Source organism: Benincasa hispida, chromosome 7, assembly GCF_027475165.1.
Source record: "Benincasa hispida cultivar pf3 chromosome 7, pf3_genome.v1.1, whole genome shotgun sequence".
NCBI classification, from domain to species: Eukaryota; Viridiplantae; Streptophyta; class Magnoliopsida; order Cucurbitales; family Cucurbitaceae; genus Benincasa; species Benincasa hispida.
The window spans coordinates 26508542-26580630 of NC_143484.1; the positions used below are offsets into that span (position 1 = coordinate 26508542).

The following is a 72089-nucleotide window of genomic DNA, read 5'->3' on the forward strand; positions in this document are numbered from 1 at the left end:
AATAGTAACCACTAAATGTAACATCGTTGACTAGTTAGGTTTCTATTTCACTAGGTTGACCTAGGCAACTTAGTCTTAATCCTGAGTATATTATGAACTTCTGTTCACGAGGGATTGTCCTTTGATTTGCATGGGTGGGAGTGGTCAGTTCGCCAATTCAATAAGCCTACCATTTTGGGGACAATACCAATAGGGAGTTGGGAACATAATAATACAAGATGAAATTCACTCATTCTCGTCTTCATGGTAAATAGATGAGTGTTCCCTTAAGTGATGTCTCTAGGAATTGAACAAAGGGCCCTACCCTCTCACTGACCCGAGAGGGGTTTCTGTTTTATGGTTGGACCATAAATAGGTTGTTCAATAGAGAAGCACTGGTACATAAGGATACAGAGGTAATCGAAGGGTAAAATGGTAATTTTACTCAATTGGTGCTACAAACACTCGTGAAGAACTAACTTCCTATTATTGGTCTATATCCGTAGACACAAAAATATATCTGTAGTGAGAAGAGTTCAGTTGTGGTTCTTTAGTGGAGTGTACCCACAATTAACGAATATTAATTAACTTGGTTAACGAGTTTAGCTAATTAATCTCATATCATTGGAGCTTCTGATCTACAAGTCCACTAGGTCCTCTTGTTAGCTCAATAAAGAATATTAAAGAGGAATGATTTGAATTGTTCAAATCAATTTGAGAAAATTATATATTAATATGATTAATATGTAATTGATTATGGATGTGATCTATAATTTAAATTAAGTTGGAAAGAAACATTTGAATGAGATTCAAATAATTAATTCAAGTGAATTAGATTCACAAAGACCTGATTAATATGTAATTGATTATGGATGTGATCTATAATTTAATAAGTGTTAGTTAATTAATTGTGCACAAGGGAAAATTGGAAAGGACCTGGAGAAAGAATTGACCATTCTCTATATAAAGTCTTCTTTATTGAAAAAAAAAAAAAGCATCAGTGCAAATTTTTCTCTAAGACATAAAAATAAATCCTCTCTACCCTCCCAAAGGTTTCCCTCCTCACTCTCTTTTAATAGTTGGATACCACATATCCTTCTATTGGAATCCTTGAGAATAACAAGGTTATTTTGGTGGTAGTGCTCAAGATTGTTTGAGAAGACGTCTGAATTCAAGATTGTTGGAGGAGTAGTTCGTTGGAATATCAAGAGGATCGTTCTAGGAGTTTGGAAATCTACAAAGATAAGAATGGTTCTTTCCTTTCTCTAAAGCATGCTATTTCACATGTTTATTCTACATATATTCTATTTTAGTACACTAATTTTGTTTATGTAAAAATCGATTTGCGGGATGAAAGGCGTTTGCACGCTTCTGCTCGGGATTTGAATCCCATCATTCTTAACTCTTGAGAAGGATGTGACTGACTAGACGTACTAGTTTCATCAACAACTCTTGTTGATGGACCAACTTGATCAACAACTTTTATTGATCTATCTGTTGCTTCTTTGGAAATCACTCAATACTAGCTTACTGCGAAGTTGATGATTTCTTATACGATCCTCCTCCAAGAATATAGCATTTGTCGATACACATACTTTGTCATCTTGAGTAACATAAAATACGCCATTTTGTCTCTTTGGGGTATCCTACAAATAGGCATACTTTTGAATGACGTTCAAGTTTTTTCGAGTTTTGTATCAGCACATGTACTGGACATCCCTAAATCTTGAAGTGACATAAACTATCTTTATGTCCTTGATAGCTCTCAAAATTAGCTATTATTCCTAGCTTAATTCGGGCTCGTTATCTAATTTTATGTGTTTATTTTCCTATTTTTTGTAGGTACGGAGCAACCATGAGGTAGAATTGGCGATTTGGAGTTGAACGGAGTTAATTTGAAGCAATTTGGAGGTGATTTTGAGTATTCGGGTTTCAAAAGAGTCAAAAAGACCAAAATGCCCTACTATAACATCGTAATGCTCATGATTTGTATTAGCCTGATGCTCGCCCAACAATGTAAGATAGAATGGGTGGTGTTGCAACGCTCACTCTCAGCATTGCAGCGCTACGATGTTGAAGACAGAGAAATCCTCACGTGCGCACAAGTGAGCATCAGCCTAGCTTTAGACTTCTATGCCTGACACTTGAGACCAGCCACATCAGTGTTGCAACGCTTCACATAGTGTTGCCACTCTGTCCCTTTTTCTATAAATATAATTTTTCCGATTTTGGTTTGGAAGGTGTCGAAAATTAATGGGGACATGTTGAATTTCGATGGAGGCCGAGGAGAGGCCCTATTTTCTTCCTTTCCCTCTTTATTTTAAGTATCATTAGGATAGTTTTTAGTTTTGATTTTGGATGATGAACGTGTATTGGATTGTACCTTGTTGGTTTGTCTACGAATCGATAAGGTAATTCTTTTATTTAGTTCTTGGATCGAGGAATCATGTAAATTATTGAGTTTTCTGCCCAACTTTGTGTTTTAATTCCGAATTATGTTTTCTTTGAATCTTGCTTGATTTCAAATTGCATTTGTGTGTTGGATTGACGCCCCTATCATGATTGCAATTCTATCGCTAGTTAATCTCGAGCTTGCACATATCCTAGGAATCATGCTTTGAGTTTACCTTGGTAGCATTGATTGAACATGAATGTTTAGGTTTATAGGCTGACTTTGAATCTTTGCTTTGCATATTTAATTTAGGTTTGAAGAATATTTGGTTAATTGAATATGGCTTTTCCTGAAATGTTAATCGACATAGTTGAATCCTAAATCTTAATGCATGTGTTTCTAGTTCTTTATGGCCACTAAGAACCCAATTGAATCTAGGAGCATGTAGATTAGTTAGGGCATGGTCTTTCCAGCCTTAATTATTAATTAGGATGCTTGATTGGTTTTGAATTAATTGATTGTCCGCCTTTTTAGAGATTAGTTAATACGCATTAATTGGGTAGCTATGCATGCACAATTCAGTGACATGATTTATTGGTAGAAAACAATGATTTAAATTACATTGAATTGCTACTTGATTCAAGAACTAGATAGGCCAATTATTCGTTTCATCTATCCCTTGCAATTTATTTTTCTTGCATGTGTCAATTTCAACCAAAAACCAAAATCCCGTTTTTACTATTTTTCCACAATCAAATTTAATTCAAAAGAAATTAATTCTTCACTTCTCCGTGGTTCGACCACACACTTACCACTGTCGCTACGTTTCAGTAGTAATAGGGGTATTTCGGTGTTTACAAATTTTATTTTGTTTCATAGTCCTTTTTGGAAATTAAACGACACCGTAAGAGGCTCGAACAGTCCTTTCCATAACTCATATGGTGTTTCAGAAATACTTGTCGAGGGAACCATGTTCAAAATGTTAATAGTAGTCTCTACTACATGTCCCCAAAATGAATCAGGCAACTGAGCATAACTCATCATTAAACGAACCATGTCCAACATGGTTCTATTTCTTCTTTCTGTTACGCCATTCTATTGAGGTGTACTGGTGCTGTGAGCTGAGACTAAATTTCGTGTTCTATCAAATAATCCTGGAATTTCAAGTCCATATACTCCCCACCTCAATCTGATCGAAGTGTTTTAATCCTTTTACCTAACTGGTTCTCAACCTCTGCTTTATACTCCTTGAAGTTTTTAAGGGTTTCGAATTTATGATGCATTAGGTAAATATAGCCATATCTAGAATAATCATCAATAAAACTGATGAAATATTCATACCTACTCATGTCTTGACATTCATTGGACCACAAAGGTCTGAATTCACGAGCTAAAAGGGTTCTTTGGCTCTAAGACATTTTCCCGTAAAAGATCTTTTGGTCATCTTACTCTGAAGACAAGATTCACACGGAGGTAAAGAGTTGCCTTCTAACTAAGTTAGGAGTCCACTCTTAGCCAATCTCCTAATCTTATTGAGATTTATGTGGCCAAGTCTTAAGTGCAAAGATAGGCATTAGGAGAAACTTTACGCCTCTTATTTTGAGTTTCAGTTGTTTTAAACATCTTTATATTTAAAACAACTTTTGCCTCAATTGGTTTTAACACATATAAGTTGTTTTCTAGTTTTGCAGAACATATTTTAATTCCTTTTGAAATAATGAACACTTCGTGGACTTCAAAGAAAACTTTATACTTTTGTCCTAGCAAACATAAGATAGACATTAAATTCTTCCTCGAAGCAGGAACATAAAATACATTTTTAAACAAAATGAATCTATTTTCAAAAACTTCATATCTCCCTCTGTTTTAGTTGAGACAATCTCCCCGGTCTCAACCATGAAAGTTGTCTCGCATTCTCTAAGTTGCCTCCAGGAACTAGTTTATTCAGCGAATGCGTAAATATGATTAGCGGCTCCTGAGTCTAATATCCAAGTTAATTTATCATTTTCTACTAAACATATTTCAACAATAAGTAAATCATATTTACTTTGTTGTGCTTTCTTAACATCCTCATCTATGACATTCTTGTTATTACTTTCAACATATCTAGAACATGTTCGTTAACAAAGGTTTTATCCTATATGTCAAAGTTATAAACATTATCGAGAGTATTGTTCTTGATAGATTGTCCAAATAATATATGCATTAAATCCATGATTTCTTTGGAAGAAACTATGCTCTCGTATTTCTTAGCTAGTATACCAGATATGCTAATATATAGATTCGGGCCTTTTGATTTGCCCTAATCCATCTGTCATAAGCATTCCAAACATTTTGGTTTGCAGATGAGCTGAGATTTAGAGGACATTCCTCGGTTAGATCATCATTTGCTAGTATTGCATTTATATTTGATTTCCACATTGAATATTTAAAACCGTTAAACAAAAAGGAAGCGGATATTTGTGTATAAGAGCTCGACATGTTGAAAATATAAACAAATTCTATTGGAAATTGCTTCTAAACCCAATCAAAATTTAGCAAAAGTAATAAAGTACCCAAATTTTATTATTTATTTGTAACGATAATTTAGTGAGTTAGAATAGATGCTACCGAGGGGCAGTCAAATACTCCTTCACTCAAGCAAGAGATTCTTGACTAAATATTAACTTCAGAATAAATCTTTATTCCTATAGTCATTTAGTTACTATTTTTGAACAAGAACTTACTAACACTTATTAACTCTTGTAAGTATAACCCTCAATTTTTAGACCTCAAAGGTTGGCCCCAATAATGCTACCCAATTGGAGAGTCAAAGTTGGGAATTGATCTAAGGAACTCTATCCATTTCTGAAGTTTGAGTTGTTCCGGATCTCATGTTACAACCCTCCGAGGGGTAGTCGCTAAAAAGACGACTAGTTAACGTCGTCTAAAAAAGACAGTAGGCGTAACATAGGAATCTCATGGTCCAACCTAATGGAGGAGACTATAGGATGTGTTGACATACTTCATTTTCTCACTTACTATGAACTACTTCCCCGTATTCACCTTGCTATTGACACATGCAAACACTTTCAGAATGGAGCAGTCACAATAAAAGAGACACGAAGCCGAGCATAGACTTCACAGTGTGCACTCTTATGGACGTGAGAGCTAAGAACAATATATCATATATATTATTAATCTCCCACTAATAATGTCTACGACATGGAGTTATATTGTCTAAGGGACAGTGTCCTATGACACCTCAAGAAGTTGAGGAAATAAGACAGATCACCTATGCCTCGACTGTTGGCAGCTTGATGTATGCGATATTATGTACTAGACCTGACATTTGCTATGTAGTGGGGATATGCAGTAGATATCAATCTAATCCAGAATTTGATCTCTAGATCACTGTTAAAAACATCCTCAAGTACCTATGGAGAGTGAGGGACTATATGCTCGTGTATGGTTCTAAGGATTTGATCCTTACAGGATACACAGACGTTGATTTTCAGACTAATAAGGATTCTAGGAAATCCACATCAGGATCAGTGTTCACTCTTAACGAAAGAGCAGTAGTCTGGAGGAGCATCAAGCAGGGGTGCATTGTTAACTCCACTATGGAGGTTGAGTACGTAGCAGCTTGTGAAGCCGCTAAGGAAGAAGCATCTGACTCCTTCATGCAAGCCCCACTTGGCTCGGGGGGATATATCCTCACGAACAGAAAAAGATTGTAGTCGATTTGATTGGCTCACAAAGTTTCTGACTGATCTGGAAGTTGTTTCAGACATGTCAAAGCCCATTACCTTTTATTGTGATTAAAGTGGTGCTGTGGCTAATTCCCGAGAGCCTCGGAGTCACAAATGCGGGAAACACATAGAGCGGAAGTATCATCTCACCCAAGAGATTGTGCATCGAGGGGACGTAATCGTCACGCAAATAGCTTCAGAGCACAATGTTGTTGATCCATTTATAAAGGCCTTCACAGCTAAGGTGTTTGATGGTTACCTCTAGAGTATGGGTCTATGGGACAGACCAGGTTTAGACTAGGTCAAGTGGGAGATTTGTACTGGGTATGTTATGCCTTAGTTTATTGTTTGTATACTTTGTATATTAGTTTGACTTATATATTGTATACCCCACTAGCTTTAGTTCAAGTGGGAGATTGTTGGGGTTGATGCCTTAAATCTAGTAGGGTCCTATAGTTTGTAATTGTAATGTACAAACATCTTCTTTATTTAATAAAATATATTATGTTTTATTTCAATTTTAGTTGCATTAACCACAAACCAATAAACCAAGATCCAAGGTTATCTTGTACCTTAAACATGTATGTAGAGACATACGGGTGGATCATGTTTAAGTGATAACCTAAACAGTCTGTAGTAGATAGATAAAGTTGGATACCTTATCTTGGTGATACTACGAGTATAGCCTGCTTTGTAGATGTTACAATTGTTGTAAAGTGCTACAAATGATTTGATCCTGGTCATTCATGCGGAGACATATGAGTGGGGATATTCTATACAAAAGAGTTTGTATAAGATCGGACCATGACATGACTAGTCTCATTATATAAAGCCGTTCATAATAGAGACTTACATTTCCCCAAGATGACCATAGGTGACATGACCTAAATCCTGAATGGGTTGTGAACTTCTGCCTATGAAGGAGATTCGTTGATTTGTATGGGTGAGAGTGGCCAGATCATCGACTCAACAAACCTACCATTTTAAGGATTCGTCTGATTGGGGACCTGGGAACATAGCTACACAAGAGGAATTCATTCCTTCCCCAAGGTAGAGGAAAGTAGATAAATTGCTCCCTCAAGGGCTGATTCCGGTTCTTGAACAATGTGGTGTCTCATCCTCTCCTAGCCCGGAAGGAGTCTAGTCATAGTTGAACTATGATTTATTATTCATTAGAGGGATCAGTGGTACTTAAGGAGTTAGATGTAATTACCAGGGCAAAATGGTAATTTTGGCCCAGCTGTACTTACGAGCAATTTGTGAAGGATCATCGCGCTGTTGACTGGTTATATTCAATGGACACAAAAATATATCTGTAATGCGAAGAGTGCAGTTGTCGATCTTTAGTGGAGTGCCCGACAGTTAATGGATGTTGAATAATTTAATTAAAAAGTTTAATTAATTATTCAAATACTATTAACGCTTCAATCTACAAGTCCATGAGGTCATCTCTATAGCTCAACAGGGATTAAATGAGAATCAATTTTGGATTAATTTGAATTGTTCAAATTAATTGAGGGAATTAATATGTGATATAATTAATTCTACTTAATTATATATCATATAATTACTATAATGTAATTGATACATTATTTGAGAGGAAATAAATATTTGAATTTGGTTCAAATATTAATTATGTGAATTGGATTCATATAATTAAGTTTAATAGGATTTATATTAAATATCGTGCGTTATTGAAAGAATGAAAATTATAAATTATATTGTATTTGATACAATATTAAACTATAGGTTATGTGTTATATTAGATATAACATATAATTTAATATATATTATATGATAAAGTAATTACCATATATTTATATAACAAATTATTTTTAATTTATTTTGGTAATGGTTTTGGGAGGGAGTTGTAACTCCCTTCCCCTTATTTCACTCTATTTTAATGCATGTGTGGAGGTAGTGTTCAATAGACTTACAAAATTCCAAAAAGAGATAGAAGTTTTTCTCTGGAAAAATAGTTTTTCCTTTCAATCACTTCCTCTCTTCCAAAAACCTAAGATCCATAATTCCTCAATGATTCTCATCCGATTAGAGAATACAGGAGGCTCTTTTCGTGGTGGTGACTATTTGGATCAAGTTTTGTTCGTGACAGATCCAGAGAAAGGAAATACGTGAAGAAGGGTTCTTCAAGGGTAAGTTTTCTCTCATACTAATTCTCTCATTTCCTTTTTGTTTGCATGCTGTAAATTTATGATTATGCATAACATTTGTACTCTATAATTTTGATTCTGTGAAAATAAATTTTGGATCGATCTCCATGCTTCCACTCAAGGATCTTCAAAGGTTCTTTCAATTGATATCAAAGCACGGTTTTGATCCCCAGTTTTTATTGTTCCATATTTTAATTTTACAGAATTGGTGGGTAGCATTCTGTATATGTTCCTGTGATGAATGTTTGTGAATGTGAGTGGTTTACGATTATTGGATGTTTTTGGGATTGGACTGTTTAAATTTATCGCTTTCAATTTATCAATTGGTTTGTAGGGGCCCCTATTTTGGGCATTATTGTTTGCAATCGAGTCTATAACTTAAAGTTTTGAGTCGCTCGTGCTATTCCCGGTGTGTTTCAGAGGAAAAACAAAGTAACGCTACAATAAGGAAGAGATCACTCAATGTTTGTTAAGAGATCGCGTAGCGTTTGCTAAGAGATCGCCTAGCATTTGTTAAGAGATCGCCTAGCATTTGCTAAGAGATCTCTTAGGGTTTGCTGAGAGATCTCTCATCGTTTGCTAAGAGATCTCTCGACATTTGCTAAGAGATCGCTGCTGAAAGATCGTTGGTGGGCGGTTCGATTCAAGCGACTCAAAACCTGGTTCATTTGTTTCGAACTGGTTGACTATTATTTCATAATAGTTAGTTTTTTTAATTAATTAAATTAATAGAAGTGTTGTATTAATTTAATTAATTGTTAAAGTGTCCAATCCCGGTCCAATGTTTTTTTAAAAAAATTATGCCTTTAATGTATGGTTTATATTTATTATTATATGTCATAATGTATGCCATATAGTAAAAATCTCACCATAGATTGTACATTTAATTTCATGCATCATTTATATTATAAGTGTTAAAATATATATAGTTGCATGATTTAATTAATATAGCATGCTCATGCATCATATAATATAAGTGTTATACTATATGTTTGCATACATTAATAACATTGTCATGCATCATTTATATTATAAATGTTATAATATATAGTTTTGAGTATGTATGGATGAATGTTATTAATTATTTCATTACATTATTATATAATTGTTATATATTGTTAGTAATGAAATGGAATTGCATGAAGCATGACATTACCTTAGGTAATTTATAATTGTTATAATTTACTAAGTATGTCATTCGATGCAATTTATTGGTTTTAATTTGTTTCATTTTTTATAATCGTTTTAAATGAATTTGGAAATTAAAATCAATAATTCAGAGCATGCAAACCTTAGGTTAAAGTTATCTTTTAAAAATTTTTAAAAATATGATTCATATAGACCTAAAACCACTTTTCTAATAAGATTAGAAATTTAAGTTTAATCTTTTAATCGATTTAATAGGATTAAATTGATTCTTAATTAAAAGATTAAATTTGTAACAAATGTATCTATAAGGGACCTTTTATCTAAGGTTTATTTTGTCTAGGCTGGGGTTTTTAAGTTGACGGAAACATAACACCCCTACCTAGGAACTTACCTGGAAAAGTGAATTAGATAGATTTGTTACAAGTATGCAATGTTTGATTAAAGTTTATTAAAAAATTTAATAAGTATTATTTAAAGTTGTTTAACTATCCAAAGTAAGTGTTACTTTTGGGCAAATTAAACAAATACTTAAGGGGTGTTTGATAAATGGGTATAAGTTGTTGGGTTGGGTGGGTATTATTACCCATGTTTGTAAGCCCATGAAAAAAAATTGTGGGTTATTAAAACCACCTTTTTTACCCACTCAAAACTAACCCTAAAAACCAGTGATATTTTCATTTTCTTCTCTCTTCCCTCATCTTTGCCATTTGGATTCTCCCTAGATCTGATTTTTTTTTTTTTTTATTGTCAAACCTTTGGATTGCCATTTTACAAAAAATTGATATGATGATTTGGTTCATTGTTTTTGTTGGATTTCTTCCGAGGACCGATCTTATCTTATGTTATGTTCTATCTGAGGCCCTCACTGTGTTATATTATAAGTATCGAAAAGAACATATATTTTGTGAATTTTTTTTTGGAAACGGCCATATGTTCGGTCGTTTCATATTATTTTTGTGATCTTATGAAAAATGTTACTGTACTACATCACATTCTCACCATCATAATCAAATGAAAGGTAATTATCCTATGTACAATTTCATTTCCAAATATACTATCCATATTATATAAAAATAAACTGTATGATATGTGAAATAATAATGTTAAGATAGCAAGATTCAATATATATACATACAATATACCAATTAGTAATTGGAATAATTACCTTCAATATATATATATACATACAATATACAATATACCAATTAATTGAGCAGCAATATGAAATGTATTTTGTTGGTATGTTTTACAGATTGAAGAGAATTAGAATTATTACAGTTTTTTAAAAGAATATATGAAAAATAATCTATTATGTTCTACAAATTGAGAAAAAAATTGAGATTGTCCAGTTTATGTCATAAATGATTTAAGAAAATACGTGTATATTTGAAAATTAATCAACAATAGCAAAGCATAAAACTAAAAAATAAAAGAATGAAATAAAAAACAAATAAAAAAAATAGAACTAATCTCATTCACAAAAAACTGCATCAGATCCCCCAACTCAACTCTGCATAACAAACACAAACAATAATTACCAACTCAACTCAACTCTGCAAACAAACACAAACAATTTAACTCCCTAAATAATTTAACTCTCCAGATAATAATTACCAACTTCACTCAACTCAACTCTCTACTTCTATCACGCACCAAACACACCCTTAGACTCTACAAACAAACACAGACAATTTAACTTCCCAGATAATTTAACTCTCCAGATAATAATTACCAACTCAACTCAACTCTCTACTTCTATCACGCACCAAACACACCCTTAGTTAAAATCTGTAGCCGAATTTTCCTAAGTTAATTAACCCTAGATAAAATGCTTAGTGGGAGGAAAATGGGTATATGATATTTCATTTTTCCTCTTCATGTTTCTTCTTAAAAGTTCACACCGTGAGATCTATATTCGGCCTAGAGGCACCTTGAGTGTCCCCCTACGGGGTATTTGTATAGATCAATATCAAGGTAAATAGAGAGAGTGTTCATAGTAAGTGGGAGCGAAACGTGTGACAACACATCCCTCGGTCTCTCTCATTAGTTTGAAGTAAAGTTTCATGCACAGCCTCGTGGCACCTTGAGTGACCCCCTACAGATGACATTTTTGCATGACGCTTTATTCAAACTTCAGAAATGGATAGGATTACTTTAGTTTCATGTCCCAATTGATTTTTCCCTACGGTTAGCTCATTGGGGGGGGGGGGGGGTAGGGGGTGGGAGGGAATTTAGAATCTAAATGAGGGGTTAATCTTACAAGAAATGTTAAGCATGTTTAACAATTTATGGATCGAACAATGGTGACTGATAGTTACAGTAACGAGGAGATGTTCTGTTTATTGGTTGAGATTGTTTCCTTCTAGTGAAAGGGCACCTGATCACCCTATGATAGTTTTTGTCCTTTCTCACTAAAACATCATTACAAAATAGATGTCACTTAGGATACATTAGATTATTTTGCTAAAATTGATTGGTTTTCCTAAGTGGTTCAATGCAAATAGACTAATATAAATAATTTGTATGGTTTCAGAAAAATTATTCATAATGACTTTCGCAATGCTTAATTTACTCGTCGCTGACAAACTAATGGGTGAAAATTACACATCTTGAAAAAATACGATCAACACAATCCTAATCATCGATGACCTCCGTTTTGTTCTAATGAAGGACTGTCCTCTAATTCCAGTTCCAAATGCTGCTCGAAATGTTCGATAAACATACGAGCGACACGAGAAAACGAGAAGGCCCGAGCATATATCTTGGCAAGTCTTTCTGAAGTCTTGACTAAGAATCATTTATGAACAGGATTGACTACAACCTGACCACCTTGCTCAACGAGCTACAAACCTTCCAGTCCTTAATGAAAACCAAGGAACGGAAGGGTGAAACAATGTTGCTTCATCCTCTAAAAAGTTCAACAGAGGTTTGGCCTCTAGAATTAAGTCTTTGTATTCTTCTTAGCAAAAAGTGGAAGAAGAAGAAAGGTGGAAACAGGAAAGCTAACCCGCCAGCTGCTGCCCAAAAGGGCAAGAAAACCAAGGTTGCAAAGGAAGTTTGTTTCCATTGCAACCAGGAGGGACATTGGAAGAGGAACCATCCCAAATACTTGGCGAAAAAGAAGAAGGCTAAGCAAGGTAAATATTATTTTCTTTTTTTGGAAACAAGTTTGGTGGAGAATGATGATTCTGCCTGGATAATTGATTCGGGCGCCACTATCCACGTTTGTTCTTCATTTCAAGGAATTAGTTCCTGGTGGCAATTGAAAGCTGGAAAAATGACGATGCGGGTTCGAACTAGGCATGTCGTCTCATCTGTAGCAGTGGGAGGTCTCCAGGTGACTTTATAGAATAAATATATTTTACTAGAAAATGTATATGTAGTTCCTGGTTTGAAGAGGAACTTAATTTCTATAAAGTGTTTGTTAGAACAATTATATTGTATTCATTTCTCTATAAATAAAGCGTTTAATTCAAATAATGGTGTTAATATTTGTTCTGCAAAGTTAGAAAACATCTTTATGTGCTAAGACCGTTAGCAACTAAAGGCCTCTATAACACTAAAATGTTTAAAACTGCGGTAACTCAAAATAAAAGATTTAGAATTTCTCCTAAAGAAAATGTCCAACTTTGGCACCTGAGATTAGGACAGATCAATCTTAATAGAATTGAAATGTTGGTGAAGAATGGACTTATAAACTGAAGAACAATGTCGCGATGATATATGAACGTCATGACGCTGTGAGGCAGAGGCTTCAAATTTCCAATTATGTTGTTGATCTTGCTTCAAATCTTCTTCAATTACAACCTAATTGCAACTCTATTGACTCTGACAAACTTACAGACTCTTAATCATGTATTAAGATCCATAAACATAGAGCCAGTTACAATTTATGCAACAGAATTGAAGAGAAATCTAATGCCAAAACTGAAAAATATTCATATCAGCTTCCATTTCATACAACTTATGAAAAACACCCATCAAGCTAAAATTAACATAAATTGAGTGCTTAAATCATGCATTGATACCATTTGTTGGTCTCATCAACATGGGGAAGAAATTAGGACTTTAAGCATTCTAACTACATTAATTTTAGATTTAAAGCATGCTCGTTCAAAATAAAAAACATATAAATAGGGTTTCAAGAGATACAATCCTTGTAGAATCTCTTCTAACCTTCAAATCTAGCAACAATCTCTCCTCTCTAAAGTTTGTAGACCACTACAAGATCTTTCCTACTATCCTCTTGGCCCTTACATTGGATCGTGGGATCCAAAATGGGATTGAATTTTGGGAATATGGAGAGAATTTTCTGGTTTTTGAGTCATAAACACGAGAGAACCTTTCTCTCATGAACTTCTAAATTACATGCCTCTCTTTCAGTAGAAAATTAATTTGTTTTTAATCCCTTCTGCACGCAATCAAATTGCATATGGGATCGACACCAACACTCAATGGAATCGAAGGTATTTAGAAAGTGGGTAAAGCGGGAAAAACCCACTCAACCCAAAAATCCATTTTTAATTGACTTTTCTTTAAAAATCAATACTATTTTGAATTTCAAATTTTAAAAATTTAAAATGAATTTCAATATTTATTCATCAATTAATATTTAAATAAAAAGTATTAATTTTAAACAAAATTAATTCTAGTAATTAATAATTCCTACAATTCGAATTTGAACATCTCAAATTTTCTCATCATACTATTCTAAGGTTTAGTCCGTTTATGAGCTAGTAGGGGGATTTGATGGACCTACAGATCATGAGCTCCAATGATAAGAGATTAATTGGTTAAACTCTTTTAACCGAATTAACCAACATTTGTTAACTACTAGGTCACTTCACTAAAGCCCAGTAGTTGCATTCTCCTCGCTGTAGATATATTTTTGTCCACTTGATTTAACCATGATCAGTAAGTCGATCCTTCACAGGTTGTTCGTATTTACAACTGGGTCAAAATTACCGTTTTACACCTGTAATATATCTTGCTCTTTAAGTCTCCACTAATCCACTAATGAACAATTGGTTTATGGTCCTACCAATAAACCGAGTCCCTCTTAATCGTAAAGAGGGTGAGGCCCCTTGTTCAAGAATAAGAGTCAGTACTTAAGAGAACAACCTATCTACTAACCTTGAAATCGAGTAGGAGTAATTTCCATCTTATAGGACTATGTCCCAAGCTATCTACTCGGTTTTACTCCTAAAATGAGAAGCTTATTGAGTGGCGCTCTCACCCATGCAGATTAAAGGATAATCTTGAATAAACAGGAATTCATAGTTAGCTCATGGTTGAGATCGAGCTACCTTAGGTCATCGAATTGAAATAATCAGTTTTAACAGTAAACAATATTATGAAGAAAAGTGATTGTATCATGGTCCAATCTTATGCAAACATCTTTTGTATAGGATGCCTCCACTCGGATGTCTCCACATGAACAATTTCGGGATTACATCGTTTGTATCAAATACAAAGCGGACCGTATCTATTGTGTCCCCAAGATAAGGTACCCAACCCTATCCTTATACTTATAGATTATTTTGGCTATATACTCAAACCTGATCCTTTTTTATGTCTCCACATAAAGTTCAAGTATTCATGCTATAGCCAGGGGTTTGTTAGTTTATTGAATTTAGGCTTTACAAGTGCAATTTACACATTCAATAACAATTTTATTGAATAAACCTCAATAACATCTTTTTGCAAATAGAATATGTTTAATGCTTACAAACTACGAGCTTTAGGATATACAACCCAACAATTTATTGGCTAAACTCATCAACCAAATTAATCAATATTCATTAACTGTAGGTACATTCCACTAAAGACCCACAACTGCACTCTTCTCACTATAGATATAGACCAATAATAGCAAGTTAGTCCTTCACGAGTGTTCGTAATACCAACTGGGTCAAATTACCATTTTACCGTTGGATTACCTTTGTAGCCTTAAATACAAGTGTTTCTCTAATGTTATGGCACTTGAGGGAATCCTAGTGGAGTTGTCATTGTTCGCTGTTGAGATGTAGTTGCATTATTATTAGATTTTTGCCCATGTAAAATTCGGGTGTGACCTCCATCCTGGGTTGTAAGTGTTAGAATATGGATCCTAATGCTCTTGTGCCTTTCGATAACCTATATCGCACACTGAATACGAGTTATACATACATTCACTAGATAAATGGTTTGCAGTACAAAATCCACAGGTTGGAGATTGAGGTTCAGTGTGGATAGTGGCCACTTTTTGTGGTCCCATCACCAAATTTTGAGTCATATTTTCAATTGCTGTCAATTGTTGACTCATGGTTACTAGCATGTCCACTTCTTGTATTTTAGCAAATTTTTTGTGATTTAAGTGTATTCTTCATCACCCTAATTCTGATTGTTGTTTGCAAGCATATTCGTGATCTCTTGCGCTTCATTTATGGACTTCTTAAGCAAATCCTCCCACATATGCGTTGACCATTGTCTTTGAAGCTTGGTTCAGCCCATTGTAGAACTGCTCCATCACTATGTAACTTGAAGTCCATGATGTGGGCTTCTTACCAACTTCTAAAATCTAACCCACGCTCCATCAACAAATTCAGATGGAGATTGCCTGAATGCTATGATGTCTCCTCTATATTTTGCGTTCTTGTCAAGCAGGAAATATTTTCCTAGAAATTTGTCCACGAGGTTGTTCCATGTGTGTAGTAGAGTTGGGAGGCAATGAATTAAGCCACACTTCTGCATCTCCTCGCAAAGAATAGGGAAATAGCTTTAGTAGCAATGCATCTTCAGAAACACGATTAACTTTGAAAGAAAGACAAATTGTCATAAAGGGTTTTAGATGTTTATGAGGATCCTCATTACGTAGCCTAACGAATTGTTCAAGCAAGTTTAGCATTTGGAACATCAATGACTTCATCTCAAATGTGGGCACATTAATTGATGGATCTAGAATGCCCAGGTCTAAGGTTTGGAATGCAGGAGCTGCATAATCCCTTATCGCTCTATCCCTATCCTTCGCAATGAAGATAGGATTCAAGGGGGTCAGGCTATTACAGTGGTTGTTGGTCGCCATTCTATTATACCCTATTCATAAGAGAGAGAGAGGGAGGGAGAGGGGGAGGGGGGGAGGGGGAAGGGGGTTATTGGATCAGGTTCAAAAGGTGGGTCCATTTAAATTTTCGCATGAATGCGGCTTCAGCAAGACTCTCCTATGCGCTTAACTCCTTCTACTCTCGATGTTTTCGCCTTTGTTCTTGTCTCTGGTGTCAAAAGGTCCTTTTTATTTTAGGATCTGGTTAAAAAAAGCAAGACCTTCTTCTTATGCACCAACTTCTCCTTGCAAAACAACCATCAACAGAAAGGAGTTAGATTTTCTTAAAATAAAGTCAATGTAGTCGCATTGCTCATTCACAGTCAAAATAAAGTAAAAATGCCGCTTATCCTCGACAACAACGCCAAAAAAAAAATGTCGCTTGTCCCCGAAAACGACGCCAAAAACATGATTGACCAAGTGTGTGGGAAGTAAAATATTTCAGAAAATTAAGGTCTTAGTGTAAGCATACACTGTCGAAGAAGTAATAATCTTGGAGTATTCCGAGCATCGAACCCACAAGACTAGCAATAGTTTAAATTTGATAAAGACTGTAAATTTAATACAACCAAAGGTAACCATAATGAATTATGTTGTGAATGAGTAGAAATTAAGATAAAAATAAAATAGTAAATAATGGTTATCGAATAGGGCTTACAATGCTTCAACCTTTCGAGCTATATGTCAAAAGTGACGCGACTACATCACACTAGGACAGTGAAATATGCATGGACAGAAATCTACACTTATTCGGTCTGGTGTCCAATTCCTTTAGGAGCTCTAAGAAGCTATTATTAAATGTTCCCATGGGTACCTGAATCCTAGATTAATTAAAGTTCAGTTTCTTCACCCTATGGTGTCCCTTATTCCTAAGGTGATGTGACCCTCCTATTTCTAGGCTCTTGGTTCCATATCCCTTTGTCAAATCTGTTTATTCTCTAGCCTTTCCAGTACTAAAGCTCCATTGTATTGTTAAATTAAGTGGCTAATTTAATTTACCAATATTGACTTTAATTTCAACAAAGAGAATGCAATAACGACAAAGTGGTGCGAGCGCAACAGTATTTAATCCATAGAGACCCTTAGGGCATTCACATAACCGAACCCCTAGGAGGAATTTAGCTCATGATGATTGACAAAATAAACTTCTTTCTTAGATAAGAAAATCATTGCTACAATAGAGTTCGATTGAAAAGACAATATAGGAACAAAAATAATTACAAGGAATAAATAAAAGTAAAGAAATGCTAAAAGATTGTAACTCTAATGAACTTGAGATAAATCTTCAAGTTTCAAGCCTTTCCCTAGGATAGTCTCCTTTTTCCCAAGGTGGAAATCATTCCTCGGCACTCACTTCCGTGGGATAAGAAATCCTAGAGCCAAAACACCTTAGAGAAACTCCCGTTCATAAGATTCTGACTTGAAACATGAAAATAAATGCAAGGTGACTGCTAGAAAATGATAGAAACAGTGATAGAGAAGATGGGTTCGGTCAAGGAGTTGACGATCTCATTTTGGAGGGCTTTCATCCCTTCTATAAGTCCTAAAGTGGTTGTGGAAGACTAAATCAAGGTCTGAACGATTTACAGGTGAAATCGAAGCTAAATAACTTCTCAAATCGTGAAAATCAGAACTCCCTTTGATTGGTACAAAATCTAGAATTTTAGGGCCTAATACTGCAGCCACATTAGACCATTGCGGGCGCATCAGATTAAAATCATGCAAAACTACCAAAAACTGCCAAAATTCACTAAATTGGCCCCAAATCATCAAATATCATAATTAAATCCCAACTAAACCTTCAAGAGCTAAATTTTGTAAGTTAAGTCAAAATTCAAGAGAAAATTCATGCGGTAATTCATTTTTCCTAGTAAGGTGCATAAAAATGGCTTTTGAAACATGTAATTTATAGCATGAAACATGAGATTATGACTAATTGTTCATTATAGGGATTAGTGGTACTTAAGGAGTTGGACGTAACAATGGAGGTAAAACGATAATTTTGACCTAGCTGTTCTTACGAGCAATTTGTAAAGGGTCAACGCGTTGTTGATTAGTTATATCCAATAGACACGGAGATATAATTAATATAATGTATGTGATACATTATAATATAAAGTGTTATCAAGAGAATTAAATATTTGAATATGATTGAAATATTGATTATATGAATATGATTCATATAAAAACAATAGGTTAAAGTTAATACGAATACGATTCATATTAAAACTATATGGTTGGATGAAAGAGGTTGTTATTTGAATATGATTCGAATATTAAACTATATGAATAAGATTTATATAGAAACTATAGGTTAAAATTAATATGGATATGATTCATGTTAATACTATAGATTATGTGAGGGAAAATAAACTATAGGTTATATTATATGCGATATAATAAACTATATGTTATATGTTATATGAGACATAACGTATAGTTTGAATTTAATTATATTAAATTGGTCTAGATAATTTAATTTTGAATTTTGAATTTAAAATTAATAATTCCCCTCCCCCGCATACTAATAATAAACATAGATGGTTATTGGAATTAGAACATGTTTTTTTTTTAAAAAAAAAAAAACACATAAGATTCATCTTCTTCTTCCGATCATTTTCTTCAATTGATTGCTCTGAAAAATTTTCTCAATGAAGAACACAAAATTCCCTTCACCAAAATAATCACAAGGAAGCCCACTACTCTTCTATGATTCTCTTCTTGAGGAAATCAAGGAAGACTCCTTTATGGTGGTGTCCAAGGAGCAAAGAGTTTGTTGTTGTGTTCGTTGTATTTGTTCAGGTTCGAGAGAAGAAACATGTTTGTGATCACACCGGAGAGGAGATGAGAAGATTAGATCTTCAAGGGTATATATTACCATCTTCTATTCCTCTCTAATGTTGTTTCTCCGGTATGTTTCCATCTTCCTCTATTTAATTAAGTTATGTAAATGAATTTCTAAGACATAATCAATCATTCGCTTCCCCTGCGGGAATTCGATTCCCTTAAAAAACTACACCTACTCGATCTTATGTCAAGTTCCTTTAGGAGGTCTAAGTAGCTAATACCTAATGTTTCCATGGTTAGTTGGATCTTAGATTAATTCAAGTTCAGTTTCTTTATCCTATGGTACCCCTTATTTCTAAAACATTTTGATAGTCCTATTTCTAGGCTCTAAGTCCCCTATCCTTTTGTGACATCTGCTTACATCCTAACCTTATCAGCATTGAGCTCTATTAGTTCGTTAAATTAAGTGACTAATTTAACTTGTCGATTTTATCTTTAAAATCAACAAAGATAATGTGTAAAACAAAATGTTATGAGGTGCAACATAACTTAAGCCATGACAGCCCTAGGGTATCCACATTGCTAGACCCCTAGGAAGATTTAGCCCATGACAAATGATAAAATAATGAACTTTATTAAACTATAAATTATAGCTACAATATGGAGTTTGATGTTTAAAGAAAATAAAAGAACTACAAGAAATAAATGAATAGAAATGCTGTATACAACTCAAGGGGTCTTGGGACAAGTCCTTAATTCCTTAGTCTTTCCCTAAGTTGATTCTGCTTTTTTCAAGGAAGAAGCGTTCCTCACCACATGCTTTTTAGGGGATGAGATGACTTAGAGCCGCTACGCCTCAGAGGAACTTTCATTTTTTAGGCTACCGACTTGAGAAATTGAGAAGATATCCAAAAGGATTGACAAAAATGGCAGAAACGATGAAGAATGGTGATGATTTCGGTGATGGAGAGTTGTGTACTTAAAATGGAGAGTTTCTCCCATTTATAGGTTCCAAATTGGTTAAGGATGATTGAAATTCATGTTCTGAGGGTTTACCAAACAAAACCAGGGTTGCCCAACTGATTGAAGTTTGAAAACCACAACCATAATTGATTGGTTTGAAAACTGAAAAATTAGAGCTCATTGACCCGCATAAAATAGAAAGCAACAATTAGGCCAAAATCACCTGCAAAAATCCACAAAATCAACTCCAAATCAGTAATTAACATCTTTTAAGTACATTAAAAACCCCATAAACTCATTTTAACTAATTAAGACTAGATTAAGAGAAAAACACATGCAGAAGTCCAATTTTCTAAGTAAAAGTACATACATAAAGGTCCAAAATATGTATTTCATGACATATAACATTGTGATTGATTGACGAACACCATGAAGGCTTTGATACAAAAATATGAATTGAAGAAATAGAGAAAGAGAAAATATATTGGAAATTTTTCTTTCAGAGTATTATTTTCGAAATCACCTAGCTTTCCTTCTTACTTAAATAATAGAGAGGCTGGTGATATGTATACAATTATAAAGAATAATGAATAAGAATAAACGGAAAATAAATGAAGGAATGTCTTAACAAATGAGGTTGCGTGTAACAACAAGAATGTTTGATATATAACCACTCCAACGATTCAACTTTTCTAGAATTTCTCCATTTTAGGAAGAAAAGAGATCACGTAAACTCCAAGTTAGTTGGATGTTGTTGAACCATCTCGTTGACCAGATTGAGGCTGATCTATCTTCTTCTTAATAATAGATTAGATAAAAAATGCAATATAATCATGAACAATATTTAAGCGCATCAAGAAATGCACACATCTTTGTACATTTTGCTCAAATCAAACCCACAAAGTTTAAAAATATTTTAATAAAAGAAATTTACAATGTATATTTTTCATGTCATACCATGGACTTTTTTTTTTTGTATATGGATGATCCATTTTCAATCCCATAAGTAATGACTCAATCTAATATTCTGCTCACATCGTAATTTTTCGTCATCACAACATAGCCGACGAAAGCACGAGAAAGTGAGGATGGGACATCCATAAAAATAAAAATAAAAATAAAAATAAAAATAAAAATAAAAATAAAAATAAAACTCCTTGGTAAATGGGCGGCTCGTGACAGTAGGCGGATGGAATCAGTTCCAATAACGTGGAAACTCCCCTAGCTACCACGTCAACGCCTTTTCTCAGCCGGTTCTTCCTATTTCCCCTCCCTGTTTGACAGTTACCGTCGCCACCGGCCAATGCTCATTCCTACTGCCGTCAACGCCCTCAAATCCTCAAGGTCAATATCTTGGTCGCCGGTACTTTCTCTCTCTCTCGCCGTAGAAATGGTGCTTTTCTTAGAACAAAAGAACTGCTGAAAACAATTGAATGGAAGGTAGTAAAGATGGGAATGTCCATTACCCTATTTGTAGTCTTTATGCTTACTGCTGCGATCATTCTTGGTTGCCGCTTTGCTTCTTTTTGTTGTGTAGACGGGTAGGCTTCAGCAAACCTTGGCGGGATGTCTGGAGCTGAGTGGGATATCTCTGCACTCGGGGAAGGTTTCGAAAGTGAAGTTATGTCCGGAGTTTGCAGGCAGAGGGAGGTATTTTGATTTCAAGTCCAACTTCATTCCTGCATCAATCGATTATGCCGAAGAGTCGCCCCTTTGTACCACGCTTTGTAAGGATGGGTTTAAAATTCGGACAGTTGAGCATTTGCTTTCTGCCATGGAGGCCATGGGGGTCGACAATTGTAGGATCGAGATAGCGAATGAAGATGATGAAGATAGTGAAGTCGAGGTACTTGTGACCGGTACAGTGATCTTTTTTTTTTTTTTTTTTTTAATCATTATTAGCGAAAATCTAGCTTGCGTAATATTAATTTCTCTGGATGCCGGAAACCGTGATAACCTGTTCAGTTCTACTGTCATCTGGTTATATACATTTATACGTACGTATGTTATAAATATTTAAAGAACCAGCTTTCACTAAGGAAAGTGAAATACTAAAGAGGGGTAAGCAAAAGTAGCCCAGCAAAAGGAGCCTCAAAAACCAATTAACTATACAGTAAGGGCTCCGATCCAGAAGAACCAAGTCTAAGGATAGTAGTAGAAATCAGTATTAACAAATACTCGAAGGGAAACATTTAGACTCGACGGGAAATATTTAGGGGGTGTTTGGAGCGCTGAGTTGAATTTTGAAGTTTGAAGTTAATGTGTTGGAGTTCGGAAGTCTATGTTTGAGGTGTAGAATTGTAAGATGGAGATCCTCGATAAATATATGCAAAATGGAGAAAGAGGGTAAGATGGAGTCCCTTGATAAATGTGGGAACTTCAATAGTGATTCAGTGAGACACCATTGAAGTTGAGTTATTTAACACTGGCTTATGAAGTCAGACAAACCTCTTTCTAGGACCTCGCAACATCATTTAAAATTCTCATATTTCTCTCTAGTTAACACCCTTGTACGGTGGCTGAAAATGTATAGGGAAAATGGAGGGTGGAAAAGCACCTTCTCCATTTTAAAGCAACATCTTTGATTTTGAGCCAATTGAACGCCAAAAATTCAAAAAAGAAAGAACGAAAAAAAATCCCAAATCTCATTGGCAAACTGTCAACTAAAAAGGATGTGCTCTAGGTCCTCTGATGTGCCTTTGCAAAGAATGCACCATTGCAGCCCCAACAAGATGGAAGAGTGCCTAAGAATATGATCTACATTGTCAGCTTTCCCCTGCAAAACCTGCTTTATTAAGGACTTGAACATTTCATAATGTGGAAAACAATGGGGAATGGGGATGACAAGGATCACACAAAATGAGGAAGAATGGATGACAAGATAAACCCTCAAAAGGATGAGGATGCGAGACTCAATATATCCCTTCTTCCTGAAGGAACATGGATAGACTCCAACAAAGAAAATAAGGAAGAGACATCCACCGATCTCTATCTAATGAAGGGAGTAAATGATCCCTTCTTTTGCTCATGGATATCTAATGCTAGAAGTTCGAGCAAATAAGGAAGCAGCAGGCTTAGGTTCGTCATTTATTGACTGTTTTTTCGGGCTTAAATGACTTTTTCCTTCTACCAATCCCAGTTCGGCTAACGTGAGGCAATGTATATTGTTTTAAGTAGACCCCAAAAATTAAATGAAGAGGAACCCAAGAAGAAACAAGTGTGGCTGGATAACAACCCTTCGTGGAAGAGAGATGGTTTAATCAAAAGAACAAAGAGGCATCACCCAACGAACCATCCCCTCAAAAGCAAGTGCTCAAACCATCTTGAATAGAGATATTCAAAAACTGATTAAAGAAAGGAAAAGGAAAACCTAAAGAAGTAGCTTTCCAGGGGTTCTTGAATATGCCTTTTGACTCTCAAATAGAAGCCCACAAAAAACAATGAAGGTTGTAATTGCTGAAAATGACTCTATGCCATAAGGCATTAGGCTCCAACTGGAAGTACCATGGTCCATGACCACTTGGCCAACAAGTTCTTGTTGTGAATTCTTAGATTTCCAACACCTAAGCCCCCAAGGTTAATTGGTCTAGAAACCACCTCCCACTTGATAAAGCGGTAGCCCCACCCTCCTTGATACTTTTGCATAGGAAATCTCTCCTAAGCTTCTCCGAACCCATGATAACAGGTAACAACCAAGGGACGATGAGGTGGTGAACTTCCAAAAACTCTACAGTAGCTTTCATAGGAATGGGGAGAAATTGAAAGAAGGCAACCATGTGGTTAATTGGTCAAAAGGTCCAACTATCTATTGAATTGGGCGAATGGTATCAGCAATACCAAGCAAAGGAATCTCTCTTTGCTCACTACATGGGTATGTAGATTCCATCTTGAAAAGTCATCGTTAAGGCAAGTTTTTTTAATTAATAACTAAGCTCAGGTCTGTTATGCCATTTTATGGTCTTTGGATACACATCTTCAAGGAAAAAGTTCTTTTATTTTAGTGAATCAAAGCATGGTGGAAAACATTTGAGCGACTGAGTTTTGAAAGACTTTTAGTGAGCAAAGAGAGGTTCTTAATGGCTGTCTCTCCGGGACTTGGTAACAATATATAATTCATGGAACCCTCCTCTTTCATTTTGGTTTTTTTTTTTTTTGGGGGGGGGGGGGGGGGGGGGAGGGGAGGGAGATCTTAGACTTAGGAAAATCAGGAAGATTATGAATGGAACTATTCCCAAGGAAGTTTTAAGTAGGTCAAGCTCCATCCTTTGGGCCTTTAGCTATAAATTATAATTTTGTTTTGTTGCTCTCTCTCTCTCTCTCTCATGATTAATTTAGTGGGGTTGAAAGTGGAACACTTCTTGAAATTTTCTAGCCTTGGTAATGTTTAATCCCTAGGCATTGGTTCTTTCTTGTACATTCCCTTTTTCATTGATAGTTTAATACTTGGTCTGTTATCCAAAAATTGGCACGTTTCCCCCCCTATTTTAAATATCAATTTTCTAATTTCTGTGTGGAAAGTTAGTATAATAAAATTAAGTCTCTATGTATAATAAATTTGAGCAATTATTTTTTAGCTTGAATATCAATTTTATGTCATACCCTTAGTTGAAGAATGTTGCTGAATATATATATTCAGGTTCCAATTTTTGATGGATCTGCGGGTAGATGGGTGGATGCAATGGGGGAGATTGGTCTTAAGTTGGCTATACATCAGTGTGGCAACTGCTGTATAATAAATTTAAGCAATTATTTTTTAGCTTGAATATCAATTTTATGTCATACCCTTAGTTGAAGAATGTTGCTGAAAATATATATTCAGGTTCCAATTTTTGATGGATCTGCGGGTAAATGGGTGGATGCAATAGGGGAGATTGGTCTTAAGTTGGCTATAGATCAGTGTGGCAACTGCTGTGAGAAAATGGCACCATATGTAAATCAACCTGTCCATGTGTGGAGGAATGATTGTTATCTTGTTGCTTTTCCAGCCTCGGCAGTTCGTATAACGTATGGAATTGACTTTCCTCAGGTACAAACATATTTCTAAGAATGGTTATTTATCGCATGCTGTGTGAATTGACAATGTTGCTCCTCTCTATTTATTTATTTATTTTTGTGTTAATTTCTCTTTGTTAACTGTTAGCATCATATGACAAGAGAAGTTCTTCGGGGAACTTATTTCTGCAATATGTTTGATTCTTTAACATGGCCAGTAAGAGCCTAAATGAGATTAAGAAAGATCCTTTAAAAATGAAAAAGTTTAGAAATGATTACTATATTGCACGTGGAAGTTGTACTGCCAATTTTGGAAGGAGCCTATGCCTGTCGTCATCTAAACTCCCCTGAATTAGTCCGAATTCTTGTGTTACTTAAAAGTGGAAATATATTAAGATCATTCAAGCCGGTCTATATGAAGGTTTTGTGGTTGGCAAAGATAAAATTCAGATCTCCATCCTTCAATTTGTGGATGATACGCTTTTGTTTTATAAGTATGACAGCAGCATGCTTGCAAAACTAAAGCAAACGGTGGAGTTTTTCGAATGGTGTTCAGGGCAGAAGGTAAACTGGGATAAATCAGCCCTTTACGGTATAAATGTGGATGAAAATGAGTTGTTATCCACGGCTGCTTCATTAAATTGTAAGGCAGATCAGCTTCCAATCCTTTACCTTGGGCTGCCTTTAGGTGGATACCCGAAAAAATTATCTTTTTGGCAACTAGTTTTGGACAACCTTCAAGCTAAATTGGACAAATGGAAGCGTTTCAATCTTTCTAGAGGTGGTAGAGTCACATTATGCAAGTCAGTTTTGTCTAACCTCCCAACGCACTTTATGTCCATATTCATATTGCTGGATGGAGTTGCTTCAAAATTGGAGAGAATCACAAGGAACTTCTTTTGGGAAGGGCACAATGGCAGCAAGCTAAATCATTTGGTGAAGTGGGCTTTGGTACAAAAACCTATGACAGATGGAGGCCTCGGCCTTGGTGGATTCAAAACTATGAATTTAGCACTACTTGTAAAATGGGGCTGGAGATTTTTCAAAGAGGAAGCCTCATTTTGGGGGCAAGGTATCAAAAGCATTCATGGCACAGATCCTTTTAATTGGCACACGGCAGGTAGAAGCTTGAGAAGCCCATGGATCAGTATTTCTAAGTCTTGGCTAAAAGTTGAGTCATTGGCCACTTTCAAACTTGGAAATGGCAGTAAAATTGCATTTTGGTTGGACCCTTGGGTGGGAGTGACCGCTTTCAGTTCCTTATTTCCAAATCTCTTCCAAATCACCTTGTTTCCAAATGGCTCGGTTGCTGACCATTGGGACAATGGTTTAGCTGCTTGGTCAATCACCTTTCGTCAATTTCTTAAAGAAGAGGAGATCATCTCTTTTCAAGATTTGCTAGGGGTCATTGCAACAAGGAAAATTTCAGAAGTTGTTGATAGCAAATTATGGTCTATCTCAGCCTCGGGACTCTTTACGGTCAATTCACTTAGAATACACCTTTCCCACTCCTCCCCAATGGATAAAACTCTCTACTCGGCCCTGTGGAAGACTTGCAGCCCGAGAAGAATTAACATTCTAGTCTGGATAATGCTTTGTGGTCAATTGAATGTAGCCTCGGTGTTGCAAAGCAAGCTGGCAGCCAGCTATATCTCTCCTTCAATATGCCCTTTGTGCCTAAATTGGTTAGAAGACTCCCTCCACCTTTTCTTTGTTTGTGCCTATTCAGTTTGGTGTTGGAATAAGTTGCTGTCCTTCTTCAACATTTCATGGTAAGTAATGACTTTAAGGGCAACTTGCTGCAGCTTTTAGTTGGCATAAATCTACACAAATCCAGCAGTTTATTGTGGTTGAATGCAGTCAAGGCTCTGTTGGCTGATCTTTGGTTTGAAAGAAATCAAAGGGTGTTCCATGATAAGGCTCTTGGTTGTCAAGATCGATTCGAATCAGTCCGTCGCCTAGCTTCTTCTTGGTGTATCCTATCCAAGCACTTTAATGCCTACAGTTTATGAGAATTCAATCTCAATTGGAGGGTGTTTGCCTCCCTCCCAAGTGATGGGTTTTAATCTCTTCAGCATCCAGTGGTTTTCTTAGATTTTCATTGATTTTTCAGTCTGTTTATTTAAGTTTTAGCCCCGTTGTTTGTTCCTTTTGGGGAGTGTAATGCTTTCTGCCTTTTTTTTAAACTAGTCTTAGTTTATCTTTAGATATGATGAGGGTGCTAAGGGGGGGTCAACCTAGTTGAGATGCCCGGGTGCGCTAGCTGATCCGTTTGGTATTCGGTTGTTATTTAACTCATTGTATAATCCTCTTTTACTATGGGCTTTTGCTCGATATTCTCTTATATCAATGAATTGTTTCCTTTTCAAAAAATTAAAAGTCAGAGATTGGGCCTCTGTTAATTCTTTTTGCAAAATGTTATTGGCTGCAAGTTTACCGATGACATTAAAATAATAGGTGGAACTAGATTATGCCAATTGCATTCATACTCTTGGTTGAATCTCTTAACTGTCAATTGGAATTGAATGATCTATAAATATTTTCTTACGTGCAAGGTGCCCAACATTGGCTGCCAATGGTTTTCTACTGCCCCTTTGGACAACATGTTCTATGCCGAGCAAATAGCCCCATCAAGAACCTTTTGCATTTACGAGGAGGTTGGTTTAAGTTTGTTAACTAATAATTTTGTTTGGTGAATCTGTTGATATTTTATCATGAAAGAAGTGGTTATTAGCTAAATGATTGTTGGTATGTAACAGACATGTTAGCACATCTATTTAAGGTATAATGGGGGGGCGGGGGGAGACTTTATAATGTTACATGAAGACCAACATGGTAACTTTCAAAAATTAGGAAACAAGCTTGTGGAACAAGGATTTTTCTTTTGGGGGTGGGGCTAAGAATTTACGCATTTTTACTGAAGGAGAAGAATGAGAGCGAAAGAGAAGAGGGGGTCATAAGGTAATCCGAATGGCGGAGGTGAAACCTGACAATTCCACCACCATTACCACCATTGCCAATAGTTCTCAAACCATTTGAATTTTATTCACCCGCTGGATTGTCCTATTTGAGTCTACGCTGATGGGATCTATAGTCTCTTCCATCCTGGAAATCGTTTCTGAAAAATGTCTGTATGTTTTCCCATTCAAGATTAAATTTGGAGTTTGGAGATGTGTAATATTATACAAGAAACTTATTCAGACGCATTTTATTGACCACTAGCCCAATCCAATCCATTGTGTGAAATCTTTATTTGACTCAAAATGAGAAAATGGTGAAAATCAAGTTTAAGAAAATGTTGTTAGGTAATTGATGTAGGGAGAATTAGGTTAATCTTTGGGTAAATCCAGGTTAATTCTTTTTACTCCCCTTTATTTAGTATACTATTTCCCTATAAACAGGGAGTCCACCCCCTTCATGTATGGAATATCTTACATTATTAAAAATATGAGTTAGATTCTTGGGGAATTCTCTTGTTTAGTCTTTAAGCTACACCAATTTGGTATCAAGCTTCCGATTAGACCAAAGTTGGTTGCTGCCAGTGGAACCTCAAAGTTCAGGGACCAAATAAACACAAACTTCAAAGTTTAGAGACCCCACACCCCAAGGAGGAAAAGAAATAGGAAAAGAAGGAAAGAAAGAAGAAAAAAGAAGATGAAAAAGGAAGTCAGAATTTTCTATTGTTGCATCCTGAATCGCTATTAAATATTGAAACAATATTTTCAACTTTTTAGATGCACTGGAGCAAGTTGCTTAGCCTCAAATACTTTCTGGGTCTTTAATACTCAGTATTTCTTAAGAAAAAATATTGCATACAATTTGCATAAATAACAGTATTACTGACTTCCTTGCAGGTAGAGCAAATGCAGAATATGGGACTCATAAAAGGAGGCTCAATAGAAAATGCTTTAGTTTGCAGGTTTGTTGTTTGTTCTTACATCTTCGATCTGCAAGTTCTGGGTTGATTTTAGTGGCTTCTTTTTGATATGATATGTTTGGGTCAGTACCACCGCCTTGCTAAAGACAAATCAATTGTAAAAGTTTGTCCCAGTTTCGACCTGCCTATGAATATAGTGCTGGTGATATATATATATTATGAGAAACAAATGTGTATAAAATTTACAAAAGGAAGGCAGAGGTCCAAATCAATGGAGTTGCAGAAGATTTATCCATTTGGTCGAAGGAGTAGATAGACTATAAGAGCTAGAGAAGGATCAAGGATGTGCATTCACAACAAGAAACAGCAAAAAAAATGATTTGTTGGGGGGGTGGGAACTCTTTTCCTTTACAGAGTCCATTGTTACGTTCCTTTCAAGTGGTCCACAGAAAAGCCTGAGATGTATCCACTAGACTTTTCTGCCATCAGCAAATGGGTGACCGAGGAGTGTGTAAATTAGGAGCTTGTTGATATCACGAGGAAAGATCATAGACCAGTTAAAGGCATGGCTGATTTCCTTCCAAAATCTGTTGGCATAAGAACAAGTGATGGATAGGTGGGTCCTGTGATTCATGGGCTGCTGTATAGATTGCACAATAGTGAGGAAACAAGGCCGTATAAGGTAACCACTGCTGCAGTCTATCATAAGTGTTGATGGCCTATGACCTAATACCTAAGAAGCATGAACACCGACACGCGGCACGGTGACACGCCAATTTTAAAAAAAATAGGACACGACACGTCGGGGACACATTATTTTTTTATATTAAAAAAATTAAATATATGTCGTGAAATAAACATATTGGAAAATATTTCATTAAAAACATCATTAACAACCATACAACCATAGATAAGATGACTAACGGTCCAATATCATAAGTCATAACAAGTTTTAGTAATTAGTTCAACACCACAAAAGTTACAAAACCATAAAATAGAATCAAAGAAGCCAAGCCTTCTACATATTTTCTTCATTCTTGTCCAATGTCCTCTTAACTACTCGAAGCTTCATTCTGATCACCATCATCAGTAAAAACTATAGCTTCCAATTCTGGTTCGTCCAAAGATAAACTAGCTACTTCAAGCATTCCCGCATCTTCAAATGAATCAAATGAATCTCCAGCAATGTCCCACATTTTCGTCTCTCTGAAATATTCAGGAGTTCTTGTTAAAAGACATAGATTGCTATGAATGTACACCAAGTCTTCTGCACGTTGTGGTGTCATCTTGTTCCTTCTCATGGAGTGCACAAATGAATATGTACTCCAATTTCGCTCACAACACGAGGAAGATGAAGGTTGAACAAGTAACTTCATAGCTAGTGACTGTAAAGTTGGAGTAAAGGCATCATGGATGACCCACCAACTCTTTGGAGGCATATTATATCTATCACGTATGGAATCATGTTCAGCAAACTCAAAAGACATTATAGAGAAATTGGAAAATTCAATGTTCACTCTCGTTCGCTCATCCTCTGAACTAAAATATCTCTTGATACACTTCATCTTCTCTCTTGATACTTCTAAGTCTTTATGTGGTGGGACTCGAGTCTTCTCCTCTTCAAACCATTGTGCACTATAATACTTAAATAAAATTATAAAATATACCCAATTTTAGAGTGTGCATAGAAATTGAAAATATAAAATGAAGACCTAAGATGTCTTAGAATACCTCGGATTTAAAGAATGTGCCAAACAATGGAGAGGAGTGTTATTTTTATTCCAATGGTCAATCAAAATTTGATGCACCACTTCATAAAAAGATGAGGATTCATCTGCACACTTTCCTTCATGTCTATAGATTGCCACCTTCACTTTTTCAATCATGGTGTCCCATATATCATATTCCAAATGGAGGCAAGGTTTGTCCGTATCACAATCATTGATCATATCATAAATAGGAGCAGTAAAAGAAAGAATAAAATCAATCTTATCCCACCAAATATCATTAAGTACCAACTCCTTTATACGTCTTGCTTTTACCATATCATCTTCTCTATAGCATCCCCGTTTATCACTGATAACCATTTTTTGCAAGCTACGCTTAATGAGTTTAAATCTTCGAAGCATAATGATGGTAGATGCAAATCGTCTTTCTACTAATGCAAGTAACTTCAAAGACACAAACTTATTGAACATAGTAAGCCTCATGGAATGGTTCATGATAAAGTGCTTGACAAACATAACATCATTAGAAATTTCAGAAATCCAGCTACACTCTACAAATACATGTTGATTACTATCAATATTTCTTGCAACACAAATGTTCTTCAAAGCAAGATTGAAGATATGAACTACACAAGGTGTCCAAACTATGTTGGGGAACTGTGATTCAATAATTTGTCCTGCACCCTTACAATTTGCAGCATTGTCAGTGATTATTTGAATTACATTCTCATGTCCCACCTTATTTATAACTTCTTTCATCAAATTTGTTTTCAAGTATTTGTCTTTAGTCTCGCCTGAGCAATCTACAACTTTAAGATTCATTGGTCCTCCTTCTGTCATTGCCATAAAGTTAATCAATGGTCTCCTCTACGAATTGCTCCATCCATCACTGACAATACTTACCCCCTTCTGAGACCATGTACTTTTCATAGATTGCAACAATCTCTCTATATTTGCCTTTTCTTTTTGGAGAAGAGTTCTCAATTTATTATACCCCAGAGGTAAATAACCCGACAAAGCATTATTTGCAACCAAAGCAACTGCGTTCACATAATGTGGATTTCTAGCCAAGTGAAAAGGCAAACTTGAAGAATAAAATATTCTAGCTATCTCTGAATCCACTTGATCACGAATTGCCAAGTTAAATGACTTCTCCAGTGCATTAACATTTCCTTTCTTTTTCTTTTGTTCCATTGTTGAATAAGAATATGAATAGCTACTTTCCCTTTGAAAAGATTGAGATTCAGTTTGCATATGTCGTGAAGGTGGTAAAGGAACTTGTTTAGTAGCATTCCTTGCAATATGTGCTTTAGCTTTATCTTCTAACTTGACTTTTTTACATACTCCAATGCCAAATCCACTCAATTTTAGTAGATGTGCCCTAACTCTTGTATAAGAACCTTTTCTATTTTCTTGACAAAAATTACATTGCCAAGAAATATTCCCCCCTCCTTCATTCAATCTTTCATTTTTTGTAACATATTGCTATAACGGTTTTGTTTCATCGTTGGTAGTAATTTTTGAATTGATTTCAGTATGACTTGAAGATGATTTTGTCATACTACTTTTAATAAAACAAAAAGAACAAAATAAGATTTAATGGAAAGAAAAAAACACAACTGTTCAAACAAAAATAGTATGTTCAAGAAAGGGAGACGCAAAAAAAAAAAAAAAAAGGGAAGAAACAAACCAAATCACCAGCATGTCTAGGTGTGGAGAAGTCGAAGGTGTGTTTGGTTTGGGCGTGGAGAAGTTGCTGGTGTGTCTGGGTGTGGAGAAGTCGCCGGCGTGGAGGTTTGGGCATGGCGTTTTGGGCGTGAAGGTGTGGCCAGCCGTCGACTGTCAAGTTCGTAACTTGGACGTGGAGAGTCTTGAGATTTTGAGGAGTCAAAAGTGGAATAGTAGACTTTGAGAAATTAAAATAAAAAACATAAGAACCCTAAAAGTTTTAGGCTTGGGCTAATATAAATTTAAGCTTTTGGGCTGGGCTAACTTTTATAAGCTTTCATTGTTTTTTCTTTTAATTTTGTAGAGCCGTGTCCCAGCCGTGTCGGAAATTTAAAAAAATAATAAAATATTTGACACGCTAGCTGGCGTGTCGGACACGTGTCGGCGGTGTGTTGGTGTCGGACAGGTGTCAACATCGACACTTGACCATCTTAGGAGTTTCGGTGCTTTATAGCCTATGACTAAGCTTCCATAGGAAGATTCTGATCTTCTTTGGGTAAAAATCACTCCTTGATGCTTCATGAAGGGGATGTGGGTGGCTGGCAAGTTGTTATCAAGATTATGCATTAAGGATTTTGTTGGAAAAAATCGTTGTTTAGTTTCTATGCCCAATGGTCCTTAGACTGGGATAATTGGACATTGCTAAGGAGATCGATAAGAGTAACCCATTCCTCGATCTCATCATTAGTGAGGTACTCAGATTTCATCTGTTGCCTTGTTCATTCCATGATTATGATGTAATTGGATAGGGATATTTTAGTAAAATCAAGTCAATCTTGGTTAATCCTTGATTAATTATATTTTAATTACCAATTTAGTGTTAATCTCTTTTAGTTATCCTTTTGGGACTCTTGTAATTCTTTATAAATAGAGAGAGTCTCCTTGTATTGGTCACATTCCCATTAATAAAAAGACTCTTGATTTGATTCTTGGAGATTTCTCTCCTTTTAGCATTTAGGCTACATCAAATTGGTATCAGAGTGTCTAATCTGGGCCAAGCTGACTGCCGGTGGTGGAAGTCCGAGAAACTCTTGATGATGCCGATCACAAGAAGGAGTTTCGTGAGTTATGCTTGTTGCCAAACAACACACACCTAACTAGGGGAACCCTTTAAATTCAAGAAAATTGAGAAGAAGCTTGAAGAATCACCCAAAGACGGAGAAGCTTGAAGAATCACCCAAAAACGGAATTTTATAGAAGATCTAATGCATTTTGGGACAGAAATTACTATTCATGCTATGAAGAACAACCAAGAAGGTTCAAAACATGTTCGAGAAAATTTAAGAATCGGTCCTACAACAATTTTGATGAAGAAACTTATTTAAGAACACCCAATTTGTACATCAATCCTGAAGTATTGGAGGAAATGAAGAAGGGAGCCAAGATAATCCAACGTTTGTTGAGAGAGATGACTCAAAACGTGGAGCAACTTTCTGAACATTTGCAAGAACATCAAGAATCCATCCGATGAGGTTGTGAAATTGGGAAAGAAACGAATGGAAAAGAAATCCATTGCAAAGATGAAGACCAACTGAACAAAAAGAAAATCAAATAAATTGTCAATAACAAGCTTAAAAAAATCAATGAGATTAACTCTGAGATTGCATAACATGAGCCGAACGAGGAGGAACAATCGAGTCCACCCCCTCTCCTTGGGAAAACCCTTCTGCCACGAGTCTAACTTTATAAGTCTGTACCTTACCAGCTTGGTCTCGTTTTTTCTTGTAGATCCATTTGCAACCAATGAGTTTTACCCTTTCTGGTTGATCTACAAGATCTCAGACTGAATTGAAGTACATTGACTCCATTTCGAGGTCCATGACTTTTATCCACTGGTCTTTATCCACATCACCCATTGCTTGTTTAAAAGTCAATGGATCCTTTAAGCCATCATAAGGTATGACGACCTGAGTTTCAGTTAAACCCGATAAAGCATCGACACTCCTAAGATGGTCAAGTGTCGGTGTCGGACGTCCGACACCCACACGCCCCAACACGCTGCCGACACGTGTCTGACACACTAGCTGGCGTGTCGAATATTTTATTATTTTTTTAAATTTCCGACACGGGTGGGACACGACTCTGCAAAATTAAAAAGAAAAAACAATGAAAGCTTATAAAAGTTAGCCCAGCCCAAAAGCTTAATTTTATATCAGCCCAAGCCCACAACTTTTAGGGTTATTGTTTTTTTTATTTTAATTTCTCAAAGTCTATTATTCCACTTTGACTCCTCAAAATCTCAAAACTCTCCACGCGCAAGTTACGAACCCGACAGTCGATGACCGGCCACACCTCCACGCCGGCGACTTCTCCACGCCCAGACATGCCGGCAACTTCTCCACGCCCAAACCTCCACGCCCAGACACGTCGGCGACTTCTCCACGCGGCAATTTGGTTTGTTTCTTCCCTTTTTCTCCCTTTCATGACCATACTGTTTTTGTTTGAACAGTTATGTTTTTTTTCTTTCCATTAAATCTTATTTTGTTCTTTTTGTTTAATTTAAAATAGTATGGCAGAATCATCTTCAAGTCATACTGAAATCAATTAAAAAATTACTACCGACGATGAAACAAAACCGTTATGGCAATATGTTACAAAAAATGAAAGATTGAATGAAGAAGGGGGGAATATTTCTTGGCAATGTAATTTTTGTCAAGAAAATAGAAAAGGTTCTTATACAAGAGTTAGGGCACATCTACTAAAATTGAGTGGATTTGGGATTGGAGTATGTAAAAAAGTCACCCTTAAAGATCTTGCTGAAATGCAAAAGTTAGAAGATGAAGCTAAAGCACATATTGCAAGGAATGCTCCTAAACAAGTTCTTTTACTACCTTCATGACATATGGAAACTGAATCTCAATCTTTTGGAACGGGAAGTATGGGTAGCTATTCATATTCTTATTCAACAATGGAACACAAGAAAAGGAAAGGAAATGCTAATGCACTGGAGAAGTCATTTAACTTGGCGATTCGTGATCAAGTGGATTCAGAGATAGCTAAATGTTTTATTTTTCAGGTTTGCCTTTTTGCTTGGCTAGAAATCCATATTATGTGAACGCATTTGCTTTGGTTGCAAATAATGTTTTGTCGGGTTATTTACCACCGGGGTATAATAAATTGAGAACAACTCTTCTCCAAAAAGAAAAAGCAAATATAGAAAGATTGTTGTAATCTGTGAAAAGTACATGGTCTCAGAAGGGGGTAAGTATTGTCAGTGATGGATGGAGCGAAGTGAAGGTGGCAATCTATAGACATGAAAGAAAGCGTGCAGATGAATCCTCATCTTTTTATGAAGTGGTGCATCAAATTTTGATTGACCGTTGGAATAAAAATAACACTCCTCTCCATTGTTTGATACATTCTTTAAATCCGAGGTATTCTAAGACATTTTAGATTTTTATTTTATATTTTCAATTTCTATGCACACTCTAAAGTTGGGAATATTTTATAATTTTATTTAGGTATTATAGTGCACAATGGCTTGAAGAAGACAAGACTCGTGTCCCACCACATAAAGACTTAGAAGTATCAAGAGAGAGGATGAAGTGTATCAAGAGATATTTTAGTTCAGAGGATGAGCGAACAAGAGTGAATATTGAATTTTCCAATTTCTCTACAATGTCTTCAGAGTTTGCTGAACACAATTCCATACGTGATAGATATAATATGCCTCCGAAGAGTTGGTAGGCCATCCATGGTGCCTTTACTCCAACTTTACAGTCACTAGCTATGAAGTTACTTGTTCAACCTTCATCTTCCTCGTGTTGTGAGCGAAATTGGAGTACATATTCATTTGTGTACTCCATGAGAAGGAACAAGATGACACCACAACGTGCAGAAGACTTGGTGTACATTCATAGCAATCTACGTCTTTTAACAAGAACTCCTGAATATTTCATAGAGACGAAAATGTGGGACATTGCTGGAGATTCATTTGATTCATTTGAAGATGCGGGAATGCTTGAAGTAGCTAGTTTATCTTTGGACGAACGAGAATTGGAAGTTGTAGTTTTTACTGATGATGATCAGAATGAAGTTTCGAGTAGTTAAGAGGACATTGGACAAGAATGAAGAAAATATGTAGAAGGCTTGGCTTCTTTGATTCTATTTTGTGGTTTTGTAACTTTTGTGGTGTTGAACTAATTATTAAAACTTGTTATGACTTATGACATTGGACCATTAGTCATCTTATCTATGGTTGTATGGTTGTTAATGATGTTTTTAAATGGAATATTTTCCAATATGTTTATTTCACAACATATATTTAATTTTTCTAATATAAAAAAATAACGTGTCTCCGACGTGTCGTGTCCTACTTTTTTGAAAATTGGCGTGTCGTCGTGTTGCGTGTCGGTGTCCATGCTTCTTAGGTTACACCCATGTACTGGTCAGGCTGTTGCAAAACCCTCCCACTACGTCGAGGCATTCTCAACTCTTGAGAAGGATGTGAAGTACCAGTTCCATCAACAACTCTTGTTGAAGGACCTACTCGATCAACAACTCTTGTTGATCTATCTGTAGTTTCTCTGGTTATCTCACATAATACTAACTTACTGCGAGGTTGTTGATTTTTAATGTGGTCTTCCTCCAGGAATGTTGTATTTGTCGACACAAATACTTTATTTCCTGAGGATCATAAAAGAAACCACTTTTTGTCTTTTTGAGCCTACAAATAGGCATACCTTTGGACGGCGTTCCAACTTCTTTGGATTTTGCACCAACACATGTGCTGGGCATCCTCAAATCCTGAAGTGACGTAAACTACCTTTACGTCCTCTCCATAACTCGTAAGGTGTTTTTGAAACACTTTTTGAGTGAACCATGTTCAATATATACACCGCAGTCCTTACTGCGTGACCCCCAAAAAGAACTTGGCAACTGAGCATAACTTATCATAGAACAAACCAGGTCCAACAGGGTTCTATTTTTCCTTTCTGCAACACTATTTTGTTGAGGTGTGCCAGGTGCTGTGAGTTGTGACTTAATTCTGTGTTCTATATCAAATAGTCCTAGAATTTTAAGTCCATGTACTCACCACTTCGATCTGATTGAAGTGTTTTAAATCTTTTTACCTAATTGGTTTTCAACCTCTGCCTTATATTCTTTGAACTTTTCAAGTGTATCAGAATTATGATGCATTATGTAAATGTAGCCATACCTTGAATAATCATCGATGAAGCTGATGAAATATTCATACCCTTCTCTTGCTTTAACATTCATCGGACCACAAAGATCTGAATGTACTAGCTCTAAGGGTTCTTTGGCTCTAAAACTTTTTCCAGTAAAAGATCTTTTGGTCATCTTACCCTCAAGACAAGATTCACATGGCAGTAAAGAGCTATCTTCTAACTGATTTAGAAGTCCACTCTTAACTAATCTCCCAATCCTATTAGATTAATGTGACCTAGTCTTAGGTGCCAAAGATGGGTATTAGGAGAATCTTTTCTTTTCTTTTGATGAGTTTCAACCGTTCTAAACATTTCTATATTCAAAATAGCTTTTACCTCAGTCGGTTTTAACACATATAAGTTATTATCTAGATTTACAGAACATACTATATTACTTCTTGAGATAATGAACATTTCATTATATTCAAAAGAAACTTTGTAATTTTATTCTAGCAAACATGAGACAGAAATTAAATTCCTTTTCAAAGAAGGAATGGAATAAACATTTTCAAGTAAAATGTGTCTCCAACAAATAACTTTATATCTCCCACTGCTTAAGTCGAAACAAGCTCTCCAGTCCTACCTTAAAGATTGCTTTGCCTTCTGTAAGTTGTCTCCAGGAACTAGTTTCCTGAGCAACAGTACATATATGATTAGCTGCTTATGAATCCATTATTTAGGTTAACTTATCATTTTTCACCAAGCATGTCTCAATGACAAGTAAATCATATTTTACTTTGTTGTACCTTCTGGTCAGTAACAGAATTGGGAGATAGAGGATATTCCTCTGTTAAAACATAGTTTAAATCATCAACTACTAGTATATTCAATTTCCATGTTAATTTACCGTTAAAAGTGTCGGAAGCGAGTAAATTTGAAGAATTCAACCTGCTGAAATTATAAACAAATTCTAATTAGTGAATTGCTTCTAAACCCAATCAAATTTTAGCAAAGTAATAATGTACCCAAATTTCATTATTTTATTTGCAACGATATTATAGTGAGTCAGAATAAGTACTACCGAAGGGCAGTCAAATACTCCTTCACTAAAGCAAGACATTCTTGACTAAATACTATCTCTAGAATAACTCATATTCCGATAGTTATTGGAAAAGAAGTTCACGACCTATAGGCATTCTACCTCCACGCGGCATTGTTCCGTCAGGCTTTCGCCCCTCATCCTTCAGAGACTACGAGTGTAATAGGAGCATCCGTCGACAAAGATTTCAATTCTTCCATGTTTCAGCAGTAGTAAAAATGTGAGCGGTGATTGGGATTGGATTGATGATAAAATAGAATCCTGGGTCTCGAACAGTGATTCGATTGATGATAAAGAAAGAGAATTCTTGGTACTCAAGTCCAAACCATTAGGACCCCTTAGTGGTTCTAACCAAGGAGCACGCAGATCCCAAAAAAGCATAGTCTCTCCCCCAAAAATGACTTCTTCGGTCGGAGAACGCATTAGATATTTACCTAAACCAGTAGGTTCTTGATCCATGATCCTGAACCGATCTTACCTGGGATCGCAAATCCCAAGTTTGTCTATGAAGAGCAGATCTAATTATAATAGTGTCTATAATTGATTTTCAAATTTTTAACATACTTATTTTGGATGAGCCGAGCTAATAGGATGAACTAAATGCGTTCTGCATTATGAACTATGTATCACGCATATCGTTTTCGGTCAAGAACTTACTAATACTTAGTAATTCTGTAAGTGTAACCCTCAATTTTTAGATCTCAGAGATTAGCGGCCCCAACGATGCTACCGAATTGGAGAGTCAAAGTTGGGACACGACCTAAGAAATCCTATCCATTTCTGGAGTTTGAGTTGTTCCGAGTCCTATGTTACAACCCACCGAGGGGATAGTCGTGGTTAGCAACTAGCTAATGCCGACTTAAAGACGACAAGCAGGTGCAACATAGGAATCTCACGGTCCAAACCAACGGAAGAAACCGCAAGACACGTTGACACACATCCTTCACCCACTTACTATGAATTACTTTCCCTATTCACCTTGCTATTGACCCATGCAATCACTTTCCGAATGGAGGTCACTTCCAAGGTGACACGAAATGTTGCACGGATCTCACAGTGGAACTTTTAGGGACGTGAGAGCTAAGAACAACATATCCTCTATGTTATTAATCTCCCACTGAAGTGTCCTATTTGTTTTTGGGTAAATTTAGGAATGTTCCGGCTAATTAAACAACGTAAGTCTATGTAGTTTATCCAAGTATAACGTTTATAATTAGATTTAACCTACGATGTCTAGGCGAAAAACCAATTTTAATACTTCACACTGTTCACGTGTGTTCATAAAACCGGTTAACAATGCTCAATTATTTGGCTATAATCCCAAGGTAGGAGGTGTTCCGTAGACCATCAACTTAAGTACCCTAGCCTTAGACATGATTATATACCGGTTGAGTTTGTAACCATATTTTACAAGTCTCGAATCGCCTCCGAACACTTTGAACTAGCCCGAACCACTTGAAAAACGCTTGAACTGGCCTTCAAAACTTCAAAACCGCCCAAAAACTGCCAAAAACCGGTCAAAACTAGTCAAACTAGTCGAATTGGATCGGTCCAGACCATCTGGATCGACTGAGCCACCAAACCAGGCACGCGGGTCAGACAGAACAACGGGTTGGACAGGTGGCTTGGGCTGGCGTGGGATGACTTGCGAAGCTGAACGTAGATGTGGGCCAGAACGAACGACTTGGGCCGTTGCGCACTGGGCTTCAACACGGAGCGGACGAACTGGGCTGGGTCGCGTATGCTAGGGCCGTCAATGTGGAGCTGGGCCTGGAGCGTCGAATGGGTTGGGTTGCGGGCGAGTCGCCGGGTCTAGGATAGCCACACGCATTAGCTTTGCCTCACGGGTTGGATCATCGGTCCGGGTCGGGTCGTGGGTCGTGAATCGGGTCTGGGGAGTCAATTTGGGTCTATGAGCAATTTTGCACCAACTTGATGTTGTCCACTTTGCTGGAACCGAGCAATTATAGCCTAAAAATAGCTCTAATGATTAGCAAATTTACAGACCCTTCACGACATATTAAAGTCCATAAAACACCGGGCAATTATAATAATTATCACAACCCAAGAGAGAAAAATGATGCCAAAACGGAAATTATCCATTTTAGCACACACAACTATTCATCTCATGAATCAATAGCCACCATATGCAAAAATTAACCAAAATTGAGTACTTTAAGCATGCTTTGATACCAATTGATGGAACGAACACATGTACAATGGAAGAAAAACGATAGGTTAATTACAAAGGATAAGCAGCAATTAAATAAAGTAAAAGGAAGGGAAAAAAAAATACAACCTTTGTAGTCCCAAAGCTTCTCCAAATTAGCTCCAATCTTCTCACGAACGGTTCGTAGACCACCAGAGGGTCTTCCCGACTATTTTCTGGCCTTAGGACGGGATGGTGGGATTCGGTGAATGACTAATTTGGAGAGGAAAAAACTAAGTCTTTGAGAGAAAATTGTTATGACATTATCACATAATCTCATTAAATTCCACTATGGCCAAGAGGTTTTAGGATCAAGAAACTTTTCCTTTTAAATACCATTACACGCAAAACATGCAACTTTGAGTTTGATGAGAATTTGACACTAAAAAATCCACTAACTCAAAGTGGGATTTAGTGGGTCAAGTGTCTTCAAAGGAAGACAACACTTAGCAATGCAAAAGTTGGCATTTCCCACTCACAAATGTTGGATATTTCCACTAACTTGATCAAAGGTCAAAGTTCGACTCTCAAAGTCCAAAGTCAACAAATTTGACTTTTTAACTTCAAAGTCAAAAGTCAACAATTTGACTTTCATTGCATTTTTGACCAAGTCAACAATTTGACTTTTAATGTGATTTTGACCAATTTCATTTAATTTTAAAATTATTAAAAATTAAATTAATATTAAATAATTAATTAAACAATTTAATTAATTTAATTTAATATTAAATCCAACATTAATCCTGTTGAAAAAAGAGGAAGAAAAGAACCCAAGATTTACGTGGAAAATCCTAGATCAGGAAGAAAAAACCACAATAGAGACTGATTTTTATTATTAATTCTGATAATCAAAGTACAAGAGAATAGGCCAAATAAATAGACTAGTGGGAAGCCCTAGGGTACACACAATTACTAAAATACCCCTAGGGTTACAAGCTGTTTTTTTCAGCACTCCCCCTCAAGTTGGGGCGTAAATATCAATAAGATCCAACTTGCTGACACAGTAATCAAAGCTGTCTCAGTAACCCTTTTGTGAGCACATCTGCAATTTGCTGATTTGAGGGAACATAAGGAATGCATATACTTCCGTTGTCAAGTATTTCCTTGATGAAGTGTCGGTCGATCTCAACGTGTTTTGTTTTGTCATGCTGAACAGGATTATTTGCAATGCTTATTACTGCCTTATTGTCACAAAATAGTTTCATTGGGAGCTCATTGTCTTGATGAAGATCTGACAACACTTTCATCAACCAGATTTCTTCACATATTCCTAAAGTCATGGTCCGATACTCAGCTTCTGCACTACTTCTGGCCACAACTCCCCGTTTCTTGCTCCTCCAGGTCACAAGATTACCCCAAACAAAGGTGCAATACCCTAATGTTGATTTTCTATCAACAACAGACCCTGCCCAATCAGAATAAGTGTAGGCTTCAATGCAGCGTTTATTAGACTTCTTGAACATTAACCCTTTACCTAGTGTACCTTTCAGATATCGTAGGATGCGTTCAACTGCTATCATGTGTTCTTCACAAGGAGTTTGCATAAACTGACTGACGACACTCACTGCATATGAAATATCAGGTCTCGTATGAGATAAGTATAACAATTTCCCAACTAACCGCTGATACCTTTCTTTATTGACCGGAACACTGTTACTAGTATTGCTGAGCTTTGAATTATATTCAACTGGGGTGTTAGCAGGTTTGCACCCAGTCATTCCTGTTTATGTTAGAAGATCAATCATGTATTTCCATTGGGACACTGAGATTCCGTCCCTAGACCGGGCTACTTCCATTCCGAGAAAGTATCTTAACTTCCCAAGGTCTTTAATTTCAAACTCTTTGGCCATCTTTGCTTTGAGTTTCACAATTTCATCATCATCATCACCGTAGAGCACAATATCGTCAACATACACAATGAGAACTGCTACCTTCCCTGAAGTTGACTTCTTTGTAAAAAGTGTATGATCTGAGTGCCCTTGGGTATACCCTTGTCCTTTGACAAAGGTGGCAAATCTGTCAAACCAGGTTCTCGAAGACTGTTTCAACCCATATAGCGACTTTCTCAGCCGGCAGACTCGCTGTTTGAACTGAACTTCAAATCCGGGAGGAGGATTCATGTAAACTTCCTCCTTAAGTTCTCCATTGAGAAAGGCATTCTTTACATCCAGTTGATGCAGAGGCCAATCTTTGTTAATTGCAACTGATATCAATAGCTACGGGAGAGAATGTCTCAGAGTAATCTACCCCTAAGGTTTGAGTAAACCCTTTGGCAACTAACCTGGCCTTGTATTGATCAAGAGTCCCATCTGACTTGTACTTTATAGTGAAAACCCATTTGCACCCAACTGTCTTGTGCCCTTTAGGTAGGATCACCTGGTCCCACGTTCCATTTTTCTCCAGAGCTCTCATCTCCTCCATAACAGCAGCCTTCCAACTTCAGTTCCCATTGCTTCCTGTATGTTACTTGATATCACCCCTACATCTAAACTAGTGGTAAAGGCCCTAAATTCAGATGACAGGTTATTGTATGTCATGTAACTATGCATAAGGTACCTTGTACATGACCGAATACCTTTCCTCAGGGCTATTGGAAGATCAAGAGAAGCATCATATTCCTTCAAACTGTTAGAATTTCCACTGTGATCACTAGTCTCCTCTTCCTATTTCTCATCTTCAGAAATCACACCTTTTTCACCATTATCTTTAGTATCACTCACATTTTCTAGAGCTGTGTCTGAATCGTCATTTGTTGTCGTCTTCCCATCTGCTATAGTGGTGCTGTCAGCACCTTTTCCTCCTTTTTCCTCTCTGCACTCATTAGTACAAGTATCAATCTCATTAATTTCAATCTCATTAATTTCAGGAATAGACGTAACTGATGTCGGGTTTGACTCATTGACCGGAGCCGGAGATGCAACAGGTGACGCTGCTTCCTTCCTGAGATTCTTCCTATAGTATGTTATCCATGGGACTTGATTGGTAGGAAGGATAGGCCCAACATGTTCGGGAATAGGGGCAGACTCCAAGGGAACTGTATATGTGGACCAGTTAGTCTCTTCACTAGAGGTCTCCCCCTGAAGATGGCTAACAGGGAAGAAGGGTTGATCCTCAAGGAAGGTGATATCCATGAAAACAAAATATTTGTGAGAGGGTGGGTGGTAACATTTATACCCATGTTGATGGAGTGGATACCCAACAAAGACGCATTTTTGAGCACGGGGGGTAAATTTTGTGCGGTTTGGACTATGGGAGTGAACAAAGGCAACACAGCAAAAAACTCGAAGTGGTACATCGGCGACTAAACGAGTCGTAGGGGAGGACTCTTTTAAACAGTCTAAGGGGTTTTGAAAATTGAGGACTCGGGAAGGCATTCAGTTGATTAAGTGAGTAGTAGTAAGGATGACATCACCCCATAGGTAAGACGGGAGTGATGTGGATAGCATTAAGGACCTAGCAACTTCCACCAAATGACGATTTTTCCTCTTGGCAACCCCATTTTGTTGGGGAGTGTAGGCACACGAACTCTGGTGGATAATCCCTTTGGATGCAAGAAACTCCTGGAAGGAAGCGTTAAAGAATTCCTGCCCATTGTCACTTCTTAAAATACCAATCCTGGCATTAAACTGGGTTTCCACAGTGGCATAAAATTGTTGGAATATAGATAACACCTCGGACTTATCAGTGAGAAGAAAGACCCAAGTATGCCGAGTGTGGTCGTCTATAAATGTGACAAACTAGCGTTTCCCTGTGGAGGTTGTGGTTGGTGAGGGACCCCAAACATCACTATGGACTAAAGTGAAGGGTTTGGATGGTTTACAGGGCTGGGAGTGGAAGGAGACACGACTCTGTTTGGCACGAATACACACTTCACACTTTAAAGAAGACACATTAATATTGCGAAATAAATGTAGAAATAAGTATTTCATGTACTGAAAGTTCAGATGCCCTAAGCGGTAATGCCATAACAGAAAATCATTCTCAGAGGTAGAAAAATTTAAGGAGACAAGGCTAGTCCTATAATCATTCCTAGAGGAAGCATCATCAGTTAGGAAGTAGAGTCCCCCATCGTGTTGGGCAGTGCCAATCGTTGTCCCCGAGCTTAGATCCTGAAATAAAACAGAGTCGGGTGAAAAAACTACCTGACAATTCAAATCTCTTGTAATCTTACTGATGGATAACAAATTATATGAAATTTTAGGAACATGCAAAACGTCCCGCAAAACCAAACCCTCAAACGGAGATAAATCCCCTTTTCCTGCAACAGGTGCGAACGACCCATCTGCAATCCTAATTCGTTCGTTACTAGCACTTGGATAATATGAGAGAAACTGATCAGAGGTACCAGTAAGATGATCCGTCGCCCCTGAGTCAACAATCCAAGGTTTTTTACTGTTCACACTAACAAGACCAAAAGACTGTATATTGCCTGACTGGGCGATAGTACTGATTCCAACTGTACTCAGGATGGTGGTACTGTCAGCTGAGGAAAACCATGCAGGATATTTGTAGTGGGTAAAATAGGGAAAGAATTTACCAGGTTTTCAGGGTAAACTGGTATGTTGGCCGAAAAATCAGGTTGAGAGTTTGTCCCAAGAACCGTCCCGAAATCTGCAATCTGCTGTTGTAGATGGGCAAAATGCCGTTGGAGATCACTTGTAGACCATCGGCAAGGCTGATCTGCAGATCCGACTGCTAGTGTCATCGACCCACTTGGGCAGAAGATGGGCGCATAAGGACTTACCGGCTTCTCCTGGAATGGTTCGACCACAGCTGCTGTCCGGAAACACGTTGAATATGCCCGCTGATAAGAAATTGCGATCGGCAAGATCTGCTCCGACGGGCTCGTCGCACCGGCGGGGTCGACCGACGAGGAGGTGCGGCTGGGGTCAAGGTGTGGCTGGAAGCGCTGCGATCTGGTCGGCTGGGCCATCAATAATTGCCAGATTATCAATGGATCCGGCTACCCTTTCAAGAGGTCTAGCTTTTCTTTCACACCCGCTTTCGACCATCCAATTCTTCTTCTAGTCATGGTCACCATTTTGTTATCGCCGCTACAGACTACTTCCCTATACAAGGGTTCAAGTTTCGATCGATATTTGCGGAGTTGATTATCCCTCTCGAAAACGAAGATTTGAAGTGGTCTATAATTTACTGAGTACTCGGTATAACTCACGCATTCGTGTACAAACCAGTGCAGACGAAGTAACACGAATATCTCCGGTAGTCAATCTATTTCCATCAGCCGGCCGGTGGGAGCGAGAAGTTTGGGATATGTTTGGTGTTTCTTTCCTGGTTGATTGGTCTATAAACCCGGGTGGCACTTTCCGCGGTTTTGTGCTTTTTACATTTTGATCCCCTTTTCCTCTCACCCCGGTTCTGGTTCAGGAAAGGGTCAACACAAGGATCTGACTTCGTAGCAATCTCTGGAGTTTTCCCTTATCCGAACGGGTCTCGCAAGAAAATAGGATTTTATATTGAGCTCCAAATATACGCTATTGGGATAGGATGGCTCCTACTAGCTCAGCAACAAGAAGAAGGAAAAGGATTAAATAGAGGAACTCCTGAACATTTGGCGATCTCAGATGTGTCGATATCGATGGTGAAAGACATATTTTGTTACTAAAAGGTGGGAAGAGCCTCTAAGAAAGAAGAGAAGGATGAGTAAGAAAATCAGAATTTGTCTCGAGCACGACATGTGTTCTCCTGTCGTCAATCTTATTAGTCGGTGTCTCCACTAGCTGTAGGGCAAAACAAGGCGTTCAGCTAAGAGCTGCCAGCAGCAACTAGAGCATCCCGTCTGAAGGTCGAAGGCAGGCTTCGAGATTGCGTATACGCGAAAAGAGATCGCTTTCGACTTTCTACCTCGACGTTTTGTGCCCACTTCGAGCGGCCGCGATCTGTCGAATGGCTCAAGCGGCTGCGATCTGTCGAACGGCTGGAGAACACTGGGATCAAGCGGCTGGAGTGGATCGAGCGACTGGGCTGTCTGCTGTTCGGCTGGGGGAAGAACGGCTGGAACTTGGCCGATTAGGGTTTGGGTCTGAAACAGATTTAATTATTTTGGGCAGTGCGGCTTGGAGATATTGTTCCACGGCTTCCCGAACGACTTTGGCAATATCGGCTTCCCAGCTAGTTCCAATGGAGGTTGCTAATGGAGAATCTGGTCTATTTTCATCAATGATGGCTAGGGTTTCGTCGCCATGCTCTGATACCATGTTGAAAAAAGAGGAAGAAAAGAACCCAAGATTTACGTGGAAAACCCTAGATCAGGGAGAAAAAACCACGATAGAGACTGATTTTTATTATTAATTCTGATAATCAAAGTACAAGAGAATAGGCCAAATAAATAGACTAGTGGGAAGCCCTAGTGTACACACAATTACTAAAATACCCCTAGGGTTACAAGCTGTTTTTTTTCAACAAATCCCAATCAATATGAATCACTATCATAATCTTGATATTTAAATCTATTTAAATATCTCCTATTTTCACTCTCTTCATGTTTAATTCACGATTAAACATTAGGTTAAATATATTGTATATATTTAACGCTTTGTTCCAAAAACCAAATTTGAACACTTCAAATTCGTTCGTCACACTGTTCTAAGGTTTAGTCCGATATGTAGGGGGATCTCATGGACCTATAGATCATGGGCTCCAACGATCCACGATTATCCGGCTAAACTCTTTAAACTAATTAACCACCATTTGTTGACTACCGGGTCACTCCACTAAAGCCCAGTAGTTGCACACCCCTCACTGTAGATATATTATGTCCACTCGATATAACCATGATTAGTAAGTTAACCCATCACACTTCGTAACAATGGTTGGGTCAAAAGCTGTTTTACTCCGAGATTACATCTTGCTCCTTAAGTCCCATTGATCCTCTAATGAACAATTGGTTTGTGATCCAATCACTAAATCGAGTCCCTCTCGGGCCATGAGAGGGTGGGACCTCTTGTTCAAGACCTGGAGTCAGCACTTAAGGGAACAACCTCTCTACTATCCCTAAAAGCGGGTAGGAGTGAATTCCGTCTTGCACCCTATGTCCCCAACTATCTACCCGGTCTTACCCTTAAAATGAGAGGCTTATTGAGCTAGCGCTGTTGAGCTAACCCTCACCCATGCAAATTTAAGGATAATCCCGAATAAACAGGAGTTCATAGTTAGCTCAGGATTAAGGTCAAGTTTCCTAGGTCATCGCTTTGAAATAGTCAGTCAACAGGGTTATAAAGTAAGAGTGACTTAATTCTTGGTCCGATCTTATGCAAACTTATTGTATAGGATGCCCCCGCTCCTCATGTCAATACATGAACGAATCAGGATTACTTCGTTTGTAGCACTTTACAATAAATTGTAACAACTACAGAGTGGGCCGCATTCGATTCGATAGTTTTACCAGAATAAGGTACCCAACCTTATTCATATACTATAGACCGTTTTGGCTATTTACTAAACTTGATCGACTCTTATGTCTCCACACAAAGTTCATGTATTCAAATAATAACCATGGATCTTTAGTTTATTATATTTAGACTTTACAAGTGCAATTCATATATTCAACAACAATTTTATTGAATAAACCTCAATAGATAGTAGAGTATGTTTAACATTACAAACTGGCAGTTTTAGGACATACAACCCAACATGTGTGGGACCATAAAATATTTCTGTTATTAGAATTTTCTCTTATTAGAGCAAGGGTAGGAGGTTAGACGTTTTTAATTTTTGCCATTTCTGTAAATTTGTAGCTCTTTGAGCAAGTTGAGAGGGAGGACGTCCTCAAGCTTCCTTGGCTTTTGCCAAAATAGTGATTATATAGTCGTTTTAGCAAGGATTTTTGCTCTCATTACTACATGATTTTGAGTTATATTAGTGAGCCTCTTTCCTATTGGAGCAAGGTTTCCTGGTTCATTTTCTTTCGTTAGCTCTTTGTTGATAGCTTTCCTCTTTTTCTTGGAAGTTTCTGGATCAAATTTATGAAGTTTGGAGGATTGTGGATTTTCTTGTTCTCTCTATATTTAGTGTTCGACACCAGCAACTAGAGGTTTTGTTAAGTAGTTATTAGAATCTTCGGGAGTTTTTCAGGAGTCTTGCTTGGAAAAAAATCTGTCTCTTTGCATGGACGCTTCTTCTTTGGCCAGATCGTTTTGTGTCTGCTTGATTAAAGGCCTCCTCTTTTGGTGTTCTCTTCTCAAACCTTTTGCTGGTGAGCTTTTCATGATATATGTTTAATTTGGGATCCCTTAATTTTTTATTTTTGCTCTCTCTCTCTTGTGTAGTTTGGCAATAGTCAAGTTTCATTTCTGGTTCAAGAAAATAGTCGTTTAATTAAGAAGATATTTTCTTGTCAACTCATAAATGAGAATGCAATGATGGAAAAAGTAATAGAGAGTTGCCAAGTTGTTTGTGAAAAGACCGATGGCAATGTTGACTAGTTTGGTTTGAATTATGGATTAGTTATACGTAAGTTACGTTGTAAGAGACTGGTGTATTTTGGAAATATATATATGTGTTTATTATATAAATAGAGAAGTCTTACTAAATTAAAATATATAGAAATTAATCAGATTTCCCTTTTCCTATCAACTCCAGTGTCAGCAAAGGTTGGATCAATCCCCCATTGCGTTTCCATGATGAACCTTGTCGCCACAAGGTTTTAGATTTTATTGGCGATCTCTCACTTTTTGCACAGTTGGGCAGTCAAGGGATTCCGGTGGCACACATAGTGGCTTACAAGGTAAGTTCTTTGTGATTTACTTCTTTAGTATGTGGTTATTAGGTATAGGATTATACTTCAAACCAGATTATAAGAATTCTTTAAAGCACAATCTAAACTTGTTTTGTTGTTTCTTACGTGCATGTCTTTTACTTATTCCTCATGCATGTCGTTGCCTGCATGATAAGAGCAAGGTATTGATGATTATGGTGTGTTGTGTGTGAGAAAGAGAGCGAAGTATCTTCTCAGATCTCCTTGCTCTTCTATGTCTTTCTGTCCTTGCCCTTTTTAAATATATTGATGATGTCATACCTATATTTAATTCTCTTGCCGTCGGCAGCTAATAGGAATTTATGAATTTGATGTTACCGTCTAAGATATATTTCTATTGTTTCCTCATTTCTCTGATACATTCTTGCCTCTTTGTGATTTGTTAATATCATGCCCTCCTTGGACATACTTGCATTTTACTACTACGCCTTGTTTCTAGAAGCTGCATCGAATTAAAGAAGTGCTTTATTTGAGGAATGGTGTGCCATGACTTTCAATTTTGAACCTCTAGTACCCATAGCATATCTTGAAAGGTATTGTTCCTCATATTATTCAATGAAAGAAACAATGAAAGAAAATTTCCTAGGGCAAGATACAAATTCCTCGATCTTGCTCTCAAGAAAGATATTCAGCCAAAAACTAACTTCCACTAATTCCCCCCCTCACACACATAAACTCTTTCCTTGAACTAACCGTGGTCCCCACTCCTACCATCATTGACATTTTCTATTCCTTCTTACCCCTTCGTCGATAATAAAGTATGACTGGAGGCCTAACATATCCATATCTTACTTTTTTGAACCTTGCATGTGACTAGATGGTGTGCTAAAGTGTCGATATAATTAAATTTACCATTTCTTGTTTAAAAAACAATTAAATTTACCACAACCCATCAACTTATGCTTTTGGAGATCCCGTGTTTAAACCCCTTAAAGTCATTTCTTCTCAAATTAATATTGATTTCCACTTGTTGGGTCTTCTACAAATTTTCAAGTCAACAAGGGGGAATGTTAAAATATTGATATAATTAAAATGATCATAACTCATCAACTTGTGCCTTTGGATCAATCAGTGATTTGAAACAATTATATGTTTTGTACGATTCTTTTGAACTAAATATGAAGGATATGGTTAATTGATACACTTGAGTTTAAATCTATGTAATTCCCAAAGTTTAGGGTGCAAATTGATTTTTTCTTTTAAAATTTATTATGTTTTTATGTTCTTTTGGTTTATCTTCCGTTTTTGAAAGAAGTTATGTTCGTGGATTTGCTTGGGAAGCTCAAAGGGAATAAGTTTTGCAACCCTTCTTTTTCTTCTTTTTTTTCCCATCTTTTTCTTAGGGATATATATAAGATTGCGGGATTTATCTCAATGCAGGGTGGTCATGCTATGCACACCAATTTTGTTCGCCACTTATCGGAAAACATTCGAGTGGAGAAGTAGCTGTCTTCCCTTGCAGAAGTATAAAAAGATGCTACAGTTGCGGTAATGAGGTCTTTGACATTTCTCCACTAGTTGCTTGATAGGTGAAACTTGGGAAATGATTAGAAATAACCCTCAAATGTTTCCATCTTTCGGAACTAGCACCCTTTTAAAAAATTTATTTAAATGGTTTTTCTCTGTCCATTTTGACCGAGATCGACGACCGAGATGTGGACAAAAAAATAAACCTTTTCATCTTATTAATTATTTTGGGCTTTCTCGGCGAAATTTTGCATGATTAACATCGAGATTCTACTAATTTTTTCAAATAGTATATAATCTTTTCAAATCTTATACCAAATCTTATATTTTTTCAAAATTTATCCGAATTTGGTTATTTTTACCAAATCTTATATCAAATCTTACTTAATGTTTTAAATCTTTCACCAATTTTGTTTCCACAATTATTTGAATTTTCAAATGGATTTACTTATCCAAATGGATTTTCTAGATGAATGTTAGGTGAATGCACTGTGATTTTTAAATTTTGGGAGATCAAATTTTGCAAAAAAATAAGTAAGATTTGGGAAATATATAGAATCTCGGTGTTAATCCTGCACGAGATTTCGGTGGTCGATCTTGGTCGAGATAGACCGAGAACAATTATTTTAACGAACTTTCTAAAAGAGTGCTAGTTTTGGAAGATGAAAACTTCTGGGGTTAATTTTGACAATTTTTCATGAAACTTTTAAGATCTATTTCTGAAATAGAGACATTCTGCTGTAATTTGGGAAAATAGTTGTGTAAAATCTATATGTACGATCAAAGGGTAGGCTTTGTCACAATTGCATGGTATTGGTAATAAGTCTAAACGGCATTATAGCATTTTCTTAAGTTTCAACATCCGGATTTGGTTTTGATTCAGGATACAAAGCGACCACTTTTTTTATAATCTCTTATCAAATCTTTATGGAGTTCAGGGGTTTGGCTGGACTTATGTTGAAGCTTTTGGAAAATCAGATCTTCTAATTATGTGGGATGAAAACAATTCAACTCCTTTGGAATTTCTTATAGGTGGTTTTACGTCATCCGTTAAATTCAAGATTCAATGAAATATTTGGTGCTGGGTTACCAACGTTTATGGCGCATTATTCCCCAATGGTTCAGTTCAGTTTTTGTTCATTGGGATGAAGTTACATGCCCTTGGAATCTCACTTTCCAAAAGTCGCTCAATGAAGAAGAATTTTCAGATTTTCAACTTTTGCTAAGCTGTTTAGTTCGCAAACAGTTCTCCTTCTCAGTATTCAAGACGTTGGTCTTTGGACTCCTCTAGGAGATTCTCAGTTAAATCATTCTCTAAACATCTATATTTTGCGTCCCCAATGGCTAAGCTTATCATGCTATTTGGAAAGCCAAATGCGCAAAGTGTATTAACTTTCTTGTTTGGATAATGCTTTCACAAGCTTCAAACACTATTTGTCCTTTGTGTTTAGCTCGTTGAGAACATCCTTCATATTTTGGTGATGAGCATCCTTCATATTTTGGTTGGTCCACACTTGGCCTCTAGTCTCAGATTTTGTGGTCCATTGCAGTTAAAGCTCTTTTGTCTGAGATTTAGTTTGATCATAATTAGAGGGTTTTTATGATAATTCCCTCCCTTGGTTGGCTTGTCTGGATTCAATTTATCTTCTTGCTTCTTCATGGTGTTTTCTATCCAAGGCTTTTTCTAGTTATTCTATTTAGGATATTAGTTCTGCTTTTTCTAGTTATTCTATTTAGGATATTAGTTTTGAATTAGAGCGTTTTTATTTCCACTATATAACTCTGAGTTATCTAAGTTGTAATTTTCTTTATTATTGTTCATGATATTTTGAGCATTAGACTCTTTTCAATATATCAATAAAAGGTCTCGTTTCCTTTTCAAAAAAGAAAAAAAAATAAAAATAAAAATAAAATACTAGTGTCGTATATTGGAGGAAGATTTTGTGTTCCTTTAATCCACAATTCAAAATGAGGTGAAGATTGATTTAGGTATGTATCTGTATGTTGTATTCGAGTATCCTTAACCCGTTAGAGAAATAGGCCCCGTTTGGTAACCGTTTTTTTTTTTTAAAAAAAAAATAAAATTAAGCATATAGACACTACTTCCACCTTTAAATTTCTTACTTTGTTATCTACTTTTTACTAATAGTTTAAAAAACCAAGCCAAATTTTGAAAACTGAAAAAAGTAGCTTTTCAAAAAAGTTGTCCCGTTTTTGGAATTTGGCTGAGAATTTAACCATTGTACTTAAGACAGATGCAAAGCAATGTAAGAAATTGGGGAGAAAATAGGCTTAATTTTCAAAAACCAAAAAGAAAAAACGAAATAGTTACTAAACGAGGTGTTAGCTTTTATCTTCTTTTGAAGGGAATAAGAGAACACTGCATTGAAGTGAAGTACAAAATTTGCCTTAATGGAAATAATTGATAGAAAAATTGGCATTGGGAATCTACGACTCGCGACAAAGCTCTGTTGGCTAAATGGATTTGGCGTTTCACCCTTGAGGCTAATTCTCTCTGACATAGGATTATTGTTAGTAAATTTGGTTTTCATCCTTTTGATTGGTCTTCAATAGAGTTAAAAGACACTTATCGGAACACGGGGAGGATATTTCCTTGGAGTTCCCCCCCTCCCATTTGGTTCATTGTACGTGGGGGACGAGAAGGAAACATATTTTGGGAAGATCGGTGGGTGGGTTATCTGCTCTATGTTTCCTTGGCTATTTCACTTGTTCATTAAAAAATTGTTTGATCTCTCTGATTTTCCATTGTAGTCGGGAGCTCAATGTCTTTTTCTTTTAGTTTCCGCCGTTCATTGTCCAATTAGGAAACGACAGAGGTTGTCTCTCTATTGTCATTAATAGGGAAGTTCAATTTAGGCTTGAGAGAAGGGATGTGCAACTCTGGAGCCCTAGTCTGTTGGAGGGTTTCTCTTGTAAATTTTTTTTTCATACTTTATTGAACCCTTCTCCTAACAATGAGTTGGCTGATCCAGAGGCTTCCTGTGCAGTCGACCCTACATTTTGTAATTTTTCATGTTCCTTAAAACTGTCGTACGTGCATTGAATTCGTAGCTACATACATACATCTTGCACTAACTTGCAACGTCACTCTTCTCCTTCCTCATGAACAGCAACCAGAGTTTTTGAGTTGCTGTTGTATTAAAGCGATTTATTTGCTCTGTTCGTCATAAACATAATCTTTTGTGGGATTCACATATGGTCTCCGTTTACAGTCATTTAATGTAGAGGTTACAGTTTCTAATATCTTGCTGATACACTTTATTCTGAAATTCTCTGCAGGAGTCCACAACTTTCTTACTTTCTTCTTCCTTCATCGGCTGACACCCAAATGCGTGCTCATCGAGGAGGATATCATCGGCATGTGAAGAACAGTACACCTCAAAAATCGTTTCTTGATGGTAGTGTTATTGATCACTTATTTGACAGAGTCGATACAAATTGTTTAGAGAATGACAGTTAGATTGACAAGGCTTGGTCCTTTTTAGGTGATAGCTGCTAAAACTTCACTCCAGGTTATTAATGTTAGATGCAAATTGTATTCTAGTCAGTAGGAAGGATTCATGGGCGTCTAATTTGAGTTTGACCATCCACTCTGGAAGTTTTCTTGAAATCATAATCATTCAAATTGACAATCGATCTTAAACATCCTTCCATTTGGAACGTCTTTTGATCTAAGAGGTCATGAGTTCAATTCATGGTGACCATTTAGGATTTAATATCATACGAGTTTTTTTGACATTAAAATGTAGGGTCAGACGGGTCTATGAGATTAATCGAAGGACGCGTAAGTTGGTTTTGGACACCCACGGACACAAAAAAAAAAGGACATCTTTTGATCTCGAAACTTCTATAGATCATCTTCTCAACTGTTAGATATTTTGTATTGTGTCCTTAAACTTTCCTTCAATGTTTAGTTCGTTTTTTTAATTAATATTATTGGAAAGAAAACATTTCAGTAGAGAAGTAAAATACAAGGGAGATTTGCAAAAAATGCTTGCTGAAGTTGTAATAAAAAGCACATTGTCTTAAAAAGGAGGGAAACCTTTATGTTTTCTTACAGGAAGTCTTTGGTTTCTTTTAATTCAGTTGCATGAAAGGAAGCTCCTAATAAAGTCAATTTTGTTCATATTTTACTCTTTTCTGTTTCTTTTTCTTTTTTTTCTTCTTCTTTTTTTTCCTTTTATTTTTTTTTAAAAATTTATTATAATATGAATTAGAATGTGCTATATCCAAACGCAACTTTAACCTACAACAACCCTACTCTTCAATTGGTGGTTTGGTTGACTTGCCCATTGGCTTGGTCCAATTTTTGTTGTTCAAATGGGCTAAAAAATCGAGTCTAATCAAACTTCTTACTCATAAATGAATAAATTTCATGTCTATATTAAGTTTGTATTAATTTTTGTTTTGAAAAAATGATAAAGATCAAAATTACTTTGTGCGTAGTGTAGAAGTTACTGCAAAGAAAATTAGGGGTAAATAAACGATGTCAGCGAGTACGAAGATAATTTCTCATAAAAGGAGAAGAAAAATGTGTTAAAAAAAAAAATAAAGACCTTTTATTTTAATATTGCACTTTGAAAAAATAATTAGGAAAATATAGTGGTTTTGAAAATATTTAGAAAAATGTAGTGTGGTAGAGGTATTCATAGGTCGGACAAGGAAAGAGTATTGAGAGTTGAAGTAGTTCATTTCTTTTCTTCTTTTTGTTAGTTGTCTTCCCTTCCACTATATTTTTATTTATTTCATCGTTAGATTACTCTATTCAAGTTGCCTTTGATAATATAATGACACTTTTTTTTTTTTTTAATGAAAGTTTCAAATTGTTAAAGTTTAATAATTAAAAATTGAGTTGTTAAATTCTCATTTAAGAATAATAGATATAATTAAATTTAAATTTAATTCAACTAGTTAAAATATTATATCATCGACTTAAAAATTAGATATATGTGAACAAAATAATTTCTAATTAATATATTAGTGAGCATATATTGAGATCACGTACATACCTAAGTTGAAATGTGAATTGAATTAAAAGAATATTAGGTTAAAAACATGTTTGATCGTGGAACTTTCAAAATTATAGATGAGCAATGACAAGAGATACAATCTCTTTCAAACCTCTCAAGTTATAGAGGAGCAATGACAAGAGATACAATCCTTAAAGGCTAGATCGGGCAAAATGAAAGAAAAAAGACAAATTGAGATAGATGATGGAAAGCCATGACCTTACATCTCATGAAATCACAAGATAAATCAAATTAAGTTGAGTTGAATGCTTAATAATTGAGTTGTTTTTCTTTATAATTGAGTTTTAGGTTTTCATTGAAGGGTTCTTTATAATTGAGTTGAATGCTTGTGAGCGTTGGCTTCCTCATCTTAATGGGAAGGTAAGGACCATCAATTCCTACTTATAGAGTTTTTCCCTAATTGCAATCTCATGGGACTTGTGCTAAATTCTAAATCTCTCTATTTTGTTTATGGATTTTCATCTTTGGATTATCTTCATGGTTGTTTTTCTTTGACATTGTTTGAAAAACTAGTCAAAGTTGCATGATTCATCATTATGGATTAAGAATTAATCCGTAATGGTTAATCCTCTTAATCACTTAATAGCAAAGTTCAGTCAAACTTGTAGATTATGTGGCATCCTATGAATTACTATTGTTTGTTTAATTAGATGAAGATCATACCAAGTGACTAGTTAGATGTTACCCATTTGTTATAGGTTTTAGCATTTTCCCTAAAAATTAATGTGGTTAACTAATTTATTTGGCGTCCACTACATCTAAATATATTGGTTAATTATTAGCTTTGCACTTTTGGTCAGCACCACTGAATATGTTGGCTAAGCATAAGAAAAGAAATGTGTAACATCCCATGTTTTCGGTAATTTTAAATTAACGAAAAACTATCTTTTTAGTCCATTAATTTTATTAGAAATAGGTGCAATTGATCCTTAAGATTTCAATTTGACTACTTTAGGTTCTGTTTGGTAACAATTTCGTTTTTTGTTTTTGTTTTTTAAAATTAAGCCTATTTTCTCTTCATGACTTAAAATGATTTGCATCTTTCTTAGATACAATGGTTGAATTCTTAGTCAAATTCCAAAAACAAAAATAACTTTTTTCAAGCTACTTTTTTTAGTTTTCAAAATTTGACTTGGTTTGTTAAACCATTGGTAGAATGTAAATAACAAAGGAAGAAAGTTGGAGTGAAAATAGTGTTTTTATAGGCTTAATTTTAAAAAAAAAACAAAAAACAAAAAACAAAATGGTTACCAGACGGGTTTAAAAATGAAAATAGGTTTAAAAAGTTCTTATTTCCATTATTTACATCAATTAAACTTTGTTATTATTGCCAACATTAGCCTAACTCAACTGGGATAATCTTAGTACTATTGACCTTGAAGTCAGACGTTCGATTCTACCACCCTACACTTTATTTACAATAACTTTGCAATAAATAAAAAGAATTTAATTATTATTTTAAATATTTACATGACATTTTTAAGAGAAATAATTTCCCTAAAAAATAAATATTTTTTCTGTCCTCTCTTTTTCCCCTCCCTCGGCCCTCTCTCTCGCTCTACCGTTTTCTCACTGGTGACTCCATGACCAAACCACTCACTCGCCTTCACACAAGGATTTCATCTTCTTTATCACCCAACTTTCCAAATACCCAAAAGATCCCTAACTTCTCAATTTAGTTAGAAAAAAAAAATTGTCCTTCCCACTGCCCTCCAATTCAACCAGCTTGTTAGACTCTCTGATTATGTCTTCCTTAGCTCATAAAACTCATTAAAAATATGTTTGTTGGTATCTTTATTATCTCTCCTTCAGAAGTATCCAAATCAAGATTTTCACCCCCTTCGTCCCTCTCCAGCTTCCAAATTAAATATAAACTATTTTCTATAACCTTCTGAGTCATTGAAATCGGAAAAGAACCGATTTGTTAGGTCAAGATTTATGCTCCGTGCCATGGCCAGTGCTAGGTGTTAGCTGTGGTTTTCTAATGGAGTCACCGATGAGGGGACTGGAGGAACAGGAAGGAAGGATGGTGGGGAGAGGGGAGTAGAGAGATGAGAGGTATAGGAGAAAGAGGATGGAGAGGATATATATATATATATATATATATATATTAATTTAAAATGTCATGTAAATATTTAAAATAATAACTAAAAATATTAATTAATGTATAACATGGAAATAAGAGCAGTTTTGTCTGACTTTGGTAAGTACTAAGGTTCTAAAAGCATTCTATTTTCTTAGTAGTTGCTGGAATTTGGTATTCTAATTCTTAATCTTATGGTCGGCTTAAGTTCAAGGCTTTATTGGAAAATCAAAGATAATTTTAAATCAATCAATTAATAGTTAGGTAAGTGTTTTAAGGACTTTGTAGATTGAGATTATGTTTGGAATTATGTCCGAGTGGTTGAATTTGATTATGGTTCATCTAAGATAGGAAGGAAATTAAATTATTTGGTTTAGGTTTCGAGGTAAATATCTCTACTGCTGGAATGCCCTCGAACCAAGTAAAATTATGTTTTAATGTCCTTATATGTGATTGAATATGTCAGTTTTTGATTGATAAGTATGTACATCACTGTAGCATGATCTATGATATTATGCGATTTTATATGGGACATGCATGTTTATGTTAAGTGAAATATCAAACATGACAAAGTATGACACGACTCGCCTGAAAAAGCACATGATACACACTCCCTTGAAAAGGTACATGGCACCATTAGCTTGAAAAGGCACATAATACGCATAATGCCTTGGAATGGCACATGATATGAAAAAAAAAAAAAAAAAAAAAGCCATGAGAGGGCACATGACAAGAAAATAACCTAAAGTGGCACATGACATAGTTTAGCCAAATCTGACTAACTTTTTGGTTCCACTAGTCGAAAGAATTTTCAGACTCATGATTGTATGTGATTGCATAGTCTCATACCGGTAGTGGGACTACTTACTGAATATTTTATGTACTCAATATTTCTTTATCATTTTTTTAGATAAAATCGAAGAACGTACCACACACATGACGAGAAAAATCTAGGATGGATTCGTGGGATTAGTGATATTTTGCATCCGCATTAAGTCATTTAGTTTTAAGTATTGTGAATGTTTTTAGTCAGATGTTTTGAATTAAAATGTTAAATTCTAAAATTCTTTCTTATTAATGTTTTTAGGGCATCCCAATAAATGTTTTTCCTTGTTTGGGACAAATTATTTTATTAATGTTTGTTTAATTATATAAATTTCTTTTTAAGTTAGATTGGTTAAAGAACATTGTTTTGAAATATACATCCATGAAGCAGTGCCCATGTAAAAAGATCATAGGAAAGTCAGGTCATTATAATATGGATTAAATTATATGAAATCAACGATCAAGCAAGTACTTGGGAATATCTCTAAAACCTATGTTAGGTCGCTTTTACTTTTCTTGCACTTTACTTTCTTGTGTTTATGTTTCACATTTTATTTTTCCGTGTTTGCTTCTCAAACCACACCAAGTTCCCCCTCTTGTTGCTTCAACTAAGAAAATTAGTTTAGTGAAACTAATCTTCGTGCTTCCCTACGGATCGACCTGGTCTTCCCCCTTGTACTACTCAATAGTATAGGTTGCATTGATTGGTAATTATACATTTTATTTGATTGGTTGAGGAAGGATTCAACACCCTTTCTTCGATCTATTAGTGGTTTTCAAATTAAGTTTTGAATAAGTGGATATTGTCAAAGGGAAAAGCAATGTCATATGTAAACATGAAGAGACTCATCAAATGATGTTGGAAAATCTGGATTCCAAAACTATTAAATGCATCTTTTGTATCGAACCTGATTACATGTACATTGAAATTGAATCTCACCCAAACAAATGGAGCTGCAAAGTTTTTTTTTTTGTTTTTTCCTTTTACTTTAGATAAGGGAAAGGGAAAATTAGTTAAAAAAAAAGTGGTACAGTATACAAATAAAATTCTTTTAAAGAAATATAGTATCATTATGGCCCCTACTTAGGATTTACAATCATGGATTGTTCCATGAAGTTAGTTGAGCTACATGTAAGCTGATTCAAACACTCCTAAATATTAGAAAAGAGAGCAACATAGAATAAAATTCAAACTATTGTCATCAACTTTTGTTAAAACGTAACTAAGTTATCCTTCTCATTTTCTAAGCATGTCCCAATAATCTTGAAAAACATATTTACCCTCATGATTGGTCAAATAAACTCCATCTTGTCTTGCACTCCAAGAGCAATTGAAATTTCCACAAAAATTATATAAGAAATCAACATTGCTGCAAAAAGAATTAAATTCCAAAAATCCGTTTTCCCATTCCAATCTACAATGGAATTTAGTGGTCTCTATAAAGTTATATCTGAATGACCAATCATGTTGATCACCTGGAAAGAGTATACGCAAACCTAAATCTTCATCTTTTGAGAAGCAATGACTGTCTAATAAGTACATTTTCAAATCGTTGTGAATTTCAACTCGATAATTGCAAAAGAAGTAGATAGATGGTGTCGGTGGTGCGAAGAATCTAGGAATTACATCATCGTTTTTGTTCTTTCCAAACTTGCGTTGGGCCATCGACATATCAAACAAGGGGATTAGAAAGAGCATTATGAAAAACATGAGTCGATGTCGTGCCATTGTCAATGTGTAGGAGAAGGATCCTTGTATGTCCATTTATAAGTTTGTATTGTGCGTTTTTTGTTTTTTATTTGTTCTCTTTGGAATTGAGGGACTTAGATTAATTGGTTGTTTGAGAAATTTGAGGCACTTGTTTAGTCTTTTGTTTACTTTAACTTAGATTGTTTTGAGTGTGTGAGGTCCATTTAGGACTGGAGGAGAAGTTTTGCTTTCTTTTTGGTTTTTGCGGTTGTGTGGAGCTTGGAGAGGCCAAAAAAGTCGTGGTAGATAGATTATTATTTTTTTCTCGCTATTTATTATAAAATATGATATAATAAACGTAGTCTTCGAACTTTAATATTTGTGTATATTTGGTTCTTGAACTCTTAAAATTACAAATTTAGTCTTATACTTTAATTTTGTCTTTTACATTCATAGAGCTATTAGACTTAAAATTCAATTTTATATCTAATATATCAATTTCTTTTTCTTTTTTTCTTTTTTTTTTTTGTTAAAAATCACATTAAGTCCCTGTACTTTCAGTAGAGTAACAATTTGATTTCAAAACATTCAAAACTAACGTTTTAGTCTCCATATTTTGAAAATAGTAACAATTTAGTCCTTCCTATTAAAGTTATTATTCAGATCAAATAGAAGTATGAGGTGGCTTCCATCTAGAGTAACACCCTGATTTTTTTGTTCTTAATGTAATTTCTGTATTTTCTAGTATCTGAGGAAAATTGTGGAATTTAGCCCTTCTAAAAGGAAAATTTAGGCTTTTTACATCACATTAACATAATTTGGAATTTATAGTCAAGAATTTAATTCAATTGGAAGGGAAAGGGTTGGTTTTGAGCTTTGTGGGAGGAAAAAGATTTAATAATATAACATAAGATCAGATAGAATAAAATAAAAATAAATATTTTATTTTTATTCCTTTCATTTTTCTTTTTTCTTCTTCCCCCCCCCCCCCCCCCCCCCGCGCGTCTCTCTCTCTATGCAACCCTCGTTGAACGCTCCCCTCTCTCGCATCTCTCCCTTGCAACGCTCGTCAACCGGCTCTCCCTTGCCATCCAATCTAAGCCAGCCACCGTCGCGTGCCTCGTCCGCCATTCAGTTCAAGCCAGTCTCCCCCAGCAGTGAAGCCCAATCGTCTGCGCCGTCAATCAGACTCATTGCAGGCAGCCACACCGTGCCAGATCGAAAGGGACCCAGCTGTGAGCATCGTCATTTGTGCCAGTCGCAGGCTTCTTGTCACACCCCCTTCCAGATTACCCTCCTAATCTAAAAGAGGATATGACCGCGGTAGTTGCTAGCCCCGCTGCCAACACCCACCACCAAAGCTCTCTAATCTTAATGTCAACCTGCTAAATATTAATAATGTGTGAATATGGTATGCCTCCTTAAAAGGACAACAAAATACAATATAAACACATGCGTACAGCTATGATATAACATCTAAGGGGAGAAATATTCACGAATGGCCCAAACATCTCTAACAGAGCCCTAGTCCCTCACAAAACGTGTGTACATAAACAGATCATCAACTGAGTCCTCTTATTAAGCCAAGTCTTTAGGTGGAAAGCAGCAGCAGGATCAACTTTGAGGAATCTGACCGCTACCTGGAAAAGGAGAACACAGAAACTTGGTGAGCTAAAAGCCCAGTGAGTGACTTTAGAATCGTAAAGCAACAAGCATAGCAATACTATAAACATGTAAATATACAAACGAGTAAACTCAAACAATTGTCTCTAAATGTAGCTTTAAGCCATTCTCAGACATCATTAAACATTATTATTCCCTAGTTGAGAACGAACCTAAATACTTTAGCTCCTAAATGTTTATATCGGCTAAGAGATTCATACTTCGGTCTCTCATTCATAACTGCCTATGTGCACGTGGCCATACTAAGTACCATCATATCTTAGATACTTCTGCTCAGATACCTTCTCAAATTTATTCTTCAATATCGAGCTACTAAGATACCTTCTCAAACGTCCTTTGGTATCAAATTGGCTAGATACCTTCTCAAATGTCCTTCGGTATCAAATTGGCCAGATACCTTCTCAAATGTCCTTTGGTACCAAATTGGTTAGATACCTTCTCAAATGTCCTTTGGTATCAAATGTGTATTTTGTAGCATCAAATTTAGTTCCATTGCCTAGTATTTACACAAGAACTGTTCCATTGCCATTCATTTACACAAGAACTCATTCTCCCATAGCCTTCCTCTAGGAAGCATATATCAAAATCAGAACATAGCTTTTGTAATCGTTACACGACATACCTTGGCCTGTGTTACACACATACAAGCCGAAAACATGCATTAAGTTATTCTCCCACCATTTGTTGCTTGAGGAAGTATAATTTCATCATTAATGTCACTGTGCTTTACTTGATCATATATGCATGAGTATTGGAAACCTTAAGTTTACTTAGTCACTCACCGCTCGTCAGGCTCTTAATGGTTTGTACACTTCCCTTAGCTCTTCTTGGCTTGAAAAGATATAATTCCTAATTAAACTACTTAGAATTCTTAGTAAAATACCTCCATTAATTCATTTATTAAAAGAACTTTCATCAACACAGACAGCTTTACTGGCGAGATCCCCTTGAGCGATGCTAGCGAGATCCCCCTGAGCGATGCTAGCGAGATCCTCTAGCGCGATGCTAGCGAGATCCTCTAGAGCGAGATCAAACTTTTCCTGTCAAATTTTCATCTTAGCGATACTCACCTTACCAGTGATACTCAGCCCAATTCATAGCGACATTTCCCCTAGAGCGAGATCCTTCTTACAAAATCAGCGAGATTTTCTTTATAAGCGAAATTCTCATGCCTAAATCTCGCTATAATTCTCCATGATGAACTGCTTGCTTGTTCTTCGTAAGAAGATGTCTGCTTACGCACCAATTCCCTGTTATAACTTCAAAAATTCATAACTCAAAATCCAGAGCTCTTTTCAAGAAACTTCCTTCTACAAACTTGTTTAGATTTGAGTAACTTCCTTACCTTAAAATTTCAGCCCAGAATTCCTTATAATTTGACTTGGACTTTCCAAACTTTACCTCGGTCCTGCTTAAACCCGAGATTCTGCCTTCTCTTGGTTTTTTTCACTCCTTGTTCTTCTCCTCCTGAAATCTTCCTCCGACTAGCCAATTTCACAACCTAGATTCTCTCAGCTTTCGAATGGCACCGAATTCACTAGAATTTTCATGTTAACTGCCGAAACCAAGCTTTTGAAGTTCTTCTTCCAAAAACACCTCGCACTGCCTCCCAAGTTCAAGGATTAACTGCCACGTCACCCCCATCTAATATGTTTTTCCTTCCTTTCCATCATAATTCCTATGAATAACCATGAATTACTACTTTAATAAAAATAAGAAAAAAAATATAATATCACTCCTTTGGCTAAACATACTTATCTAGGATCCTAGAGTTTGGGGTTTACACTTCCAATCATTCACCAAGTCACCTTTTTTGTTCCAGCCTAACCAGCCACTCGCTATTCGGCACTTCGCGCCCTGCCGTTTAGTTTCTCCGCCGAAAGAGCTGAGCGATCGCCATTTATCCACACTGCTTGAGTACGTTTAGCCCTTGTGATAGTGTCCTCACTATTAGTTAGATACTTACTAGAGGTTGTGTGTCCTTCGTAATTCACCAGAGGTTATGTGTCCTTCGGGATTCACTAGAGGTGGTAGTTTCCTTCGGAATTCAGTAGATGTTGTGTTTCCTTCGAGATTTACTAGAGGTGGTGGTTTCTTTTTGTTGGGTTTTATGTCCTAAAACTCGTGGTTTGTAAACAATAAAACTTATTCTGAAAATTCAATAAGTTTTTATTGAAAAGATGTTTTGCTTATTAGAAATCCAATAAACCTAAAAGTCCCTTGACTATTACATGAGTACTTGAACTTCATGTGGAGACATAAAAGTGATTCAGGTTTGAGTAAATAGTCAAAATGATCTATAGTATATGAATAAGGTTGGGTGCCTTATTTTAGTAATACTATTGGATGCGGCCTGCTCTGTAGTTGTTACAAAGAGTTGTAAAGTGCTACAAACGAAGGGATCGTAATTCGTTCATGTTATGACATGAGGAGTTAGGGTGTCCTTGTGTAAAAGGGTTTGTACAAGATCGGACCATAAAATAAGTCACTCTTACTTTATAACGCTAATTACTATTTAAGACTGACTATTTCAAAACAATGACCTAGGTAACTTGACCTTAATACTGAGCGAACTATGAACTCTTGTTTATTTGAGATTATTCTTAGATTTGGATAGGTGAGGGTTGGCTCAAAAAAGCCGGCTCAATAACCTCCCATTTCAGGGGTAAGACCAGATAGATAGTTGGGGACATAGGGTGCAAGAAGGAATTCACTCCTACCTTCTGTTATGGATAGTAGAGAGGTTGTTCCCTTAAGTGCTGATTCTAGGTCTTGAACAAGGGACCTCACCCTCTCACTGGCCCGTGAGGGACTCGGTTTGTTGAGTGGATCACAAATCAATTGTTCATGAGAGGATCAGTGGAACTTAAGGAACAAGAGGTAATTTCGAGGGTAAAATAGAGATTTAACCCAACCGTTATTACGAAGAACCCATGAAGGGTTAACTTACTAATCATGGTTATATCGAGTGGACATAATATATCTACAGTGAGGGGAGTTCAACTATGGGCTTTAGTGGAGTGACCCATTAGTTAACGAATTGGGGTTAGTTTGATCTAATGAGTTTAGCCGATTAATTTCGGATCGTTGGAGCCCATGATCTATAGGTCCACGAGGTCCCCCTACTAGCTCGAAAATGGATTAGCTCTAGAGTAGCGTGATAAGTTAATATGAAACATTCAAATTAGAATTAAAGGAATTAGTAATTATATTAGATATAATTACACGTTTAATTTTGTGAATTAAACGAAATTGGAGAATTAATATTTAAATATGATTTAAATATACGAAGACAAATTTGTGTAAAATTAATTTAATATTTGATATTAAATTAATTAGAATTATTTAAATTGTTTAAATAATTATTTATTAATTTTATTAGAAAAAATTAATTTGTGAAATGAATTTTGTAAAATTAATAATGTTTTCAATTTTAGAAAATAAATTGGTTTATTAAATCAATTTTGAAAAGTTGAAAAAGAAGAAAAAATACAAAATGGGAAATCGATTTTTTCCATTGTCATCTTCAAGTAGCTCACATATAATGTCACACCCCGCCCCAAGCCCGTACTTCTGAGCCCGAGGAGAGGCATGATATTAACTGATGCTACTTTGGTTAACCTACTAGTTTCCTTTTAATAACCTTACTTATAACAGCAGCGGAAAAATATTACATGCTTTAATTAGAAACTAGCTTACAAACTCAAGTTACATTTACATGAAAGACATTACCCTGACAACCAATCTCATTTAATACTATTTCTAGACTTATGGCAGACCTTGACCAACACCGCAACCTGGACTCATCAGCTATCTGCAAGAGAAACACAGAAACAAACCATGAGCTATACAAAGCTCAGTGAGTGGTAAAACAAATACAAGTCTTTTACAAGCATTATCAAGAGGTTCCCATGCGAACCTCCACCATACCACGAAGCTTTCACAAACCCACCTACACACACGGTAGATGGTTAACATTTCATAACTAAAAATATCAACCTATGTGCACATAGTTCTCCCTTTCATGGGCTCAAAAGCTAGGTTCGTCGGCCTTCTGACCATCCCATTCAAGGTTTTTTCGTCCCACGGGCTCAGGAACTAGACTCCTCGATCCCCTGACCATCCTGTAAGGATTCATGTTGGGCTCAGGCTCTAGGTCCACAGACCCTCTGACCATCCCCACGTCATACACATCTCATAACATCAATACAGCATATTAATTCACAATATGCTTAAAAGAGCAAAGGAGGAAACCACTCACAGTGATCAAAAACTTTCTTCCCAGTTCACCCTGTTTCCCTTGTTCCTCTGTTGGACCCTATTTTAGGTTTAAATATAAGCTTAGATTACTCACTCTGTTGAGCTTTATCTCAAGACTTTTCCTTATTAAAAAATGTGTGAAAATATCTTAACTATAATACCTTAAAGTTTTGCCTTGAAATTTTTTGGCAAAAGTTTCAAGTCTCAAGTTTATTCCTCCTGGCTCGACTGTCTCCTCACTGGTGAGCACCTCTCGGTTTTCCTTGAATTTAATAGCCTTAAAGTTAGAATTGTGTTAAGTCACCCATCACATTGAAACTACACTTAATTTAGAAACTTTTGGTTCAAACATCACCTGATTTGCACGAATAGTTTGGAAAAGCCTCTTGTTTGAAGTTAAGCCTATGCGTCTGTCCGAACAATCCTGGCACCTTTGCATGTACCTCCGCCAGAACACTGCCTTCCCTCTTTCGAATATCTCTTATTATTTCCTTTCTTTGTGGTTTTTATGAACTTAACTGATGTGTGGTTGAAGTGAGGCATTCTCCCCCTTTTATAGGCATTCAACCCTTCTTCTTTGCCCGACACCTCTTCCCTTGATCACATCCAATTGTTTTCCTTATCTTCTGCCAACTCCCAGTCTCTTCCACCTCTTGCTTGATGTGTCTTCACCTTACACTATCAATGCATCCCCCACATCAACGCAATCTTAAGTGTTCTCCTCCTCCATAGTCAACACTTAAGGCTTAACTTTGTATGTCTGCTCGTGCACCCACCTCATTTACTTAAGGCCTAAGACTTCTTCCTAGCAAGCTATATGTCTGGATGACGTCCTTAGATGCATCCATCCCTCCTCATATGCGTTTGTCCCACTACATATGTGGTCATGTAGTCATGAATGCACCCATTCGATTGCCGCAACATTCCCATGTCCGGACACATCACATGGTGCATACATCAAACCTGGCTTTTCTTACTGTCGCATAGTTCATCGCCTAATGTTGTTGCCGCATACCACCAACTCATAGCGTTGCTGCATAGCATCACCGCGTGACACCAACGCATAGTGCTGCTGTTTACCATCGACGCATACCTTTGGCCGCACACTTGGAATCAATCCCCCATACGTCGAACAATGGCCCCATGAAATCAATCCCTTATACGTCGAACAATTCAAGCTCCAAGATGGTGTTCATTGGCATTGCATTTTTCCACGAAATGTTACCTGTGCGTTGGCACCGATCACATTTCATTGTGTAGTCAGCCACATCCTTGAACAATGTAGGCCAAAAGAATCCACTCTGTAAGACTTTGGCTGCAATGCGCTGCCCTCCAAAGTGCCCACCATATGGTGAGTCGTGGCATTGCAATAATATGCGTTGTTTAGCAGCATTTGGTATGCATAATCGAAAAATATGGTCTGCACCTCTTTTATACAGATTTAGCTCATCCCAATAATATGTCTGCATTCATTTTTTAGCTTCTTCTGTTGGTGGTAGGTGTAATCTTCGGGAAATTGCTTGCAAACCAAATAATTAATTATGTCTGCATACCAGGGAAATTCTTCTATATGAAACAGCTGCTCATCCGAGAGTACGACACTCACTTCAGACTCATTGCGATCAACCTCAGGATTTTCCAGTCTAGATAAGTAATTCGCAACTTGATTCTCTGTCCCCTTCTGGTTAATTATCTCTATATCAAATTCTTGAAGAAGGAAAACCTATCTGATCAACCTCGGCTTTGCGTCCTTCTTTGTCATTAAGTATTTGATCGTTAAGTGATCAGTGTGGATGAGTACCTTTATTCCTAACAGATATGCCCAAAATTTTTCCAACAAAAAAATTACTGCCAGGAGCTCTTTCTCTGTGGTGGTATAAATAGTCTGAGCAGGATTTAATGTTTGACTCGCATATACAATGGGATGCAAGATTGTTTTTCTCTTTTGCGCTAAAGCTGCTCCCACTACATGCCCGCTTGTGTCGCACATGATTTCAAAAGGAAGTGTCCAATCCGACGCAATCAATATGGGTGCGATAATCAGTGCATCGTTCAAAACTCTGAATGCATTAAGGTAATTGTTGTCAAACTCAAATTTTCTTTCAGCCTCTAATAACGCACTCAGTGGTTGTGCTTTTTTAAAAAAGTCTTTGACAAATCGTCCGTAGAATCCAGCGTGCCCCAAGAAGCTTCGTACAGCCTTCACGCTTGTTGGAGGTGGAAGCTTTTCAATTGCTTCGATTTTTGCTTTGTCTACCTTCAACCCATCCCGGGAAACCTTGTGTCCCAACACTATGCCCTCCTTCACCATGAAATGACATTTTTCCCAATTAAGCACCAGACTCCTCTCTTCACATCTCTTCGTATCTTCTCCAAGTTGGCTAGACAGACTTCGTAGGTGTTCCCATAAACAGAGAAGTCGTCCATAAAGATTTCAACAGAATCCTCAAGATAATCCAAAAAGATGTCCATCATACACCTTTCGAACGTGCTTGGCGCATTGCAGAGACCAAACGACATGCGGCGAAAAGCGAAGGTCCCATATGGGCAAGTGAATGTGGTCTTGTCTTGATCTTCTGGAGCTATCATAATTTGGTTGTACCCGACATAACCATCTATAAAGCAGTAAAAATCATTTCCAGCTAGATGGTCTAGCATTTGATCGATGAATGGCAGAAGGAAATGATCTTTCTTTGTGGCCACATTCAGCTTGCAGTAATCCATGCAAATGCGCCATCCAGTGATGGTTCTTTGCGGTATTAATTTGTTGTTTTCATTTGAGACTACCGTCATGCCACCCTTTTTCGACACACACTGCACGGGGCTGACCAATGTGCCATCTGCTATAGGATAGATAATGCCCGCATCTAGCCATTTAATGATCTACTTCTTGACGACTTCTTTCATCGCAGGGTTGAGTCTGCATTGATGTTCAATCATTGCTTTGTGGTCATCTTCAAGACGAATGCGATGCATGCAGTATGCAGGGTTAATTCCTCTGATGTCGGCGAGCGTCCAGCCAATTGCTCGCACATGTTTCTTGAGAATGCTCATCAATGCATTCTCCTGGTCTTCATTGAGCGTAGAGGAAATGATAACTCGCAACTTCTCATTCTGCCCCAAAAATGCGTACTTCAAATGGGTCGGTAGGGTCTTCAATTCAAGTGTTGGTGGCTTCACTAGGGAAGGTTGCGTTGTTTTTCGTTCTTCTTTTTCTGTTGGCTCTTCTTCTTGCTTTGCGATCATTTCTTCTTCCTTGCTTGTTGTTGTTGTGATCGCATTACAGGCAGCAACGGAAGCGCTGGCTTCCTCTTCTTCATTTTTTTCATCAAACTTTTCTTCTTCAGTCACATTCTGGTCATCATCTGAGTCACGCAGGTCTTCTTCATCTAGAAACTTCAGGCATGAATTATGTTAAACTTGAGCTTCTGTGCGTTGATGCTCAGAGTGATTTCCTCTTTGTGCACATCAATTTGAGCACGAACCGTTGATAGAAAAGGTCGCCCCAGAATGATGGGCACATCTTTGTCGGCCTCATAGTCCAAAATGATGAAGTCGGCTGGTAGGATAAACTTATCAATGGTTATCAGCACATCCTTCACCTTTCCCTCTAGATGCACCAGAGATCTATCGGCCAGTTGGAGAGTCACTGTTGTGAGCACAAGTTGCCTCACATTCAGCTGTCTAAATATTGACAAAGGCATCAAATTTATGCTGGCTCCTAGGTCACACAGGGCTTGCTCGATGTACAGTCCTCCTATGGAATGGAATGGTAAAACTTTTAGGATCACTCATCTTTGGTGGAATTATTAATTTGGAACTTTGTGTCAATGCCACCGTGGAAAACTTACTAACTCCCCTCTTCTTAGTTACCATATCCTTCAGAAACTTTCGTAGGCAGGCATTTCCTCAATCGCTTCACTGAAAGAAATATTAATATGTAATTGCTTTAACATAGATAGGAAGCGTTGGTACTGTACCTCTTCGTTCTTTTTCTTCCTTAGTCTCTGCGAGAAAGAGGGTAACTGCAGTTTCACGGTTCCCCTCTCAGTTGGCTTTGATGTCGACGCAACCTCCAGTTTTACTGCTTCTTCTTCTTTTTCTTCTTCTTGTGTCACCGCAATCTCAGGTTCAACCATAATGGAAGCTGTCTGACTAAGGTCCTTCTTTTCTCCCTCCACAGTCTTCCCACTTCGCAATGTCACAACCTAATATTGCTCTTTACCTGATCCCCTCGGGTTGCGTGGAAGTTCAGTTGAACTTGGCAGAGCCCCTTGTGGTCTACTCTTCAGCTCACTCGCAATCTGGCCCATCTATAATTCTAGATTGCGGATGGACGTAGCCTGATTTTGAAGCACCGTTTTGTTCTTCTCTATGTATTGCATCAATAAGCTTTCCAAAGAAGAGGATTGCAGTGGTTGCGAGCTACTTGCTTGATTGTTTGTCTGACCGTTGTTGCGTGGGAAGAATCCTAGTGGCTTTTCTTTCTGCGCCATAGGTTGGAAATTCTGTTGTTGATTCTTCCAAGCAAAATTGGGGTGGTTTCTCCACCCGAGGATGTAGGTATTCGAAAATGGATTATTCTTTACAAAGTAGACAGATTGTGGATTTTGCAGGTAATCTTCCATCACATGCCCATCACCACAAGTCGTTACACCTTGCGGTGTTTTGACTGATTGCGTTGATTTTTCCATTTTGCGGTGTTGGGCTACTGATCGCAATTCCTTGTATTAGGTTAATCATTGTGGTCATCTGGTTTTGTAGTGAAGCAATAACACCATTATTTGAGTCATTGTGTTTGAGTCTCAATCTCTGGTCACTCTCTCTCCAATCTTCATGGTTCTTAGAGATGCGATCCAAGATATTCTTCACCTCGTCATATGTTTTATCAAGCAGACCACCAACGGCTGCCGCATTGGTAGTGGTCTGCGAAGCAGGATTCAAACCATGATAGAAAATTTCCATCTGGAGGCAGTCTAGCAACCCGTTGTATGGATAATCCCTGACCAACCTCTTAAACCTCGCCCAGGCATCGCTGAGCGATTCGTCCATATCTTGTTCAAAATTTGTAATTAGTTTCCATCGTCTGGCATTCTCAGTAGGTGGAAAGTATTGCTTCATGAAGTTCTCCACGACCTGTTCCCAAGAAGTGATCTCTCCCGGCTCGAGAGAATATGCTCCTTTCCTAGCCTGATCACAAAGAGAAAATGGGAACAAAGTTAGTCTAACTTCTTTGGTAGAGATGTTCGGGAACAAAAAAG

General features: G+C 36.7%; 1 protein-coding gene and 2 pseudogenes across 19 annotated transcripts; 2 read left to right on the forward strand and 1 right to left on the reverse strand.

Annotated features, from left to right (window-relative positions):
- Positions 1 to 21384: 21384 nt before the first annotated feature.
- Positions 21385 to 54900, forward strand: LOC120081346 (putative UDP-3-O-acyl-N-acetylglucosamine deacetylase 1, mitochondrial). 18 transcript variants are annotated; one of them, XM_090315701.1, is made up of 10 exons: positions 21456 to 21597; positions 21791 to 21903; positions 22008 to 22099; positions 24890 to 24980; positions 25073 to 25279; positions 27801 to 27902; positions 29100 to 29164; positions 49595 to 49739; positions 51150 to 51257; positions 54537 to 54900. In XM_090315701.1, the coding sequence occupies exons 3-9, from the start codon at positions 22071 to 22073 to the stop codon at positions 51213 to 51215; spliced, it is 705 nt and encodes a 234-aa protein (XP_090171827.1). In that variant the 5' UTR covers positions 21456 to 21597; positions 21791 to 21903; positions 22008 to 22070; the 3' UTR covers positions 51216 to 51257; positions 54537 to 54900. The 18 variants fall into 18 exon arrangements, 14 of the variants coding, with proteins under 14 accessions (XP_038892049.1, XP_090171822.1, XP_038892045.1 ...); XM_090315700.1 differs by having other exon boundaries at positions 21546 to 21693; XR_016530749.1 differs by lacking the exon at positions 24890 to 24980 and adding an exon at positions 49088 to 49208 and having other exon boundaries at positions 21414 to 21616; positions 21791 to 22099.
- On the reverse strand, positions 30175 to 32501 carry LOC150035070 (putative transcriptional regulator tpeD; annotated as a pseudogene).
- On the forward strand, positions 35420 to 36820 carry LOC150035071 (uncharacterized; annotated as a pseudogene). Its single transcript, XR_016530705.1, has 3 exons — positions 35420 to 35593; positions 35749 to 35951; positions 36039 to 36820. The product of XR_016530705.1 is annotated as an uncharacterized LOC150035071 (transcript).
- Positions 54901 to 72089: the final 17189 nt, after the last annotated feature.

What these genes read in the sequence shown, in the direction of transcription:
- LOC120081346 (XM_039036117.2), top strand. Translation starts at nt 21,557, where the DNA reads ATGCTCATTCCTACTGCCGTCAACGCCCTCAAATCCTCAAGGTCAATA. An exon ending in GGTCAATATCTTGGTCGCCG is followed by an intron (nt 21,617 to 21,790) that starts GTACTTTCTCTC and finishes TTTGTTGTGTAG; the next exon opens with ACGGGTAGGCTTCAGCAAAC. An exon ending in CACACATAGTGGCTTACAAG is followed by an intron (nt 49,740 to 51,149) that starts GTAAGTTCTTTG and finishes ATCTCAATGCAG; the next exon opens with GGTGGTCATGCTATGCACAC.